Source organism: Leopardus geoffroyi, chromosome E2, assembly GCF_018350155.1.
Source record: "Leopardus geoffroyi isolate Oge1 chromosome E2, O.geoffroyi_Oge1_pat1.0, whole genome shotgun sequence".
Lineage (NCBI taxonomy): Eukaryota > Metazoa > Chordata > Mammalia > Carnivora > Felidae > Leopardus > Leopardus geoffroyi.
The window spans coordinates 7,761-79,849 of NC_059335.1; the positions used below are offsets into that span (position 1 = coordinate 7,761).

General features: G+C 43.5%; 3 long non-coding RNA genes across 6 annotated transcripts in view; 1 reads left to right on the forward strand and 2 right to left on the reverse strand.

Moving 5' to 3' along the window:
• Window positions 1-23,979: 23,979 nt before the first annotated feature.
• LOC123578527 lies at window positions 23,980-29,434 on the reverse strand. 3 transcript variants are annotated; one of them, XR_006702398.1, is made up of 5 exons: window positions 29,289-29,434; window positions 27,779-28,024; window positions 26,393-26,550; window positions 24,729-24,891; window positions 23,980-24,044 (listed from the first exon to the last, which is right to left on the reverse strand). It is a non-coding gene; the product is annotated as an uncharacterized LOC123578527 (long non-coding RNA). The 3 variants fall into 3 exon arrangements; XR_006702397.1 differs by lacking the exon at window positions 23,980-24,044 and having other exon boundaries at window positions 24,750-24,863; XR_006702396.1 differs by lacking the exons at window positions 23,980-24,044; window positions 27,779-28,024 and having other exon boundaries at window positions 24,780-24,891.
• Window positions 24,330-31,877, forward strand: LOC123578526. 2 transcript variants are annotated; one of them, XR_006702395.1, is made up of 7 exons: window positions 24,330-24,438; window positions 24,553-24,581; window positions 24,672-24,944; window positions 27,583-27,736; window positions 29,428-29,534; window positions 30,159-30,314; window positions 31,713-31,877. It is a non-coding gene; the product is annotated as an uncharacterized LOC123578526 (long non-coding RNA). The 2 variants fall into 2 exon arrangements; XR_006702394.1 differs by having other exon boundaries at window positions 24,359-24,438; window positions 24,546-24,581.
• Window positions 31,878-71,143: 39,266 nt separating this feature from the next.
• Window positions 71,144-72,089, reverse strand: part of LOC123578366 — a 2,034-nt gene continuing 1,088 nt past the window's right edge. The window contains exon 2 of the long non-coding RNA XR_006702337.1: window positions 71,144-72,089. This exon is cut by the window's right edge and continues 362 nt beyond it. This is a non-coding gene — a long non-coding RNA (uncharacterized LOC123578366).

Below are 72,089 nucleotides of genomic sequence, written 5' to 3' on the forward strand. Positions count from 1 at the left end.
TAAATTACATTGATGTATGTTACTAAGGTCTTTGTGAGTCTAGGTTACTGCTGGCCTCCTGAAATCTTTGACCCAGGGACACCCAGCCAGGTTTCTGAGCCATCACTTAGGCACAGAAGCACCCTTTCCAAGTCACCTCTTCCTAAAGCGTGTCTTTCCCTCTGGTACTTCTGGGTCTTACCCTTTTGCAGATCACATGCTGTGATGGACATCCCCTCATGAAAACCTGTCAAAGTGGATGAGAGAAACCTGCTTGTCTGTGACTGCCACTTCATGGTCACATCTTTTCCTTCTGAAACCCCTTGAACACCCTATCATTCTTCCAGCCTTTGAACATCTCTTCGATTTGAAAATATTTCATTCTCTTGTATTCCTGCTAAAAATATGCGTGAAAATATTAAAGCAAGGACTCTTTACAATAAGTGAGCCAGTCACAATGATCCATCTGGCCGTGTGTACGTATATTTTCTTTTTTGGACACTGTTCAGGCATGATGTGAAGTACATCCTGTAAAATCTGAGTATCATTCATTATCTAGGATAACCGCCTTTTTGGAAAGCCATTTAATGACATGTTCATTCCAGATCCGAAAAACACTTAATTTACATACCACATAATACAGTGGTGTCTACATACGTTATTATCTTAAAATATGTAAAGTGGATGTTTCTATGAAGTGTATATCATGCATTGAGTTTTCTGTACCATGAATGCTATTATTTAAATTACACAATAGTAAGAACAACAAGAATAGGTACATGGCCATCACTAGTAACTAATACTAGAACTAGTCATATAATATTAGGTGTTGAAAACATAAAACCATGCTTACTAATAATCTTTTCAATCGTGGTGGGTTTCTAGTTACCAGAAAAATTAGGAAGATACTATTGAGTCTCCACATACATCAGAGTGTTTTCTGACTATTGATGTCCTCTAAGTTGATACATGATCACAATCAATATCCCAAAGAGATGTGGTAGTATTAACTAACTTTATATTTGTATTCAGATTGCTTCGGTTTTAACCTCTTCTGTCCCACACTCATCCCAGCTGGCACATTACAGTCATCCTGTCTCCTTTGGCTTCACTTGGCCATGACGATTTTTAGATTTTTCCATATTTTTCATAATCTGCAAAGTTTTGAGGGTACGTTTGTAGAATGTATTTTGTAGAATGATCCTTGGTTGGGATATGTCTAACGTTTGTTCAAATGCTTAGGCTGACTACTGTGTTTTGGAGCAGAAGATCCAGAGGCATAGTTCCATCCACAATTATCACTTCACATAAAGGTTGTTTACTCTGAAGATTTGGGTCTTTTGTGGTTCTGTACAAATTTTAGGACCGTTCTAGTTCTATGAAAAATGTTGTTGCTATTTTGATGGCAATTGCATTAGTTGTGTCAGTTGCTGTGGGAAGTATAGACATTTCCATGAAATTTGTACTTCCGATCCATGAGTATGGAATATCCTTCCATTTTTTTGTGTCATCTTGTATTTCTTTCATCACTGTTTTATAATTTTCAGAGTATAGGTCGCTCACCAGCTTGGATAGATCATAGATACCTTATTATTTGGTGTACAACTGTAAATGGGACTGTTTTCTTAATTTCTCTCTCTACTGCTTCGTTATTGTCTAGAAATGCAACAGATTTCTGTACAATGATTTTGAATCCGGTGACATTGCTGTATTCATTTATCACTTCTAGCAGTTATTGGGTGGACTCTTTAGGGTTTTCTATATATAGTGTCATGTAATCTGCAAAGTGTGAAAGATTCACTTCTTCCAGATTTGGATTAGTTTTTTCTTTTCTTTTCTTTTCTTTTTTTTCTTTTCTTTTCTTTTCTTTTCTTTTCTTTTCTTTTCTTTTCTTTTCTTTTCTTTTCTCTTTTTTTTTTCTTTCTTTTCTTTTACTTTAATTTACTTTATGTTGTTTTGTTTCGTTTTGTTTGATTTATCTGCTGGCTGTAGCTTGGACTTCCAGTGCTATGTTTATTAAAAGTGGTAAGAGTAAACATCCTTGTGTTTTCCCTGACCTTATAGGAAAAGCTCTCAGATTTTCTCCATTAAGGTTGATTATAGCTGCAGGGTTTTCATAGAAAACATTTATTGCATTGATGTATGTTCCCTGTAAACCTACTTTAGGGGGTTATAATCATGAATGGATGTTGTAGTATGTCAAATGCTTTTTCTTCATGTATTGAAATGATCGTATGGTTCTTTTCTTTTAACGTTTATTAATTTTGAGAGAGACAGAGAGTGAGCAGGGAAGGGGCAGAGAGTGGGAGACACAGAGTTCGATGGAGGCTCTTGGCCCTGAGCTTTCAGCACAGAGTCCGATGTGGGACTTGAACTCACGAAGCATGGGGTCATGACCTGAGCTGATGTCGGACTGCTAAAGGATTGAGCCACCCAGGTGCCCCGATCATATGGTTCTTGTCCTTTCTCCTGTTGATATATTGTATCACATTGATTGATTTGCAAATACTGAACCACCCTTGCAGCTTGGGAATAAATCCCACTTAATTGTGGGATATATTTATAGTTGTTATATCTCCTTTTGGACTGTACCCTTTACTGTTATATAACGTCCTCCTCTGTCTCTTGTTATGTACTTTGTTTTAAGTGTATTTTTTCTGATACAAGTATTGCTACTCTAGTTTTTTTTTTTCATCTGTTCTTACACCCTATGTCTCTAGATTGGAGCATTCATTCCATTTACCTTCAAAGAAATGATTGCCAGGTATGTATGTATGTATTGCCATTATATTACCTGTTTTCTTGTAGTTTCTAATGATTTTCTCCGATCCTTTCTTGTCTGTCTTTCATGTTTTGCTTATTTTCTTTAGTGAAGTATTTTAATTTATTTATCTTTATTCTTAGCATATTTGTGACTGGTTTCTGATATATGGTTACTGCTGGGTTATTTATATAACCTCTTCTGCATTTAGCAGTTTGTATTAAGCTGATGGTCATTTACCTTGGAACCCATTATTTTCTCCTCTCTAGGTTTTTGGTAGATGTTATTATATTTCAAATCCATATCTCTGAGTTCCTTAACTATTTTTTACAAAAATATTCATGTTTTACTTGATTTGTGTCTTTTACCTCTATAGTGTCACTTTTGGTCTCTCCTTTCCACTCAAAGAGTCCCTCTTCATATTTCTTGCAGGACTGGTTTAGTGGTACAAACACCTTTAGTTTTTGTTTGGGAAAGTCTGTGTCTCCTTCCATTCTGAATAATAGACTTGCTGGATAGAGTATTCTTGGCTGCTAGTTTTTCCATTCAGCACTTTGAATATGTGATGTCACTTGCTTCTCGCTTGCCAAGTATCTGTTCAGAAATCTGGTAGCTAGCCTTATGGGTCTTCCCTTCTAAGTGAAGGTCTCTTTGTGTTGCTGCATTTAAGAGTTTTTCCTTTATTGTCACTGTAATTTGCAAGTTTGCTTACAATATGTCTGGATGTTGGCCTGATTTTGTTCATTTTGATGTGAATTCTCTAGCCTCCCGGATGCAGATGTTTGTTTCCTCCCCCAATTAGGGCACCTTTCAGCTATTGTTTCCACAAATAAATTTTCTGCCCCCTTTTCTCTTTCTTCTGAGACTCCTACAATATCAATATTGTTATATTTGCTGTAGTCACTGAGTTCCCTTAGTCTCATCTCACGTTGCAGAATTCTGTTCTCTCTCTTTGGTTCAATGTGATTCATTTCCATTACTCAGTCTTCGAGGTCACTGGTTTGCTTCTCTGCTTCTTCCGTCCCTTTGTTAGTTCCAGCAAGCGTGTCTCTCCTTTATTGTGTCCTCAATGTCTACTGTACTATTTCTTATCTCTAGTCAGGGGTCTCACTCTTCTACTCATTTCACAACTCTAATGAGTATCCTTATGATCATTGCTTTCAAATCTGTATCAGGTATGTTACCTACATCTCTTTGGCTTAGATCTCTGGCTGTGACTTTGACTAGGTCTTTCATTGTGGAAAAACATCTCTGTGTGTCCATTTTGTCTTTCTCTCTGTCTCTATTTCTCTGTGTTAAGAAAGTCAGCTGTACCTTCTGCTCTTGAAACTAATAACGTTATGAAGAAGAGGTCCTGGAGAACTCAGCAGTGCACGTCTCCGTTTATAGGACCTGGACCTTCAGGAGGCTATCGTATGGGTACTGTTCACAGCCTGCTGTTGTGTCTGGGTTACTTTTCCTTTTAGTGCAGGTGTCTGCTCTGATTGCATGCTGTTGTGGGCTGTGCTTCATCTCAGTGGTTTTAGTGGGACCCAGGCAGGCCAGCTGTGGGGTGGTATGCCCGCTGGATAACTTGGGCACAGGGCAGGAGTGTTAGCAAAATTTCACAGGGCTACAAGTCCTATGCCAGATTTCCCTATGTCCTTTGTTGGCTGGGGGCTGTGGACCAGCGGTGGAAGCTAGGGGCTTGAGGATATGCACAGAGCATGTCTGTGCCTGGGGACATGTGGCTTAGTGAGACAGATGAGGGTGCCTGGATATGTACAGCTGGGTGAGGTGCAGATGTGCACAGCATGTTGTGGCAGCTATGCATGCAGCTTGCCAGACAAGCTTGCCCTTGTGGTTTGAAAAATGTTTGGCCTGAGACCAGCAGGCTTGGTTTGGTGAGTCCCCTAGTGAACCCTTGGGACTGGCACACTGCTAATTGGTTAGTTAGCAAGTGTCTGTGCAGCCTCACCCTCTTGTGGGTGCTTCTATGCTTATTCTGGGAGGCTGGGGGAGAAGAATGGTGCCTGTGAGCTCCCTCATTGTTGGAGAAGTCCTCCAACACACTCCGGAATCAGCATGAATACATCTGTCTCCTGTTCCCTCGGCATTGTGCAACATGCCATGTATACATTGCCTCTCTACACACGCAGGGATCTGGCTATCACTAATCCTCCTGGATCTCCTAGTGCTGGGTCATCTGACCTCCAAAGCTCCTGTATATGAACACAAAGTCATTCAGCCCCCTCTAAGTTCTAATGCCCAATGTTATGGAGATTAGTCTTCCCTGTATGACCTCCCTGGTGTGGGGCTCACTTGGCTCACTTTTTCTGCCCCTTCTGCAGGCAGACAGCCTCCACCTTTCTGACATTCCTAACCTTTCTGATGCAGCTTCTCTCTACTTCGGTGTGGAGTTTGTTCTGCCAGTCTTTGGATCGCTCTCTGGTTCATGGACTTGGATGTGGATGTTATGCAGTTGAAAACATGGGACAGGGTGAGCTCAGGGTCCTCTTACTTTGCTATTATTAATTTTTTAAATGTCTTATTATTTTGGATTTTTGAGACATGGGAAGACAGACTCATTTCACACATGCACTTCAGGATTGGAAAGGAACTTTCCCACATTTGCTTCTATTATTTTATGTTTTGAAACTCTCTTTAATGAGGTATAATTACATATAACAAACCTCAAGTTAAAGGGTATACTTTGATGAGATTGAGGGTACAGGACCATGGGTACAGCACCATGAAATCATATGGTTTCTCCCTAAACCTTCCATCATGATCCCTTTGTGTCTAATGCTAATGTTGCTTTTGAAGTAAGGACTACTTTTTTTTCCCCACGTTTTCACATATTGCGCAAGTGTCTGAAAGCTGGCATTGGGGTATCTCCTTTTCCGATAGTCTATATTCCCATAAGTTTTGCAGTCGGTTTACCTTTGGACTTTTGCTTCTATTGTATCTCTCTGTATGTTCACATACTCTCGTTGCAATACTTTAATGATGAGGTCTTCATCATCGCTTTAATTTTCACTAAATGGTATGAGCTGCAGTTCCACTTATGACAGAATGCACAGGCTTCCTATGATATGTATTCAAGAGCAAGGCAGATATCCTGAGCACTTGAGCTGAGAATGTCACCCTGTCTTTTTGCCGGCCCTCTTCCCTTCCCTGCGACACAAGAATCTCCTTTTGTTCACACAGAAATGTGGGTGAAGTCAGTAGAAAACATTGCCTTCTCTCCTCTTCCCTTTATCTCTCAAAATCCTTGCCACTATCTTCTGCCTTTCCCTTTCTCTGACTCAATCTCCCAGGCCCACAGTTCCACTCCAGCCATGATCAGGGTGTCCTCCAGCTGCTGGCCTCTGCCCTGTCCATCCCTCAGTGAGAAATCTGGAGTAGGATTATGCATTTCACAGGACTGATCAAGAAATATGTGCTCCTCAGAGACCTCCTGCACAAGGTTGCTGTCCGTGGAGACATGGCATCCTGAGGGAGGATCTGACTCCATGTGTGGCCTCCTCACTCATCTCCCACAGTCATTGCTGGTCCCTGATCCTTACCCACCATTACAAATCAGCCATATGCTAGGGTCAGGTACCTGTCTATCTGACCCCAAGCACCAGGAGTCAGTGAATATTTCTAAAATAAATGAGCACAAGCACCCCATGCATCTAGATATAGGAAGTTACCATCACCCCAGAAAACTCTCTCGGGCTCCTCTGCAAAAAGGGCGATCTTGCTACTATCCTCCATCACTGCAATTTCTGCTAGTTTGTTACCTGTGTGTATAGGAACCGCACTGTGTACATTCGATGGGGGGTGAGAGTAGGTCCTCCTAGAAGCAAACACTGAAACAGAGACAAACAGTGAAAGTACTATTAAGGGATACTAAGAAAAACAAAGTGGATAGCGCAGGGTGAGCAGAGAAAGCATGCAGGCAGATCTGACACATTTTTAAGATATATAATCACCATACTCTGTCACCTCACACAGTCCTCTTCAAATTTCCAAATAGTTGTCGTATAAGGCAGTGAGATTTACGAGATTTGGGGTTATTTCCCTATGGTCTTATGTTTTCCTACATGCATTCCCTCTTCGGTACTTAATCTGTGGCCTCAGATGAACACTTTAGTGTGGATGCATCTGCGAGTCTATATGTAATGGAATATGATTGTCTTCAGATCTCAGATGTAGAACTCTGATATACACATTCTCGTAATTATCTTTTTCTTTCTTTGTCTGGCAGGGCCTGAATCTTAATACAATAAGTGTGCCATTGTCTTCTTTAAAGTGGCGATCCCCAATCCCTGGGCTGAGGCATTAACCGTCTTAGTTTAATGAACTTCTGTGACCATCTTTTTTTGATGATCATTTGTGTGGAGATATCTTAATTGAAACTGTGAGAAGGGTGAGTGGATATTTCCCAGACATTTTGCAGATGCATTCTGTATTCAATGTCTTCTTTTCATTATGTCCTTAGAAACAAATATTACCCCTCTTTCACAGATAACCCATCTCGGGCTCTGTGTAGGTCCCACTGAGAATTGGTATTCTGGCTGAGATAGCAGGAACACAGGGAAACCCTCGGGATATTGTGAGAGAAGTTTAAGGAGATAGATGCAAAGCCGTAGTCAGGTTATGTCAGGGGTCCAGCAGGGGTGGCATCTGGGCATCCCTGAATTGTAGGTTTACCCAGGCTAAAGGCCAATGCAGGCACTCAGCTGATCTAGATCCTGTCTTCACTTTTAGTCTCACTGAAGGATATGAACTTATGCAGACAAGCATTTCCTTAAGACCAAGTTAAATTTTCTATATATCCAGGGCATTTTTTCACCCATAAATATCCAGAACCTTCAGACAACGCAGGGAGACAACAACCTTTTTAGATGATCACCTGGGTGCACTTTGACAAATATGACATTTTGGAGAGGAACCTTGCATTGTGCACTGAGAGTGATCCCACATAGTAGCTCCGTGTGGAACTCATGCTCCCTGCTCAGGCTGTGGTCAGGAATGGGCTGCAACTGCATCTCACTGAACCCAGTACCCTCCCCTCTGCACTTCCTCAAACTCTGCTTACTGTCCTCTAATTTCTCAAATTTCTATTCCTGTGTGATTCAAGTTTCCCCCACTCCTTCACTGGTGCTTTCCAACATGGTGACCACAAGGTCTGTGTCTCATATAATGCATGTGCCCCATTTCACACAGGACACCTAAGGCACCTACACTTAGGGGTGCATCTCATCCTTCACAGAACTCAAAACATTGTGTCTGTAAAATATGCACCAGTACGCCCGATACATCTGTCTTTGTGTAAAAATCCTCTTTCTTGTTGACAGGAGAAACCTAAAGCTGACCTCCTTACGGGGAAATGATACAGTCCGTTGAACATATGTCCTGAGAAACTTGAGATATGTTACAAAGTCCTCAGGCAGTTTTGCAGTTGAATTGCCAAGCCCTAACAACCATCTCTACATTTTTCCCACAAAGTGTTTCACGAAGTAGATGAATATGCTTTAGAAATCCCTAACCACTTCAGTTTATCTACCCAAATAGAGGAGGTGGAGGATGGGGGGGGGTGGTTCATAGCCCATGACTGGTGATGAAGGACTGTCCATGGGGTTAGGGTTAGGGGTTAGGGTTAGCGGTTCGGGGTTAGGGTTAGGGTTAGATTAGATGGTTAGATTTAAAGGGTTAGGATTACGGTGAAGGTTAGGTTTAGGGTTTAGGGGCTAGGGTTGGGGTGTAGCTTAGGGTTAGGGTAGGGCTTAGGTGTTAGTGTTAGTATCAGCATTAACTTCAGGGTTAGGGTCACGGTGAAGGTAGTGTCAGGGTCAGGGGATAGGGATTAGGATTTAGGTTTTATTGTTTAGAGTTTAGGTTTTAGGTTTTGGGGTAGGGGTTAGGTTTTCGTGGTTAGGTGTTAGTGGTTAGGTTTTAGGGTTATGGTCAGGGTCAGTGTTTGGTTAGGGTTAGTGTTTAGTATTTATGGTTTGGGGATTAGGGTTAGAGGTTAGTGTTCAGGTCTAGGGTTTAAGTTTATGGTTACAGTTAGGATTTGGATTCGGATTTGGGGTTTAGGGTTCAGCGTTTCGGTTTAGGGTTTGTATTATTGTTGCGGATGGTGTTAATGTATATTAGTGCCATGGTTTGGGTTAGGGATAGGATTTAGGGCTAGGATTAAGGTTTGGGTTTGGGTTAGGGTTAGGGTTAGTAGTTAGGATTAGGCCCTAGGACATTGCAGGGGTGAACCCACAGCATTGCAATTGTCTCCCCAAAGGGCTGAGGTGAGATTCCAAGGTCGGTTGCCTGTCACGATTAGTCTTTTGGTTCCAATCCAGACAACTCTATGGGAGAGTGGTCTGGTAGGCCTCAGGAATATTCTCGGGCAGCTGCAGCCACGTTTGGAAATGACATGGTGATGTTCCAGGTTCTAAGCCGAGTGATCCTGCACCACTTCTGGACCCCAGGGCGTGGTGTTGTCAGACTTTGTTATTGGGTCCGCATGGGTAGAGAGCCTTAACTAGGGTTATGGTTTGTTACAGGGACGTCGCCAGGGCGTAAGCGACTCTAGTTTCGTGATCTCCCTCTAGGACTGAATTGAGGACCCATGCGACGGTGCTTTTCAACTGTAGGTTTAGGGTTGAGATAGTGTTAGGATTCGGTTGAGGGTTCTGTTTATGTTTAGGCATAGGTTTAGGGTTATGTTCCAGGAGACACTAGGCGCTGAAACCAGAGCAGTGCAGTTGTTTCCCCGAAAGTCTAATTTGAAGGAACAATGGATGGTGCCGATTAGGATTAGTCTTTGAGTTCCAAGGCTAGACAACTGTATGGGCCACTAGTCGGGTAGGCCTCTGGAAATCTCTCTGGATCTTCAACCGGTCCTTCAAAAGAACATAGTATATTACATGTCCTATGCGGAGTTATGCTGCACCGCTTTTGTTCCCCAGGCATGTGGTGTTGTCATACGTTGTTATTGGGTCTAATATCGAGAGAGCCTTATCTAAGGTTAGGGTTCTGTCCAGTGACATTTCCAGCTCCAAGCGAAACCAGTCTCGTCATCTCCCTCGAGGTCTGAAGTGAGGGCCAATATGACGATACGGAGCAATTGTAGGGTTTGGGTTCGAGTTAGGTTCGGTTTCAGTTGAGGTTTCTGATGAGGGTTAGAAGTAGGGTTCGGATTTTGTTCCCAGGAGGTTCAAGGCGCTAAACACATAGCAGTGCACTTGTCTCCCCGAAGGGCTGAGTTGAGGGCACAAGGGAGGGTGCCGGTCAGGGTTTGTCTTTGGGTTCCAAGGCCAGACAACTCTATGGGCCACTGGTCGGTTAGGCCTCAGGAATACTTTTGAGTACCTGAAGCCCAACCTTGGAAACGACATGGTGATGTTCCAGGTTCTATGTGGAGTGATCCTGCACCGCTTCTGGACCCCAGGCACATGGTGTTGTCAGATTTTGGTATTCGGTCCCCATGGGAAGAGAGCCTTAGCTAGGGTTAGGGTTTGGTCCAGGGACGTCACCAGAGCTGAAGCAACTCCCGTCTCGTGATCTTCCTCGAGGGCTGAAGTGAGGGCCTGGGTGATGGTACGGGTCAAGTGTACGGTTAGGTTTCGAGACTGGGTTAGGTTTTGTTTGGCGGTTCTGGTTGGGGTTAGGGTTACGGTTAGGTCCCAAGAGGCTCCAGGCACTGAACCTACAGCAGTGTGGTTGTCTACCCAACGGGCTGAGTTGAGGGCTCAAGTGAGGGTGCTGGTCAGGATTAGTCTTTGGGTTCCTATGCCAGATATCTCTATGGGCCACTGGTTGGGTAGGCGTCAGGATTCCTCTCAGATAGCTGCAGTCGGGTTTTGGAAACGACATGGTGATGATCCAGATTATTTGTTGAGTGATCCTGCACCATTTCTGCACCCCAGGCCCTTGGTGTTGCCAGACTTTGGTATGGGGTCCCCATTGGGAAAGAATCTTAGCTTGTGATAGGTTTCGGTCTAGGGACATCGCCAGGGCCAAAGCAACTCCAGTCTTGTGATCTCCCTCGAGGGCTGAAGTGAGGGCCCATGCGACGGTGCGGCTCAACTGTAGGGTTAGTTTTTGAGATAGGGTTAGGTTTTGGTTGAGAGTTCTGGTTAGCGTTAGGTCCCAACAGGCTCCAGGAGCTGAAGCCACAGCAGTGCAGTTGACTCCCCGAAGGGCTGAATTGAGGGCACAAGGGAGGGTGCCCTCAGGATGAGTCTTTGGATTCCAAGGCCAGACAACGCTGTGGGACAGTGTTCGGGTAGACCTCAGGAATACTCTTGAACAGCTGCCACCGGGCCTTGGAAATGACATGGTGATGTTCCAGATTCTATGCTGAGTGATCCTGCACCGCTTCTGGACCATAGGCGCGTGGTGTTGTCACTTTGGTATTGGGTCCTTATGGGGAGAGAGCCTTATCTAGGGATAAGGTTCGGTCCAGAGACAACACCAGGGCCGAAGCGACTCCAGTCTCGTGATCTCCCTCGAAGGCTGAATTGAGGGTCCTTGCAATGGTGTGAGTCATGGGTTTGGGTTCGAGATACCGTTAGGTTTCTCTTGAGGGTTCTGGTTAGGGTTAGGGTTAGGTCCCAGGATTCTCCCTGCGCTGAACCCACAGCAGTGCAGATGTCTCCCTGCAAGGCTGAGTTGAGGGCACAAGGGAGGGTGCCACTCAGGATTAGTCTTTGGGTCCCAGGCCATACAATTCTATGGATCACTCATCAGTTAGGACTCAGGAATTCTCTTGTGCACCTGTACTCAGGCCTTGGAAATGACTTGGTGATGTTCCAGTTTCTATGCTGAATGATCCTACATCGCTTCTGGACCCCAAGCACGTGGTGTTGCGAGACTTTGGTGGGTCCCAATGGGGAGAGAGCCCTAGCTAGGGTTAGGGTTTGGTCCAGGGATGTCCCCAGATGCAAAGTGACTCAAGTCTCGTGATCTCCCTCGAGGGCGGAAGTGAGGGCCCATGTGACGGTGCGGGTCAAGTGTAGCATTAGGTTTCGACATAGGGTTAGGTTTCGGTTGAGGGTTCTGGTTAGGGGTAGGGTTAGGTCCCAGGAAGCTCCTGGCACTGAGTCCACAGCAGTGCAGTTGTCCACAGCAGTGCAGCTGTCTGCACAGCAGTGCAGGATTCCCCGAAGGGCTGAGTTGAGGGCACATGGGAGGATGCCGGTCATTTTTAGTATTTCCGTTCCATTTCCAGACAACTGTATGGGCCATTGGTTGTGTAGGCCTCAGCAATCATTTCAGAAAGCTGCAGCCGGGCCTGAGAAATGACATGCTGAGGTTCCAGGTTCTATCTGGAATGATCCTGCACTGCTTCTGGACCCCAGGTGTGGGGTGTTGTCAGACTTTGGTTTTGGGTGCCCATGGGTAAGAGCCTTAGCTAGAGTATGGTTCCATCCAGGGTTGTCACCAGGCTGAAACAACACCACTGTTGTGAATTCAATGGAGGGCTGATGTGTGGCTGTGAGTCTGCTATAGAGTTAGTGTGCTAGATACGGTTAGGCTTAGGGTGAGGGTTATGTTTCGGTTCACCGTTAGTGTTAGGTCCCAGGTGAGTGAAGGCAGTGACTCTACAGCAAAGCAGTTGTCTTCCTGAAGGCCTGAGTGCAGTACAGAAGGGAGGGTTTTCGTTCGCATTAATCTTTGGGTACCAAAGCCAGACAAACATATGGCCCACCCTTTGGGTAGGCCTCAGGATTCTTCTCGTGCAGCTGCTGTCGTGCTTTGCATATGACATGGTGATGTTCCACGTTTCATGCCTAGTATTTATGCACCGATTCTTGATCCCATGTATGTGCTGATGTCAGACTTTGTAAATGAGTCCCCCTGGGGATAGACACTTAGCTAGGGTCAGGGTTCAGTATAGGGAAGTCGCCAAGTCCGAAGCGACACCAGTGTTTTGAATTCCATGGAGCGCTGAATTGAGGGCACATGCGCGGCTGTGAATCTGGTTTAGAGTTAGTGTACTAGATAGGGTTAGGTGTAGGGTGAAGGTTATGGTTAGGGTTATGATTAGGGTTAGGGTCAGGTCTCAGGAGGCTCTAGGCACTGAACCCACAACAGTGGTGTTATCTCAACAAAGGGGTGAGTGGTGTCCCCAAGGGAGGGTGTCAATCAGGACTAGTCTTTGGGTTCCAAGGCCAGACAAATGTAAGGGTCACCCTTCGGGTAGGCCTCAGGATTCGTCTCGTGCAGCTGCAGTCGCGCTTTTGAAATGAGATAGTGATGTTCCACATTCCATGTCGAGTATTTCTGTACAGATTCTCGAAACCGTGTGCATGCTGTTGTCAGACTTGGAATTGGGTCCCGACGGGGAGAGAGCCTTACCTAGGGTTTGTGTTAGGTCCAGGGAAGTCAGCAGGAGCGAATCGACTCCAGTTTGTTATCTCCCTCGAGGACTGAATTGAGGGCCCATGCGACAGTTCGGGTCAAGTGTAGGATATGGGTTAATGTTAGGGTTAGGTGTAGGGTGAGGGTTATGTTTAGGGTTACGTTAGGGCTAGGGTTAGGTCCCAGGAGTCTCTAGGCACTGACCCCACCACAGAGCAGTTGTCTCCCCGATGGGCTTAGTGTAGTACACAAAGGAAGGTGCCAGTCAGGATTAGTGTTTGGTTTTCCATTGCCAAACAAATATTGGGCAAGCTTCATATAGGCCTCAGGAATCCTCTCGTTCCGCTGCAGTTCCTCTTTGAAAATGACATAGTGATTTTCCATGTTCCACGTCGAGTATTTCTGCACCGATACTCGAACCCATGTGCGTGCTCTTGTCAGACTTTGCAATTGGGTCCCCATGGGGACAGAGCCTCAGTTAGGGTTAGGTTTCGGTCCAGGGGAGTCACCATGGCAGAAGCCATAGCAGTGTTGTGAATTCCATGGGGGGCTGAAGTGGGGGTATGTGCATGGCTATGGGTCTGGTGTAGCTTATCGAGGTTGATAGGGTTAGGTGTAGGGTAAGAATTATGTTTAGGATTAGGGTTAGGTTTAGGTCCCAGAAGACTCCAGATACTGATCCCACAGCAGAGCTGGTGTTAACCCGAGGGGCTGAGTTGAGTACCCAAGAGAGGGTGTCGGTCAGGATTAGCCTTTGACTTCCAAGGCCAGAGAAATGTATGTGTCACCCTTCGTGTAGGACTCAGGAAGCCTCTCGTGCAGCTGCAGTCGTGCTTTGGAAATGACATGGTGATGTTCCACGTTCCATGCCAAGTATTTCTTCACTGATTCTCGAGCCCGCGTGCGTACTGTTGTCAGACATTGGAATTGGGTCCCCGAGCCTTAGCTAGTGTTAGGGTTTGGTCCAGGGAAGTCGCCAGGCCTGAAGCAACTCCGGTTTTGTGATCTCCCTCGAGGGCTGAATTGAGGGCACATGCGAGGGTGTGGTTCAATGTAGGGTAGGGTTAGATAAGGGGTAGGTGTAGGATGAGGGTAATTGTTAGGGGTACAGTTAGGGTTATGGTTTGGAAATAACATGGTGATGATATATATTCCATGCCAAGTATTTCTACACCTGTTTTCGAACCCTTGTGTGTGCTATTGTCAGATTTTGGACTTGTTTCCCCATGGGAGAGACACTTAGATAGGTTTAGGGTTTGGTCCAGGAATGTCACCAGGGCCAAAGCAACTCCAGTGTTGTGAATTCCATGGAGCTCTGAAGTCAGGGCACATGCGCAGCTGTGGGTCTGGTGTAGACTTAATGAGATAGATAGGGTTCAGTGTAGGGTGATATTTATGGTTAGGGTTACTGTTAGGTTTAGGTTTAGGTCCCATGAGACTCCAGACACTGACCCCAAACAGAGCAGGTGTCAACCTGAAGAGCTGAGTGTAGTACACAAGGGAGGGTGCCCGTCAGTCTTCGTATTTGGGTTCCAAGACCAAACAAATGTATGGGCCACCCTTTGGGTAGGCCTCAGGATTCCTCCCCTGCAGCTGCAGTCGCGCTTTGGAAGTGACATGGTGATGTTCCAAGTTCCATGCCAACTATTTCTGGACCAATTCTTAAACCAGTGTGAGAGCTGTTGTCAGACATTGGAATTGGGTCCCAATGCATACAGAGCCATAGCTAGGGTTAGAGTTCTTTCCAGCGGTGTGGCTATGGCCGAAGAGACTCCAGTCTCGTGATCTCACTGCAGGGCTGAATTGAGTGCCCATGCGAGTGTGCGGGTCAAGTGTAGTGTTTGGGTTAGAGATAGGGTTAGGTGTAGGTTGAAGTTTACGATTAGGGTTATGATTAGGGTTAGGGTTAGGTCCTAACCCAGCAAGCTCCAGGCACTGAACGCACAACAGAACAATTGTCTCCCCGAAGGGCTGAGTGTAGGATACAAGGGAGGGTGCCTGTTAGGATTAGTCTTTGGGTTCCAAGGCCAGGAAAATGTATGGGCCACCCTTTGGTTAGGCCTCAGGAATTCTCTTGTGCAACTGCAGGCGTGCTTTTGAAATGACATGGTTATGTTCCACGTTCCATGCTGAGTATTTTTGCACCGATTCTCGAACCCTTGTGGGTGCTGTTGTCAGATTTTAGAATTGGGTCCCCATGGGGAGAAAGCTTTAGGTAGGGTTAGGGTTCAGTCCAAGGAAGTCGACAGGGCTGAAGCGACTCCAGTCTCATGATCTCCATCGAGGGCTGTGTTGAGGGCCCTAGAAAAGGTGGGGGTCAAGTATAGGGTTCAATTAGAGATAGGGTTAGGTGTACGTTGAAGGTTATGTTTAGGGTTACGGTTAGGGTTAGTTTTAGGTCCCAGGAGGCTTCCAGGCACTGAACCCACAACAGTGCAGTTGTCTCTCCAAAGGGATGAGTGGAGTACATAAAGGAGCATGCCGGTCAGTATTACTTCATAGGATCCAAGGCCAGAGAGATGTTTGGGCCACCCTTGGAATAGGCCTCAGGAATCCTGTCGTGCAGCTGCAATCACACTTTGCAAAAGACATGGTGATGTTCCATGTTCCATGCCGAGTATGTTGCACCAATTCTCGAACCCGTTTGCGTGCTGTTGTCAGACTTTTGAATTGGGTCCCCATGGGGATAGACACTTAGCTAGGGTAAGAGTTCTGTACAGGGAATTGCTAAGGCCGAAGCGACACCAATGTTGTTAATTCCATGGAGGGCTGAAGTGAGGGCACATGTGCGGCTGTGCATCTGGTTTACTTTTCATGTGCTAGATCGGGTAGGTTGAGGGTTATGTTTAGGGTTATGTTTACGGTTAGTGTTAGGTCCCAGGAGGCTCTCCATCCATGTAGTTTCAAATGGCAAGATTTTATTCTTTTTGATGGCTAAGTAATATACCATGGTGTGTGTGTATGTATGTATGTGTATACACACACACACACATATACATACTATGTATGTATGTATGTATATATACCACGTCTTTATCCATTCATCCATCGATGGACATTTGGGCTTTTTCCATACTTTAGCTATTGTTGATAGTACTGCTATAAACTTTGGGGTTCACGTGTCCCTTCGAAGTAGCATATCTGTATCCCTTGCATAAATACCTACTAGTGCACCTGCTGGGTTGTTGAACAGTCTTCTTTTTCATTTTTTGAGGAACCTACATACTGTTTTCCAGAGTGGCTTCACCAGCAGTGCAAGCCAGTGCACCAGCAGTGCAAGAGTTCCTCTTTCTCCATTTCCTCGCCAACATCTGTTGTTGCCTGCGTTGTTAATGTTAGCCATTCTCACAGGGGTGAGGGGGTGTTTCATTGTGGTTTTAATTTGTATTTTCCTGATGATGAGTGATTTTGAGCATTTTTTCATGTGTCGGTTGGCCATCTGGATGTCTTCCTTGGAGGAGTGTTTGCTCGTGTCTTTGCCCATTTCTTCACTGGATTACTTGTTTTTTGGGTGTTGAGTTTGGTATGTTCTTTATAGATTTTGAATACTAATCCTTTATCTCATATGTCGTTTGCAAATATCTTCTCCCATTCTGTTGGTTGCCTTTTGGTTTTGCTGATTGTTTCCTTCTCTGTGCAGAAGCTTTTTATTTTGATGAGGTCCTAATACTTCAGTTTTGCTTTTGTTTTCCTTGCCTCTGGAGATGTGTTGGGTAAGAAGATGTGGACGCCAACATTAAGAGGTTTTTGCCTGCTTTCCCCTTGAGGATTTTGATGGCTGCCTATCTTACATTTAGGTCTTACATCCGTTTTGAGTGTCTTTTTGTGTGAGAAAGTGGTCCAGGCTCATTCTTCTGCATATCACTGTCCAGTTTTCCCAGCACACTTGCTGAGGAGACTGTCTTTATTCCATTGGATCTTCTTTCTTTTGGTCAAAGATTAGTTTGCCATACATCTGTGGGTCCAATTCTGTGTTCCTGTTCTGTTCCATTGATCTGAGTGTCTGTTCTTGTGCCAGGACCGTACTGTCTTGATGATTACAGCTTTGTAATACAGCTGGAAGTCCAGGATTGTGATACCTCCTACTTAGGTTTTCTTTTTCAAGATTGCTTTGGCTATTCGGGGTCTTTTCTGGTTCCATACAAATTGAAGGATTGTTTGTTGTAACTCTGTGGAGAATGCTGGTGTTATTTCGATAGGCATTGCGTTGAATATGTAGATTGCTTTGGGTACTATTGACATTTTAACAATAGTTGTTCTTCCTATCCAGGTGCATGGAATGTTTTTCGTTTTTGTGTGTTTGTCATCTTCAATTTCTTTCATAATCTTTCTATAGATTTCAGTGTATAGATTTTTCACCTCTTTGGTTAGATTTATTCCTAGGTATTTTATGGGTTTTGGTGCAATTGTAAACAGGATGGGTTCTGTGATTTCTCTTTCTGTTGCTTCTTTGTTTGTGTATAAGAATGAAACTAATTTCTGTGCATTAATTTTATACCCTGCCACTTTGCTGAATTCATGGATCATTTAACAGTTTTTTGGTGGAACCCTTTTATCAAGAAAGGATGCTGTATTTTGTCAAATGCTTTCTCTGCATCTATTGAGTGCATCATGTGGTTCTTGTCCCTTCTTTTATTGATGTGATGAATTACATTGATTATTTTGTGGATATCGATCCAGCCTTGCATTCCAGGTTAAATCCCACTTGGTCGTGGTGAATAAAGTTTAAATGTATCATTGGATCTGGTTGGCTAATATCTTGTGGAAGATTTTTGCATCCACGTTCATCATGAAAATTGGTCTATACTTCTACTTTTATTTTTTATTTTATTTTATTTTTTCAACGTTTATTTATTTTTTTTGACACAGAATCGGAAACAGGCTCCAGGCTCTGAGCCATCAGACGGCGAGATCGTGATGGCTGAAGTCGGATGCTTAACCGACTGCTATACTTCTACTTTTTAGTGGGATCTTTGTCTAGTTTTGGAATCCAGGTAATGCCGACTCATAGGAAGAGTTTGGATGTTTCCTTCCATTTCTATTTTTGGGACATCTTCAAGAGAATAGGTGTTAAGTCTTCCTTAAATGTTTGGTAGAATTCCCCTGGAGAGCCATCTGGCCCTGGGCTCTTGTTTTTTTGGGAGATTTTTGATTACTAATTCAATTCTTTACTGATTATGGGTCTGTTCAAATTTTCTATTTTTTCCTCTTTCAGTTTTCATAGTTTGTATATTTCTAGGAATTTGTCCATTTCTTCCAGATTGTCCATTTTATTGGTATATAATTGCTGATAATATTCTCTTATTCTTTTTTTGTATTTCTGCTGTGTTGGTTGTGATCTCTCCTCTTTCATTCTTGATTTTATTTATTTGGGTCCTTTCCTTATTCTTTTTGATCCAACTGGCTGGTGGTTTATCAATTTTATTAATTATTTCAAAGAACTAGCTTCTGGTTACATTGATCTCTTCTACTGTTTGTGTGTGTGTGTGTGGGGGGGTGTTGTTTGTTTTTGTTTTTGTTTTCAGTTTTGAAAGCATTGATTTTTGCTGTAATCTTTATCATTTCTTGTCTTCTGCTGGATTTGGTTTTTATTTGATGATCTTTTTTTCCATTACTTTAAGGTATAAGCTTACGTTGTGTATCTGAGACTTTTCTTCCCTCTTTAGGAAGGCCTGGATTGCTAAACTTCCTCTTATGACTACCTTTGCTGCATCCCAGAGGTTTTGGACTGTGGTGTTATCCGTTTTATTGGCTTCCATGTACTTTTTAATTTTCCCTTTAACTTCTTGGTTCACCCATTCTTTTTTTTTTAGTTTAGTTTTTATTATTTACAATTTACATCCAAATTAGTTACCGTATAGTGCAACAGTTATTTCATGAGTAGATTCCTTAGTTCCCCTTACCCATTTAGTCCATCCCCCCCCACAACCCCTCCAGTAACCTCCTGTTTGTTCTCCATATTTATGTGTGTGCTTCTTTTGTACACCTCCCTGTTTTTATTTTTGTTTCCCTTCCATTATATGTTCATCTGTTTTGTGTCTCAAAGACCTCCTATGAGTGAAGTCATATGATATTTGTCTTTCTCTGACTACTAATTTCACTTAGCATAATACCCTCTAGTTCCACCCATGTAGTTGCAAATGGCAAGATTTCATTCTTTTTGATTGCTGAGTAATACTCCATCACACACACACACACACACACACACACACACACACACACACACCACATCCTCTTTATCCATTCATCCATCAATGGACATTTGGGCTTTTTCCATACTTTGGCTATTGTTGATCATGGTGCTATAATCATGGGGGTGCATGTGTCCCTTCAAAACAGCACACCTGTATCCCTTAGATAAATGCCTATTCTTGCAATTGCTGTGTCGTAGGATCGTTCTCTTTTTAGCTTTTTGAGGAGCCTCCGTACTGTTTTCCAGAGTGGCTGCAGCAGCTTGCATTCCACTATTCATTGTTCCGTAGGATGTTCTTTAGTCTACAAGTATTTGTTATCTTTCCAAATTTTTTCTTGTGGTTGATTTCGAGTTTCATAGCATTGGGGTCTGAAACTGTGCACGGTATGATCTCTATCTTTTTGTACTTGTTGAGTACAAGTAAGCATAAAATTATTTATGTTTATTTATTTTAGAGAGAGAGAGACAGGGGCAGAGAGAGAGGGAGACACAGAATCCGAAGCAGGCCTCAGGCTCTGAGCTGTCAGCACAGAGTCCGACACAGGGCTCAAACTCACAAACCATGAGATGACGACCTGAGCTGAAGTCAGATGCTTAACTGAATGAGCCTCGCAGGCACCCACTTTAGTGAAATTTTAAATGACACCGTTCAAAGTGCACTTGCTACCTTGCAAACTCAGAGAGAGAGAAAGAAATGTGAAGAATCAGGAAGTGGTTAAGAGTTGGCTGCTGAGTTTTACCGTAATTTGGCTTTGGAGGGTTTTTGTTCATTGGGTGAAGTGAGCACAGCATATTTGCCTGCCATTTACCACAGTAGACAGTGGGCCTCTGGGAGCCAAAACTCTTTCTGACCAGTGAGCTGGAATTTTACTAGGACCGCCAAGATGAGATTTGCTATTTCAAGGACTAGGAGTTATCTTTTATTTTCACAACACGGTAATTATCACATCATTCAACTCTGCCCTCCAAGATATGTAGAAAATACCCAAATATAGTTGAGAGAGAAAGGGTGATAGCCAAAGTGTATAATCCTTTCCCTTCAAAAATTATGTTTAAATTATGCTTTATGATTTTTTTTTTTTTTTAATTTTAGTGAGGGGGCATGCAAGTGGGGGAGAGGGGCAGAGGGAAAGAGAGAGAATCTTAAGCAGGATTCACACTCAGTGTGGAGCCCAACACAGGTCTGGATTACATGATCCTACAATCATGACCTGACCCAAAATCAAGAATCTGATGCTCAACTAACTGAGCCACCTAGGTGCTCAATAGTCTCTTTCTCTCTGAATGCTGAATAGTAAATTTTCAATGTGAATGGGGGATAAACAGGCATACATACATACATACATACATACATACACCACTAAGAAAGCCATGAGTTGTTAGACATGAACTATTTTCCATCATCTTTGTCTTCTAGTTATATTCATGCCTCAAGGTGTTTGTTGATTGCAATGCATGATCTTGCTGTGTGAGGTACAAATTGTTGTGTGATCAGTTTTCCGTGAAAGTCTTTCCTCATATCTGTCTTAACCACAAGACGCAAATGTTGAATTCGAGGATGTAGAGCTAACAGCCTTGAGGTCCAATAACTGTCAACTAGAAGTTATATTTTCTGTTGGGGAGAAATCCCCATATGATGGCAGTGACTTTGCCTTGGTAAGGGAAAGAATACTTTCATGCCTTCATGGTTCTTGTGCTTTTTCTGCCTCACCAAAATCAAGACTCAGGTCATGTGCACGTTTATCAAGAAAACACCTTTTTTTTTTTTTCCAGAAAATAAAAACGCCCTGGAAGACAAGTGTAATGCATTGAGGTCTGTAAAAGCCACGAAGGAAGCAAAAGTCAAACAGCTGAAGGAGAAAGCACATAACCTGAGAATTCTATGAACAAAGAAAAGTGCCTACAAAAAAGTAAGATGGGGGCCCTTGGGTGGCTCAGTCGGTTGAACGTCCAAATTCAGCTCAGGTCATGATCTCACGGTCCATGAGTTCAAGCCCCATGTTGGGCTCTGTGTTGACAGTTCAGAGCCTGGAGCTTGCTTTGGATTCTATATCTTCCTCTGGCACTACCCAATTCGCACTGTGTCTCTATCAAAAAATGAATAAATGTTAAAAAAAAATTAGAAAAGTAAGATGTTCATGTGAGAACTGTCACAAGGACCAAGTTGTATGGGAGAACATGGCAGCCAGTAGAGATAATTGTATTTCTTTTGGAACTGGGTCCAGAGTATTTTTGCCCAATGCATTCAGTAGAATTGGACCTTCCCTTCCTACCTTGCTTTCTGTAACGTAGCCTGCATTTTTCTTTCTCCTAAGTGCTTGCCACACATTATGTCATGTTTTGGGGGCGGAAGAGGGAAGGTACCATCATTAATAACTTTAATACCTGGATCCACCTACAATGTCCTATAGGTTTCAATCGCATCACACTGTTTTGTCACCCAGCAATTAGGTCATTTTTGTTCAGGACCAGACATGGGTCAAAAATGTGTGGGGAAAAAATGAATTATCTTGCTGCAGAAACAATGGAAGGTGCTTTCTGGAAAGTGGGTAGGGGTGCCAGCAGTACTGGATCCCTGAATCCATTCTGCCAGTGAGATTTCTCACTGCAGGCCCAATCCCTAAGAAAGTCAAGTTGTTTCCTGTCCCCTGATTTTTTAAGTGTAACTCTTCTGAGTCTTGGCCAAAGCCCACAGCTTCACTAAGGCTCATCTTTGCTGGCCGCCCTGAACTACACTTGTTTACTTCTAAGTCTGTGCCCATAAAGTTGTTCAGCTTCTTTGCTGTTCAAACGTATGCCCCCCACATCAATGATGAGTCCTAGGGAGTTTGGGTCCAACTGCCAGGCTGGCTTTGTCCTGGGCTTCCTTCTCCGTCTTGGTCTTGTGTCTCTTTGTGGGGTTGTCAGATACTTGGTGCATTCAGTCACATGTTTCCTCCTTTGTACAGTATTTCCTTTTGTTCTCAGGAGTAGATGGGGGACTTTATGGTCCCTCACTCGTGTTGGAAAGTGAAGGCTTCTCTTCCCTGGAGACTCACCTTTATGTTCGTCCTTCCCACAGCTGGGGTTAGGGCTTGCTCTGTCTCACTGGCATCTTGTTTTTGTTAACTCGTAAGCTCTTTCTGTGAGTGGGTACAGCACCCTGACCACCTCTCTATCTTCAACCCCTTACAACAGAGCCACTACATTACAACCACTCCAGCAAGCATTTGCCCAAGGACTGCCTGAGAGGCCAGAAGGAAATGCATGTGCCTTTCTCTGTCTAGTGCTTTTGTGTCATTTGCTAAGAGATTTTCAATTTTGCGTATGATTCTTGAGCACATCAAGTGTCAAGTTGAAACCATCTCAGTCAACACCACAAAGAAAATAGTCTGAGGGCAACACAGCAACCCAGCCTTGCCAAGCATTGCCTTCTGCTGCCTTCACTATCAATGGAATGAGTCTTGTTAAAGTAGATTTGGCTCCATGAAGTTGAGAGTTTTCCACCTGAAATCTCTTTCCTGGAAGTAAACCCAGACTGTGTGACAGTTCATATCAGGTTGTACGTCAGGAGATGATGTTGTTCTAAGAATGGCCTTTTGAAGATGGAGGCAGGGGTTGCAGTCCTGAACGCTAGCAATATCTGGGAGTGAGCTGCAATGTTAGTGAAATCATATTCTGGAAGGTCGTCTTTCAGGTGATTGCCTGCGTCATGGTACAACTTTTGGACTGAGAATCAGGGCTCCCCATGGAGGTGTAAGACTAGTGATGATCCCCTGATTCATCCTAATGGGTACAGTTGGTCAGATACGGTTTTTCACTCACTGATGAAATGAGTCTTCACCATATCAAACAAAAGACCAACTCTGGGAAGGCACAAAGTACAATGTTATTTGATGACTTTATGATAAAGGAGAGGAAACAAGAGAACTAGAAAGACAGTTCCAATAGTAGAGACGTGGCAGGAGACAGAAGTTGAATTTTCTTGCACTTAAATGGGGTGTTCACTTCATTTCTCTGATTGGGTTGTCAGTCTGTGCATTTATGGGAGAAGTGGGGGAAGGGATATTTGCATAGGCCTTCAAGAGTGCTGGGAGGTAAAAAGGGAGAACTTCTGGACCTTGTTCCCGACTGTGACACTGAAAATGACACTGTGAACTGGCGGCAAAGAAGAATCAGCTGGCAGCTGCAGGTACAATTTGAAAATAGCTACATAAGGGGCAACTGGGTGGCTCAGTCTTTTAAGCGTCCGACTTCAGCTCAGGTCATAATTTCACAGTCCGGGAGTTCGAGCCCCGTGTCAGGCTCTGTGCTGACAGGTCAGAGCCTGGAGCCTGTTTCAGATTCTGTTACATCTCTCTCTGTCCCTCCCCCGCTCATGCATGTGCTCTCTCTCTCTCTCTGTCTCAAAAATAAATAAACATTAGGGAAAAAAAAGAAAATAGCTACAGAAGAAATAAACAAGTACAAGTGAGTTCAGCTAGTAATTACCAGCAGCTCATGAAACCGCTGTTCATTTTTTGGTTTTTAATCTTTTTGAAATGTTTAAAGTCAACATATGCATAGAGTATTAGATAAGAAAGGTAAGTTTAGAAAGAATAAAACAATTAAGTTTCTAAACATTTGCAGATCTCAAGTAGTGGCCAGACTGTGTGGAAACTTTGTCCATGCTAACATTCCTCAGGGGTGGTGTCAATTGTCATAATCTGTAGGAAAGCATTGTGTCATACAATGTCATACAATGAATCATACCCATCAATGTGGTAGTGCCATTTCATGGCCCTCGTCTTTGCAACCCTGGGAAACATGGTGAGGATATAAGTTATAGAAGAATAGATCTTTATGATAAAAGACACCTGTCACATGATGAGTTCGAGAAAGATTGAAAATGGGAAGGAATTCTATGAACTCTGAACCCTACAGGCATGGAATAATGAGTAAGGAAAGGATGTAACAATAGCTTTGATCCTACTGTACAGCACCATGATTGATAATCATGGGCAAAGTGTTTCATGTGTAAGAATAAATTGTATCAGGGGACAGATATGAGGTTGTTGGGAATGTGGGCAGCTTATTTAAAATCATACCCAATATTGGGCCTTATCTGACAAGAGCAATTGTAACTCACAGGCAACAAATTGAACAAACACGGGAACAGCTGCAGCAGGCAGAGCTCACCTTTAGATACCAGGTAACCTGAGTTCTGCCTGACATACTGAACCCTTAGCACCTCACGCGGGTGAGTGTAGTGGCCCTTGGAATCCCTAACCACAGGATTTTCATTGTTGGCTTTTTCAGCTTGCAGTTCATGAGAAGAATGCTCAGGACAACTAGGTAAGTGTTTTCTTGTTTCCTCCTCCTTGTTTGGTGCACAGTCTGGCACCACCTTCTGACTGAAAGTGGATGTGTTTTTTTCTCCCCCAGATCAAGACTCAGATCTGGGACAGGGAGATGGCGGAGCAGGGCAGGGAGGTCGCTTACTTGAAATACAGGTGTGGTCATTTGACTTGCGTTTTTATGGGTGTTTCCAGGGATGACACCTGCACTGTTTGTTGTCTAGTAGACGACGTGGTGTTGCAACTCTTATAGAAGTCCATTATTTTTCTGTATCCAAGACTGGAAGGGATGGAAGCACAGAGGCTGCCTGAGGGATACACGAGGCAGAAACCAATCACTGCAAGAACCCTGCAAGGAGAGGTAAGGAGCACGTTGTGATGTGCCGCAGTCTAATTTCTGCTGTGCAGCCTGTTCCTGTGTGTGATCATCATGTGGTCTGGAAAGAATCACAAGCACTAAGGACGGCAGGTGGTCCAAAGGGGTGACAGAAGGGTGTTCTCCTCTGGTGCCGCAGACAGTGAGGCACTTGTCCCTGTGACTGGTGGAGCTCATGCCCCTCCTCTGACGGTGACCCTCCCACCTCCTCTAGCATCCCCCTGTCTGAAGAGCCTGGAAACCTTCTTCCCACCCGGACACAATGTGAAGACTTTAGTTTATTTGAGGAGAAGGTCATTTATTCACTAGTTTTAACAGTCTTTCTTTTTGTTTGTTTTGGGAACTGTAGCCATGCATCCCTCAATTCAAGTTCCATAAAGCTTAGCTTAGTCCTCTGTTGGTATCAGTGCAACTCTGCAGGTTCACTGATAACTTCTGACAGTTTTTCTTTTCTCAATAGTGTCAAATTACTCTTTTCTTATATACTAACTGCTCTCATGTGGAAGGCAGCTTGTAGATAAGCTGGGAGATTGAACAATTTGCCTGAAGCCTGAAGAAATGCACCCTTCTTGAGGACTCATTGAGGATATACACCAAACCAGTATTCTCAATGTTATTCTTTTTTGTTAAGTTTATTTATTTTGAGAGACGCATAGACAGAATGCCAAGCAGGTGCCACACTGTCAGTGAGGAGCCCAACGCTGGGCTTGAATTCACAAGCTGTGAGATCGTGACCTGAGCCAAAATTAAGAGTCGGATGCTGAATCCAAGCATCCTCAGATTAATTCTTGATATGTAATGGAATCCGTGATTTCCCATGATGTATACTGAGAAAACTGTTTTACTGGTGAATTCTAAATTGCTAGTTGTGCCTGACCTGTCCACAGTTATGTGATTAATTATGAAACAACATGAACTAGGGCACCATGAGGTCTTTATCAAGGTGAGGGGACGGTTCTCCCCCTTATCCTTGGGGGTCACCTGAGGCATTTGGGATACACTCTGCCTCTGGTCAGGGACCTGACTGTAGAGAAAAGTTTAAGATATTTGAGGAATGAGTTGAGGGATTGTTTTCATTCTGCACAGTCCTCTAAAAGCAGAATAAACCTCTGTCCCTTCTAGGGTCTTTAGTAGATCGAGAAACTGCTGAAACCTCTGTGGGTTACAGCGGCTCTGACTGTACCAAGAATGCAGACAAGGACAAGGTAAATGCCGGGGCCATTCTCAGTTGTAACTCTTTTGGGAAACCCTCATCTTTATGTACAGCACACTCACCCAGCCTTGTCTCGTTTTGCGTGTTGTGTGATATGTCTGTTTGTTCTTTCTTTTCCAAATGCACACTCATAACCCAGGAGCCCACAGGCTTCTCAATTTTTAGTCTGTCAGCTTTCTGTGGTAAGTTTAGAAGCCAAAAGCGCTTAGAGACTGAGTACCTTAAGGTTTTTCTGTGAGTTTCAGGAAATAATGAGAGGAGGATGACTGCACACTCCAAACAGGTCTCCCGGCCTGGGTGATCCCTTCCAGACCTCACCTCTGTGGGAACAGTGAGGCTGCTGTGTCTTCCTCTCTTGATTCTGGCTAGGAGATGAACCTGTTAGAAACGACATCATGACTCCAACTTTCTATTATGTGCCCTGTGCCATTTAGAGTGGTCCTAGAGAAAGCCAATATCATCACTCATCACCTTTCCGTCTTTGTTGGTAAATGACTTGTCTGGAATCCTCCAGCTATACCTTAGGTGAAAACAATTTGAACACTGTGTCCTTCAATTGTGTTTCTATGAGCAGTTTCTGGTTGTGTCCCCAGTCACTGTTAGAGCTGATATAGTCTCATGACACATACCAGTTTTATATCAAAACACTTGCATGAAATCTGTTATGTGAATTTCTCCCTCTTTTTTTCCATTGCACATAATGACTCTGTGTCCTGTAGTATGCTTAAAGTCAGAATTCCCTATGAAGTAAGATGAACACATCTGAGCTTTGTAGACATTCACCACAAGTAACTCGTTCTTCACAGAAGACTCTCCTTCCCCTGCAAGATTCCAGGCATCCTCCACTCCCCAGAGGTCTCCGAGGCCTTTGACAACACTTCAAGAGGGAAGACTCCTTTCTCAGGGAGAGGAGCAGAGGAGGCACAGTGAGGGTCCGGCTGCAGAATATTTTGCCAGGAGTGTCTGTGATTCCACGAGCAGAATATGAGCCATTTATTCCCACTCATTTTTTTGTGTTCTTGATATAGCAAAAGCAGAGCATCTGGAGTCACCGTAGAGGAGGGATGCAGGGTGAACCTGGACATCGATGGCTGCCTGTCTGGAGAATGCTACTTCATTAATCTGTAATTACTTCTGTTAACCCTTTAGGACAGGACCCTTGCCATTTTCTTCCACAGACATGGGCAGTGATGTGTGGTGGCAGTAGGTTAACCTCTTGCATCTGCTACCCCAAGCTGTAGGTGGTATCCAGTGGCAGGGACAGAGTTTTCAGGTACTGATGCTACTCTCTTGGATCCTGGTGGCAGAGAAGGTGGCAGGTGCTGACAACTTCTTCTCTGGGTTACAGCTGCTTTTGGTATTGGTTCCCTTGTCTGGCATATGGATGTAGCTGTCACTTCTGTTCTGCAGGGCAGTCTGGATCCTGGGGACCTCCTCTGTTAACTGGACGATTCTGCATGCCCTACCCTGGAGATGCCCCGCCCCCATGGACTATTAGGCACGTCCACCTCCTGAACCTTAGTGGCCCTGAGGCCACCCGGAACCCCTCCACCTGCAACACTTGGTAAGATGATCCGAGCACTAGGAGTTGACTTGTAAAACACACCTTATTTTGTGGCTGTTAGGTCTTGGGCCAAGGTGCAGAGGCGGTACCACAGACCATTGTGATGCAAGGGGAATGTGTCTGCTGCTATTACCATATTCCTCAAGTTGCTCAGGATCTCATCTTTGTCCTTTCCCCCACCATGGGTTGGTACAGGCATCTCTTGTGGAAAAGGAATGGGGCCGTATGCAGAAAATCAGACATAGCGCTTCAGCAGAAATGCCCTGTACACAGTCCACTTGCTGGGATCTGTGAGGCATGAGGCACAATGTAACGTACGTCCATCTATTTGTGCCCCCAGCCATCCATAGTTGTTCGATGAGTGATGAATACATCTGAATCAGGGCTTTTAGGAGTCTTCATCAAGTTATAAGGGATGGTTCTTCAAGTTCTTCTTGGGTATCACCAGAGGCATGTGGGACACCCTGTGCATGTAATTTGGGATCTCATTGGGGCAAAGAGTTTAAGTTGTCGGAAGTATGAGGGGAGGGTTTTTTGTTTTGTTTTTGACCTCCAAACAGTCTACTCAAGTCAGAATAAACCTCCATCCCTTCTAGGGCTTTTTGCAGGTCCAGAAGTAGGTGTCACAACCAAGAGTGACATCGACACTGGCTCTGCCAAAACTGCCAAGAAGCACAAAGTAAATGCTGTGGCCGTTTTCAGTTCTAAGTCTTTATGGACAGCCACATCTTTCTGTACAGTTGTCTCTGGTTTGTGTGTCGTATGGTATGTCTGCTGTTTTTTTTTTTCCCCAGATGCAAAACCTTTACTGCCGAGTCTGCAGGCTTCCCTGTTTCCCAGATGGCATCTGTTTGTGGTAACTTGAGCAGCTAAGCGTGCCTAAAGGTGGGGACCATAGGGCTTTTCTAATGTGTTCCTGGAATAAATCAAGGAGGATGACACCACACTCCACTTGGAAGTCTCCTACCTTGCCTCATTCTTTGTGGATCTCCTCAATGTGGAATCATTGCTCTTGCTGTTTCTTCCTCTCCTGTTTCCTTCTATTGAGGGTTTTAATGTGCTCATAAAAATCTCTGGGTATCCTTACAATTTGAAAATGCAAACTGGGGGCGCCTGGGTGGCGCAGTCGGTTGAGCGTCCGACTTCAGCCAGGTCACGATCTCGCGGTCCGGGAGTTCGAGCCCCGCATCAGGCTCTGGGCTGATGGCTCAGAGCCTGGAGCCTGTTTCCGATTCTGTGTCTCCCTCTCTCTCTGCCCCTCCCCCGTTCATGCTCTGTCTCTCTCTGTCCCCAAAGTGGATAAACGTTGAAAAAAAATTAAAGAAAATGCGAACTGCCTTCACTCCAACTTATATTTTTGTATGTGTCCTTTAGAATGGTCTTAGACAAAGTAAATAAATTTCATACCCATCAGCATTTTGGTAAACATGCTGTCCAGAATCCCTTCAGGTGTGCCCTGGGCAAAAACACTCTGAACTATAAGAGGTGGCATGTTTGTGATAGAAAACATGCACTGAAACTTAAGTTGTGAAGAGAAAACATCCAAAATTACCTGTGTGGCAAGTGCCCATGGTGTCCTTCACTTGTGTTCACATGAGCACGTTCTCTCGTGTCCTGTGTCACAGGTACAGCTAAAACATGGAAACTTACACCAGAAATCAAAGTGCATTTGTGTTAATTTTGTCTTTTAGAATTTCAGCTCATTTTTCCATAGGACACAATTACCCTGCAAAGTGTACTGCACTTAAGCTGAGAAGTACCTCCGAAGTAAAATAAATTAGCTGAACCCAACTAACATGTATAGGCTACCTGTTTCTCTAAGAGCATGCTTTCCCAGGTCCTCTACAGGCCCTCAGGATCCCCATCTCCCCATATGTCTCTGTGCCCATGGATAGCACTTCCAGAGAGGAGGAGACCCCATTGTCGGGACAGTAGTTTGGACACAGGCAGGGGCTTAGAGGCAGAACTTTGAGCCACGAGGGCTATGATTACATGTGTGGACACTGGCTTTGTCATTCCTTCTCATTCTGTAGTTCTTCACATACACAATAAACAGCCTCTGTGGTGGAGGGGATGAAGGGTGGAGTGTGATCCTGGACATAGTTGCCTTCCTATCTGGAATATGCTACTTTGTTAATTTAGTATTCAGCCTATAAATCTTCTAGGAAAGGGGCCCTTGCTGTTTCTACATTTCCAGACATGTGGGGACACTAGTTTATCCCAATCACATCCATTCCTCACCTCAAAGCTGTAAGTGGAACCCAAAGTATGGGTAGAGATTTTGGCGCTGATGCTGCCCTCTTGAAACCTGGTGGTGGGGAAGCTAGTAGGATATGAGAACAGCTTCTTTGGGTTTCTGCTTTTTGCTGGTGTTGGTGCTCTGTTCTGTCCTATGAACATACCTCTCATTTCTTTTCCCCAGGCTATTTTGTATGCAAGAGTCCTGGTCCTTTCCCAGGATTGCCTTGCAGGCTGTACCCCATGGACCACCCTTCACCACCAGTCATGGGCTATAGGCCACATCCCCCTCCTCCACCTACTCTATTTGTTAAGATGACCTGAACTGGATGAGTGGCTGGTAAAGTATATTCATCTTATTCATGATTGACTTTGTGGCAATGATGTAGAGACGGTTGTGAGTCTTGGCAATCCAACTACAAACTGCCTGAGGACACTGTAGCATATCTCAAGTTTCTCAGGACATACATACAATGGGCAGTGTCATGTCCCTGTAATACAGTGAGCTATATGTTTCTCTTGTCAAATGAAAGAGGATTTTTTACACAAAAGCAGATGTATCAGCGGTACTGGTGCATATGTTGGAGACACAATGTTTTGGGTTCTGTGATGAATGAGGTGCACCCCTTTTAGAGCATCAGGTGTCCTGTGTGACAGAGGGACATTCATTAAACGATGCAGACCTTGTGATCACCAACATGGAAACACCAGTGAGGATCCAGGGCAAAACCGGGGGAGCCTTGAATCATACAGGAATAGAAGGGAAGTTGAGCACAGTAAGCAGAGTTTGAGGAGGTGCAGAGGGGAGGGTGTTGGGGTCAGTGAGATGCAGTTGGAGGTCATTCCTGGTCACAGCCTGAGCAGGGAGTGTGAGGTCCATACGGAGCTGCTATGTGGGATCGCTCTCAGTGCACAATGCAGTGTTCATCTCCAAAATGTCAGTGTGTTGCCAAAGTGCACGCAGGTAATCACCTAAAAAGATTCTTGTCTCCCTGGATTTTCCTGAAGGTTCTGGATATTTGTGGGGGGAAAAGAGCCCTGGAGATATGGGACATTTAACTTGGTCTTATGAAAATGCTGTATGCCCAAGTTCATATCCCTCAGTGAGACTAAAAGTGGAGACAGGGTCTAGATCAGCTGAGTCATCCTACAATTCAGGGCTGGCCAGATGCCACCACTGCTGGACCCCTGTCATCACCCTGACTACAGCTTTGCATCTCCTCAAACTTCTCTCACAATATTATGACAGCTGTGTTATCTGTGAAAACAGGGGTAATATTTGTTTCTAAGAACAAGAGAAAAAGAAGACATTCAGTGCATAAAGCGTCTGCAAAATCTCTGAGAAGTGTCCCCTCACGCTTCTCATAGTTTCAATTAAGATATCTCCACACAATGATCCTCCAAAAAAGATGGTCACGGGAGTTCATTAAACTAAGACTGTTAACAACTCAGCCCAGGGTGGGAATCACTGTTTTAAAAAGTAAGACAATGTCCCTCATTTTTCTATTAGAATTCGGGCCCTGCCACACAATGAAAGAAAAGATAATTATGAGAATGTGTACATTCAGAGACCTAGATCTGAAGACAATCATTTTCTATTACACCTAATCTCACAGATGCAGCCACACACTAAAATGTTCATCTGAGGCCACAGCCACAGATAAACTACAGAAGACAGAATGCATGTAGGAAAACATAAGATCACAGGGGAATAAACCAAAATCTCTTTGCCTTATAGGACAACTCTTTTGAAATCTGAACAGGACTGTGCACGGTGACAGACTATGGTGATTATATATACATTTTAAGAAGGTGTCAGATCTACCTGAATGCTTTCCCTGCCCATCATGTCCCCTCCACTTTGTCCTTCCTACTGTCCCCTAATCTACCTTTCATCGTTTTGTCTCTGTGTCAGCGTCTGCTTCTAGGGCCATCTACTCTGACTCCCCATTGAGTGCACACAGTGGGGTTCCTGTACACACAGGTAACAAAGTGCCAGAAATGGTGGTGATGGAGGATAGAAGCAAGATCACCCTTTCTGCAGGGGAGCCTGAGGGAGTTTTCCGGGGTGATGGGAACTTCCTATATCTACATTGATGGGGTGCTTACGCTCAATTATTTTGGAAATATTCCCTGACTCCATGGTGCCTTGGGGTCAGACAGACAGGTATCTGTTCTTAGGAAATGGCTGAGTTCTAATGGTGGAGAAGGATGAGGGACCAGGAGTGACTGTAGAGAGGAGTGAGGGTCAGACCCATGCCCAGGATGCCAGGTCTCCACAGACAGCACCACGTGTAGGAGGACTCTGAGGAGCAGAGATTTCTTTTTTTTTTTTTTTTCAACGTTTATTTATTTTTGGGACAGAGAGAGACAGAGCATGAACGGGGGAGGGGCAGAGAGAGAGGGAGACACAGAATCGGAAACAGGCTCCAGGCTCTGAGCCATCAGCCCAGAGCCTGATGCGGGGCTCGAACTCACGGACCGCGAGATCGTGACCTGGCTGAAGTCGGACGCTTAACCGACTGCGCCACCCAGGCGCCCCAGAGATTTCTTGATCAGACCCATGAACTACATAATCCTCCTGTAGTTTCCTCACTGAGCGATGGCCAGAGAAGAGGCCAGCAGCTGGAGGACACCCTGATCATGGCTGGAGTGGAGCAGTGGGCCTGGGGGATTGAGTCAGGGAAAGGGACAAGCAGAAGGTAGTGTGACAGGGTGTTTGAGAGACAAACGGAAGAGAAGGGACCCTTCTCTGCTGACTTCACCTACATTTCTGTGTGACCAAAATGAGACGCTTGTCTCCCAGGGAAGGGAAGAGGGCTGGCAAAAAGAGTGATATACTCAGCTCAAGTGCCCAGGGTATCTGCCTTGCTCCTGAGTACCTAACACAGGAAGCACGTGCTTTCTGTCATGATTGGAACTGCAGCTCATACCATTTAGTGAAAATCAATCCAATTATGCATCCCTCAGCATTAAAGTACTCCAACTGGGGCGCCTGGGTGGCGCAGTCGGTTAAGCGTCCGACTTCAGCCAGGTCACGATCTCGCAGCCCGTGAGTTCGAGCCCCGCGTCAGGCTCTGGGCTGATGGCTCAGAGCCTGGAGCCTGTTTCCAATTCTGTGTCTCCCTCTCTCTCTGCCCCTCCCCCGTTCATGCTCTGTCTCTCTCTGTCCCAAAAATAAATAAACGTTGAAAAAAAAAAATTTAAAGTACTCCAACAAAATTAAGTGAACAGACTGAAAGATACAACACAGGATAAAGTCCAAAGGTAGAATGACTGCAATCTTTCGGGAATAAAGTCTATCAGAAAAGGAGGTAGGTACCCTAGTGCAGGCCTTCAGACACCTGGGCAATATCTGAAAACATAAAAAAAAAGTCCTTACTTCAAAAGCAACATTAGCGCTAGACACAAAGGGATCATGATTTAAGGTTTAGAGAGCAACCATATGACTTCATGGTGCTGTATCCATGAGAACAAGTCTCATCAAATTATACCCTTTAATTTGAGGCTCTTTGTTATATGTAAATTATACCTCATTAAAGAGAGTTTCAAAGCACAAAATACTAGAAGCAAATGTGGGAACATTCCTTTCAAATCCTGAAGTGCATGGGTGAGATGAGTCTGTCTGCCCATGTCTCAAAAATCCAAAATAATAAGACATTTAAAAATTAATAATAGCAGACTAAGCAGACCCTGAACCCACCCTGTCCCATGTTTTCAACTACATAACTTCCACATCCAAGTCCATGAACCAGAGAGGGATCCAAGAATGGCACAACAAACTCCACACCTAAATAGAAGCTGCATCAGGAAGGTTAGGAAGGTCAGAAAGTTGGAGGCTGGCTGCCCGCAGAAGGAGCAGAGAAAGTGAGCCCTCGCACCAAGGAGCTGACACAGGGAAGACTAATCTCCACAACATTGGGCATTAAAACCCAGAGGGGCTGAATTCCCTTGAGTTTAGATCCTGGCCCTTTGGAGGTCAGCTGACCCAGCACTGGGTGATCCAGGAGGATGAGTGATAGCCAGGTCCCTGCCTGTGTAGAGAGGCAATGTAAACATGGCATTTTACACAATTCCCAGGCCACAGGAGACACATGTATTCATGCTGATTCTTGATTCTTGACTCAGCTGGCCTGCCTGGGTCCCACTGACACCACTGAGAGCAAGCAGAGCCCACAACAGGCACGCAATCAGTGCGGACCCCTGCACTGAAAGGAAAAGTAACCCAGACACAGCAGCAGGCCGTGAACAACACCTATACGATAGCCTCCTGAAGTTCCAGGTCCTATAAATGGAGACATGCACTGCTGAGGACTCCAGGACCTCTTCTTCATAACGGCATTAATTTCAAGATCAGAAGGCACAGCTGACTTTCTTAACACAGAGAAATAGAGCCAGAGAGACAAACAAAATGGACACACAGAGATGTTTATCTACAATGAAAGACCTACTCAAAGCCACAGCCAGAGATCTAAGCCAAAGAGATATAAGTAACATACCTGATACAGAATTTCAAGCAATGATCATAAGGATACTCATTGGAGTTGAGAAATGAGTAGAAGAGTGAGACCCCTGACATAGATAAGATATAACACAGACACTGAGGACACAATAAAGGAGAAACATGCTTGCTGGAATGAACAGAGTGATGGAAGAAGCAGCGGAACAAACTAGTGACCTCGAAGACTGAGTGATAGAAATTAATCACACTAAACCAAAGAGAGAGAACAGAATTCTGCAACGTGAGATGAGACGAAGGGAACTCAGTGACTACAGGAAAGATAATAGTATTCATGTTGTAGGAGTCCCAGAAGGAAGAGAGAATGGGGAAGAAAATTTATTTGAGGAAATAATAGTTGAAAACATCCCTAATTGGGGGAGGGAAACAAACATCCACATCCGGGAGACTAGAGAATTCCCATCAAAATCAACAAATAAGGCCAACACACAAACCTACTGTAAACAAACTTACAAATTAGGGTGAGAATAAAGAAAAACTCGTAAAAGCAGCAAAACAGTCCTTAACTTACAAGGGAAGACCCATGAGGCTAGCTCCATATTTCTGAACAGAAACTTGGCAAGCCAGAAGTGAGTGACATCACATATTCAAAGTGCTGAATGGAAAAATCAGCAGCCAAGAATATTCTATTCAGCAAGGCTATCTTTCAGGATGAAGGAGACACAGACTTTCCCAAACAAAAACTAAAGGAGTTTGTACCACTAAACCAGTCCTGCAAGAAATATTAAGAGGGATTCTTTGAATGGAAAGGAGAGACCAACAGTGACAGTATAGAGGTAGAAGACACGATTCAAGTAAAAAATGAACATTTCTGGAAAAAAATCTATTAAATCAGAGAAATGGATTTGAACTATAATAACATCTACCAAAAACCTAGGGAGGAGAAAGTAATGGGTTCAAAGGTAAATGACCATCAACTTAATACAAACTGCTAAATGCAGAAGAGGTTATATAAACACCTAACAGTAGCCATATACTAAAATCAGTCATAAATATGCTAAGAATAGAGATAAAGAAATCAAAATATATCACTAAAGAAAATAAGCAATACATGAAAGAAAGGCAAGAAAGGATCAGAGAAAATCATTAGAAACTACAACAAAACAGGCAATAAAATGGCAATACATATCAATCAATTTTGAGGGAAATGGAGTGAATGCTCCAATCTAGAGATGTAGGGAGTAAGAATGGATGAAAAAACAAAGCAGATTCAGCATCCTACAAGTGACCCACTTTACACCTCAAGAATAATAGGATAGAGAAACATCACACAAATGAATGTCAAAAGAAAGCTGGAGTAACAATACTTGTATCAGAAAAAATACACTTAAAAAAAGTACATAACAAGAGACAGAGGAGGACAGTATATAATAGCAAATGGTACAATCCAAAAAGAAGATATAACAACTGTAAATATATTCCACAATTAAGTGGGATTTATTCCCAAGCTACAAAGGTGGTTCAATATTCACAAATCAATCAATGTGATACAATACATCAACAGGAGAAAGGACAAGAACCAGATGATCGGGGCATCCGGGTGGCTCATCCTTTAACAGTCTGACATCAGCTCAGGTCATGACTTCATGATTCCTGAGTTCAAGTCCCGCGTCAGACTCTGTGCTGAAAGCTCAGATCCAAGAGCCTCCTTCGAATTCTATGTCTCCCTCTCTCTCTGCCCCTCCCCTGCTCACGCTCTGTCTCTCTCAAAATTAATAAACATTAAAAGAAAAGAAGCATACAGTCATTTCAATGCATGCAGAAAGGAACATTTGACAAAGTACAACATCCGTTCATGCATGTAACCCCCTAAAGTAGGTTTACTGGAAACATACATTAACGTAATAAAGGGTAACTATAAAAACCCTGCAGTTAAAATCAACCTTAATGGGGAAAATCTGAGAGCTTTTCCTGTAAGGTCATGAAGAAGACAAGGATGTTTACTCTTACCACTTTTAGTAAACAAATTACTGGAAGTCCTAGCCACAGCCAGCAGACACACGAAACGAAACGATTTGCAGATTACATGACACTATATATAGAAAACCCTAAAGAATCCACCCAATAACTGCTAGAACTGATAAATGAATTCAGCAATGTCACAGGATACAACATCATTGTACAGAAATCTGTTGCATTTGTAGACAATACAGAAGCAGTAGAAAGATAAATTAAGAAAACAGTCCCATTTACAGTCATACACCAAAAATAAGATATCTATGAATAAATTTAACCAAAGTGGTGAGCGACCTATGCTCTGAAAAGTATAAAACAGTGATGAAAGAAATTCAAGATGACACAAAGAAATGGAAGGACATTCCGTACTCACAGATCAGAAGTACAAATATAGTGAAAATGTTTATACTTCCCAAAGCAATTGACAGAATTAATGCAATTTCCATCAAAATACCAACAGCAGTTTTCACAGAACGAGAACAGTCCTAAAATTTGTATGGAACCAAAAAAGACCCCAATCTTTATGTGAAATAATAATTATGGAGGGCACTATGCCTCTGGATCTTCTGCTCCAAAACACATTAACTCTGGCTTAAGCATTTGAACAAAGGTTAGACGTATCCCAACCAAGGTTCATTCTACAAAATACATTCCACAAACGTACCCTCAAAACTTTGCAGACTATGAAAAATATGGAAAAATCTAAAAATTGTCATGGTCAAGTGGAGCCTAAGGAGACAGGATGACTGTAATTTTCCAGGTGGGATGAGTCTGGGCTAGGAGAGGTTAAAACCGAAGCAATCTGAATACAAATATAAACGTTACTTCATACTACCATATCTCTTTGATACAATGATTATGATCATGTACCAACCATTATGACATCAATAGTGACAAAACAGTCTGATGTATGTGGATACTCAGTATTATGTTCCCAATTTTTTTTGGTAACTAGAAACCCATCATGAAAGAAAAGATTATTAGTAATCATGGTTTTTCAATGCATAAGATTATATAACTAGTTCCATTATTAGTTACTAGTGATGGACATGTACCTATTCTTGTTGTTCTTACTATTGTTTAATTTAAATAATAGCATTCATGGTACAGAAAACTGAATGCATTTTAAACACTTCATAGAAACATCTACTTTACATATTTTAAGACAATGTATGTATATACCACTCTATTATGTGGTATGTAAATTAAGTGTTTTTCTGATCTTGAATGAGCATGTCATTGAATGGCTTTCCATAAAGGTGGTTATGCTAGATAATGAATGATACTCAGATTTTACAGTATGTACATCACATCATGCCTGAACCTTGTCAAAAATAAAAACATACACGCACCCAGATGAAGCATTGTGACTGGCTCCCTTAGTATAAAGAACCCTTGCTTTAATATTTTCGTGCATATTTTTAGCAGGAATACAAGAGAATCAAATATTTCCAAATCAAAGAGATATTCAAAGACTGGAAGAACAATAGGGAGTTCAAAGGGTTTCAGAAGGATAAGATGTGACCATGAAGGGGGAGTCACAGGCAAGCAGCCTTCTCTGGGCCCATTTGACATGTTTGCATGAGGATATGTGACTTGCCAAAGGGTAAGTCCCAGAAGTACCAGAGGGAACGACAATACTTTAGGGCGGGGTGACTTGGAAAGGGTGCTTCTGTGCCTAAGTGATGGCTCAGCAGCCTGGCTGGGGGTCCCTGCGTCAAAGGCTTCAAAAGGCCAGCAGTAACCTAGACTCACAAAGATCTTAGTAACATAGGTCAAAGTAACTTAGAGCCACGAAGATCTTAGAGCCACAGAGTCGATCTTCACCTATGATTAGGAGATGGCCACAGTTTCACAGGATATGATCTTTGGGCCAGAAGTAGATGGCTAAAATATTATTTAGGGCTATACATTGAATGAAAAAATGTATGTGTAAAAATTTGGGTTTGCAATGTTAAGAAAAGTCACAGGCCCATCATGGAGTTACTTACATTAAGGCCACATGTCACTAAACCTAATTTCATTCCTGCAGGAATGTAACCTTTAACCAGTCAGCAAAGAATTTCCTAGTCAGTCCCGGAAATTTAACTGATAGATCCCTGCCATTCCCCTCAGAGGCAGTCTTGCCTAAATAAGGTATTCCATGCCACTATTTTTTTAAATTTATTCAAGTTAGAGACAAAGAGAGCACATGCAAGGGACGGGCAAGACAACAGGGAAAGAGAGAATCCCACAACCAAGAGGTCATGATCTGAGCCAGGATCAAGAGTCTGACACTTATCCAAGCCATCCAGGCACCCCGAGAATGTGGCGTTTCAAAGGTTAGCAGTCTTGGCTGGGATACAGCCATGATGGCACTGGCCTACTCCTGAAGAGAAGGCAGCCAACAAATTGCAGGCAGATAGCATTGAAACAGTGATCTGTACAATGCCTGGTGCACACACTGGGGAGATTATACACTCATCGTGGAGAACATCCCTGAGAAGCAGTGTTCACAATGAGGGGACAAAGAGCTAGGACAGAGGAGCTGTGTGGTGCCATTTCCCTGCTCTGCACACCCCCCTCCCCCCAGCAAAAAAACACAGAGCCATTTGCTGGAAACAAGGCAATCCCCACACTGGGTGCCTAAGCTGCTTACACCAACCCCAACTTCCTGTGTTCTGGCGAGACTGGCCTAGGTCATTGAAGCTTGCCTCAGTCCCAATGGAGCTGGCCCATTCCCCAGAACACCAGTGGAATCCCATGCCCACACCACCTCTCTTGACCAGACAGTTCTGCTTCACTTCTAGTGGCAATCGTTTCAAGTCTCATTTAACAAGCAGATCAGAGCAGACCTAGATGAGTCTCACCATATTCTGGCCAAGGACAATACATTGCTCATACAACTGGCTTGAAGGATAGTGCAGCCAGAACACAAAACAGTGTATGCAACACACACCAAAGACAATCCCTGATGTGCCAGGCCTTGGACACTAGATGATCTCCTCTTCATAAAGCCATTCATCTCAGAGGAGGGAACATAATGAGCTTTGGTAACAGAGAAGGCAAATACTCAACCAAAATGCCAAGACAAGAGGAATGCATCCCAAATGAAAGAACAAGATAAGGTCATGGTCAGAGAATGGAAGGAACACTTCCAAACTCATTCTATGAGGCCAGCATGGCCTTGAGTCCAAATTGGACAAAGACACCACCAGAAAGGAAAACTATAGGCCAATTTCCCTGATGACCCTGGATGCAAAAATTCTCAACAAAAAGTAGCAAACCGGATCCAACAATACATAAAAAGGATTGTTCAGCACAACGAGGTGGATTTTATTCCTGGGATGCACAATAGATTCAATATCTGCAAATCAACTTATGTGATACATCACATTGATAAAAGAAAGGATAACAACCACATGATCCCCTCAATAGATGCAGAATAAACATTTGACAAAATGCAGCAGCATCCTTTCTTGCTGAAGAAAAAAAAACCTCATGAAAGGAGGGATAGAAGTATCGTGCCTCAACACGAGAATATCCAGATACGAAAGTCCCACAGCTAATATCATCTTCAATGGCGAAAAACTGACAACTTTCCCCCTAGTGTCAGGAACACGACAGGGATGCCCACTCTCAGCACTGTTATTCACCATACTGTTGGAAGTCCTAGCCTTAGCAATCAGACCTCAAAAAGAATACAAGGTGTCCAAGTTGGCAAGGAGGAGTCAATCTTTCCCTGCTCACAGACATGATACCCTCCGTGGAAAATCCAAACAACTCCACCAAAAAACTTCTAGGATTTATACAGGAATTCAGGAAAGTCTCAGAATATAAAATCAATATACAGAAGTTGATTGCATTTCTATACACCAGTAATGAATCAACAGAAAGAGAAATCAAGGAATTAATGTCATTTATAACTGCGCTGAAAACCATAAAATACCCAGGGATAACCCAACCAAAGAGGGAAAAGATCAGTACAGTTAAAACAATAGAGGGTCTCCTGGGTGGCTCAGTCGGTTAAGTGCCGACTTTGGTTCTGGACATGATCCTGCATTTGTGGGATTGAGTCCCTCAACGGGCTCTGTGCTGACTGCTCAGAGTCTGGAGCCTGCCTCAGAGTCTGTGTCTCCCTCTCTCTCTCTGCCCCTCCCCTGGTCGTGCACTCTCATTTGTTCCCTCACTCTCTCTCTCTCAAAAATAAATAAACATTAAAAAAAATTTAAAAGAACCATACAACGTCTATAAAAGAAGTTGAAGAAGACACAAAGAAATGAAAAAAACATCCCATGCACATGGATTAGAAGAACAAATATTGTTAAAATGTCAATTCTACCCAAAGCAATCGACAAATTCAATGCAATTCCTATCAAAATAACACCAGCATTTTTCACAGAGCTAGAAACAACAATCCTAAAATTGTATGGAACCAGAAAAGACCCCAAAGAGCTAAAGTAATGTTGAAAAAGAAAAACAAATATGGAGACATTACAACTCTGGACTTTATGGTGCATTAGAAAGCCACAATCATCAAGACAGTATGGTACGGGCACAAAAACGGACACAGAGATCAAAGGACCAGGATAGGGAACCCAGAAATGGAGCCTCAAACGTATGGCTGAATAATCTGTCACAAAGCAGGAAAGAATATTCAAAGGAAAAAGAAGAGTCTCTTCAGCAAATGGTACTGGGAAAACTGGACAGTGAGAAGTATGAACCTGACTATGTTCTTAAACTTCTCTCTCTCTCTCTCTCTCTCTCTCTCTCTCTCTCTCTCTCTCTCTCACACACACACACACACACACACACACACACACCTCAAAATGGATGAAAGATCTAAATGTAAGACAGGAAACCATCAAAATCCTAGAGGAGAAAACAGGAAACCTACCTCTTTGATCCTGACCGCAACAACTTCTTGCTTGTCATGTCTCCAGAAGCAAGGGCAATAAAAACCAAAATAAACTATTGGGACCTCAAGATAAAAAGCTTCTGCACAGCACAGGACACAATCAGCAAAACTAAAAGGCAACTGAATGGAATGGGAGAAGATATTTGTAGGTGACGTATCAGATAAAGGGTTAGTATCCAAAATCAATCAAGAACTTATCACACTCAACACCCAGAAACCAAATAATCCAGTGAAGAAATGGGCAAAAGACATGAAGAGACACTTTAACAAACATGACATCCAGATTGGTCACACGTGAAAAAATGCTCAACCTCATTCCTCATAAGTGAAATACAAATCAAAACCACAATGAGATATCCCCTCACGCCTATCAGAATTGCTAAAATTAACATCTCAGGGAACGACAGATGTTGACAAGGATGCAAAGGCAAAGCTTTGCAATGCTGGTGGAATGCAAAATGGTGTAGTCACTCTGGAAAATAGTATGGAGATTCGTTACAAAAACCAAAAATAGAACTGAACTAGGACCCAGAAATTGCACTACTAGGTATTTACACAAAGGATACACTAATGCTGACTCGAAGTGGCACATGCACTCCAATGTTTGTAGCAGCATTATCAACAATAGCTACATTATGCAAAGAGGCCAAATGACCATTGACAGATGAATGGGTAAAGAAGATGTGGTATATTCATACAACAGAATATTACTCGGCGATCAAAAGGAGTGAAATCTTGCTATTTGCAACAACATGGAGTGAACTGGACTTCATTATGATAAGCAAAATATGTCAGAGAAAGACACACATCATATTAAATTCCACAGATGAGAGAATTCATAACACTGAAGAACATAGTGAAAGGAAAGCAAAAATAAGATACAAACAGAGATGGAGTCAAACGATAAGACACCGTCAAATAGAGGGAAGAAGCTCAGGGTTCCTGGAGGGTTACTGAATAGGCATATGGGCTAAATGGGTGATGGGCAATAGGGACAGCACTTGAGATGAGTACTGGATATATTTTGTAATTGATGGATCACTAAATTCTAATCCTTAAACTGTATTCCACTATAAGGTAACTAACTTGGGCTTAAATTTTAAAAAAGAAGAAATATTAAAAATAAGTAAACAAATGTACTGCCAGTCAAAAGAAAAGAATATTTAAATCAGACTCTTTGAGTGGAAATGAAAGACCAAAATTGTTACGGACAAGAAAGGATCAGAGAAAACATCAAGATACAATGGCAAAACAACTAGTAGGGCACTAAATATATACCTATCAATAAATACTCTGAATGTAAATCGACTAAATGCTACAATCAAAAGACATTGGATAGGGGGTCAGAATGGACAAAAAAAAAAGAAAGAAAAGAAAAGAAAAGAGAAAAGAAAAGAAACAAACAAACAAAACAAGGCCTATCTAGGTGCTGCCTACAAAGCCTTATTTGGACTTAAGTCACCTGCAGATTTAAATTGAGGGAATGAAAAAAACATTTATCATGCCAATAATATCAAAAGAAACCCAGTAGCAATACTTATATCGGGCAAAAAAACTTTAAAACCGAGACTGCAGTTTGGTACCCTTTAGGCCAATACCTAGTAGTAAAATTACATGCACGCAATATTTATAGCAGCTTGATCAACAGTAGCCAAATTATGGAGAAAGCCAAAGTATCCATCAACTGATGAAGGTATAAAGAAGTTGTGGGGCCTGTGTATGTGTGTGTCTGTGTGTTCATGTATATGCATGTGTGTATATATATGTATGTGTATATATATATATATGTTCATACATACGTACATACATATGTATATACAATCAAATATGCCTCAGCTTCAAAAAGAATGAAATCCTGCCATTTGCAACAATGTGGATGGACCTAGAATGTGTTATGCTAAGTGAAATGTGTCAATCAGAGAAAGACAAATATATGATTTCACTCATGTGGAATTTAAGAAACAAAACAGATGAAAACATGGGAAGGGGGAAGGCAAAGAGAAGAGTGGTAACAAACCACATGTGTCTCTTAATGATAGAGAAAAAAAAGTGAAGGTTCATGGAGGGAGATGGGTTGGGTCTGGGCTAGATGGGGGACCTGTATTAAGAAGAGCACTTGTTGCGATGAGCACTGGGTGTTGTATGTAAGGGATGAATCACTGAATTCTACTCACGAATCTGAGAATGCACTGTATGTCAACTAAGACTTAAATTTAAAAAATAAATAAAGCTGTAACAAGAGATGAAAATGAACACTATCTCATATTAAGGGGACAACCAAACAAGAAGATCCAATGATTGTAAATTTTGATGCCCCCAACATGCAACCACCAAGTATATAAAACATTTAACAACAACCATAAAAGAACTCATTTATAATAATATAACGATAGTAGAGGACCTTAACACATCACTCACATCAATGGACAGAACCTGTAAACAGAAAATCAACAAGTAAACAATGGCTTTGAATGACACACTGGACCAGATGGGTTTAACAGATATATTCAGAACACTCCATACTAAAATGACAGAGTACATATTCTTTTTAAGTGCACATGGGGCATTCTCCAGAATTGATCACATTCTAGGTCACAAATCAGGCCTCAATAGGTACCCAAAGACAGAGATCAGACCAAGCATTTTTTCTGACCACAAAGCTAGGAAACTTGAAGTTAACCCCACACACACACACACACACACACACACACACACACACACACACAAAGGGGAAAGGCCACAAATAAAGGGAGGTTAAATAACATGCTACCAAATGAGTGGATCAAACAGGAAATCAATGAGAAAATACACTGAAACAAATGAAAATGAAAATACACTGGTAAAAATATTTGGAACGCGGCAAAAGCAGTCTATGATGGAAGTATACAGCAGTACAAGCCTACCATAAAGAGCAAGAAAAATCCCAAACAATCCTAATTTATAACTAAAGGAATGAGAAGAAGCGCCGAAGGAAGGAAATAATAGAGATTAAGGCAGAAATAAGGAATATAGAAACCAAAAAGACACTAGACCAAATCAATGAAACCAGGGGCTGGTTCTTTGAGAACAGTAATCAACGTGAAAACCTCCTAGCATACTTTTCACAAAGAAGGAGGAAAGGACTCAAGTAAATAAAATCACAAATAAGACAGGAGAAATAACAGTCCACACCATAAAAATACAGTTAGAAGATAATATTATGAACTGTATGCAACAAATTGGACACTCTGAGAAAAATGGACAAATTCCTATAAACACACAAACTACCAAAACTGAAATGGGAAGATACATGAAATCTGAAAACAGAAAGAAATCAAATCAGTAATAAAAAAATTTCCCCCCAACACAAGAGTTCAGGGCCAGATGGCTTCACTAATGAATTCTACCATCCATTTAAGGAAGAGATAATATGTATTCTTCTTGAATTATTATAAAAAATAAAAAAAGAAAGAAAACTTACAAATTCATCTTGAGGCCATAATTACCCTGATACCAAAACCAGATAAAGCCTCCACTAAAAAGGAAAACTGCCGGGGTGCCTGTGTGGCTCAGTCGGTTTAGTGTCCAACTCTTAATTTCGGATTAGGACATTATCTTACAGCACATGGGTTCGAGTCCCACGTTGGACCCTGTGCTGACAGTGTGGAGCATGGCCAGGATTCTCCCTCTCCTGTCTCTCTTCCCCTCCATCACTTTTATGGACTCTATGTCTCTAAGTAAATAAATATTTTAAATATGTTAAAAAATTTTTAAATAAAACTACAGACCAATACCCCGATGAGTATGTATGCATAAATTCACATCAAAATACCTTCAAATTAAAGTCAACAATACGTTAATTGAATCATTTACCATAATCAAGTGGGATATATTCCTGGGCTGCAAGGGTGGTTCCACAATCACAGATCAATCAACATGATGCACCACAGTAATAGAAGAAAGGATAAGAACAATATGATGCTTTCAAGACATGCAGGGAAATGATTTGACAAAATGTCACATCCATTCACGACAAAACCCCCTAGCAAGTAGATTGGGACTACCTGCACATAATAAAGTTCATCTATGAAAACCCCACAGCTCATCTCATCCTCAATGGGGAAAACTTGAAAGTTTTTCCTCCAAGGTCAGGGACAAGACAGGGAAGATCCCTCTCACCACTGTTATTCCACATAGTACTGTAAGTTTTAGCCACAGCAATCAGACAACAAAAAGAAATAAGAGGTATCCAAATTGGCAAGGAAGAAATAGAACTTTCACTATTTGGAACTGACAAGATGTTTTCTATAAAAAACATGAAAGACTCCCCCAAAAATTGTTAGAATTGATATATGAATTCGACAAATCAAAATATACAGAAATCAATGTACATAAATCTATTGCATTTCTGTAGACGAATAATAAATTAACAGAAAGAGAAAGTAAGGGATCAATCCCATTGACAGGTGCACCGAATACCCCAAGATACCTGGAATAAACCTAACCAAAGAGATAAAAGATCTGTACTCTAAAGGCTATGAAACACTGATGAAAGAAATGGAAGAGGACACAAAGAAAGGGAAATACATTTCATGTTCATGGATAGGAAGAACAAAATACTGTTAAAAGGTCTACACTCCACAAAACAATCTACACATGTAATGAAATCCCTATCACACAAACAAAACATTTGTCACAGAACTAGAACAAATAATCCCAAAATTTGTATGGAATGACAAAGACCCCAAACAGCCAAAAGAAATTGAAGACCAAAACTAAAGCTGGAGACATCACACTTCTAGACTTTAGGTTATATTACAAAGCTGTACTGAACAGAACAGTATGTTACTGGCAACCGACAACAACAACAACAAAAACACAGATGCAGAGACCAATAGAATGGAAACCCAGACATGAACTCATACATATATGGTCAATTAATTCTCAACAAAGCAGGAAAGGATATCCAATGGGGGAAAAAAAGATACTCTTGGGACACATGTGTGGGTCCACAGCGTGTGACTGTGGATTCAGCTCCAATCACGATCTCAGGGCAGTGCAGAGCATGTGTGGGATTCTCTCTCTCCATTTCTCTCTGCCCCTCTTCTGCATGTTCTCTCTCTCTCCTCTCTCCTCTCTCTCTCTCAAAAATAAATACATAAACTTAAAAAAAGTCTCCTCAACATGTGGTTTTGGAAAAACTAGACAGCAACCTGCAAAACAAAACAAAAACACAAACGGACCACTTTCTTACAACATACACAAAAATAAATCCAACATGAATAAAGAACTATGTGTGAAACCTGAAACCATAAAAATCCCAGAGGATACCTAACACAGGCAGTATCTTATTTGACTTTGGCTGTACAAACATCTTTGTAGATATATCTCCTGAGGTAAGGGAAACACAAGCAAAAATAATGGGACTTCATAAAAATAAAGAGCTTCTGTCACAAAGGAAATAATCAACAAAACTAAAACACCTACAGAATAATGTTTGTAAATGACATCTGATAAAGGGTTACTGTCCAAAATATATAAAGTTATACAGCACCCAAAAAATGAGAAATCCAATTAAAAATGGGCAGATGACACAAATGGACATTTTCCCAAGGAAGACATAAACATAGCCAAGAGACACATGAAAAGATGCTCAGCATTGCTCTTCAGGGAAATACAATTCATAGTATAATGAGATAACACATCACATCTGTGAGAATGACTAAAATCAATGAATGATGAAACAGCAGGTGTTGACAAGGATGTGGGGAAAGAGAAACCCTCTTGCATTGTGGGAAGGAATGCAAACTGGTGCAGCCACTCTGGAAAACATCATGGAGATTAGTCAAAAAAAAAAAAAATGGAAATAGAACTATGTTACGATCCAGCAATTTCACTACGAGGTATTTACACAAAGAATACAAAAATAATTCTTCAAAGGGATACATGCACCGTGATTTTACAGCAGCATTTTCTACAATAGCCAAATTACGGAAACTGACCAAGCATCCATCAACTGATGAATAAACTGAGATGTAGTATATGGAATGTAATATTATTTAGCCGTAAAAACATGAAATATTGTCATTTTCCACGAGGTGGATGGAGTGAAAGAATGTTATGCTGGGTGAAATAAGCCTGTCAGAGAAACGCAAATACCAGATGATTTCACTAACACATGGAAATGAAACAAAGCAAAGGGTGGGGGGGGGGGGGGGAGGAGACAGTGACAAACAAACAGACTCTTAACCAGAAAACAAGCTGAGGGGTTCCACAGTGAGTTGGGGGAATGGGTGAAACAGCAGCTGGGGATTAAGAAGTGCACCTGGGATGAGCACCAGGTGACGCGTGGAAGTGTTGCTCTGTATTGTACACCTGAAACTAATATTACACTGTGTTTACTAAGTGCAATTTAAAGTAAAAGATAACATAAGGTTAAGACACCTACCTACCAGGTTTTCTGTAGTTTTCAATCACTTCATTAGGTTGGAAAAATAACCATAATTAAAAAAAAAAAAAAAAAAAAAAAGCATGTATGATGTGGGGGAAAGTTTGTGCCTTTACCTCGGTCTCTGGTTCCAGCAGGACTCGGAAAGTGAGTCCCAGCTCATTCTTCTAAAAGGTCCTGAGACGAACATTTCGTGTACTCACGTCCTAATGGAATGCAGCTCCCGTTCTTCTGAATTTCTGTCAGGGTTTCTTCCCGGAAACAAGTCTGAATCTGGAACAAACCATCGACTGCATCGATGAGGTGATGTCGTGGAACCCCGCAATCCACGAGACCTTTAGTAAAATACGTCTTGTTCAAATACTGTCGGGGAAGGGGAGGAATGAAACACGGGAACAGCCCAGAAAATGCAAGGGCCTGTGCTGCTTAGCAACCAGCTTGCCCAGGGAAGCCACCCAGCGCCCCCTCCTCAGCACTCAGTACAACAAAGCAGATACTCTCTGGCGACTCAGGAGATGCCAAGTTGATTCAAAGCGCCCAAGGTCTCCCCTGGGGCGAGCGGAGGAACCCGCTGGAAACGCAGCTCTGCTCTCTGTCCTGAGACAGCGGTAGAGGCCCTGAGTCCTCTGGGAGTAATCAAAGCCCTTCCTGCTCTGAAGTGCCCTGGGTCAGAAAAGCCAATGGTGCGCCCTCTGCTGGCCATCACTGCCTAGGCAGAGGAACCCGCCCCTCCGGGTCTGTGGTGCTTGAGCTCTCTCTGCTGGCTACCATGGGAATTCCTGCAATGTGGAAGGCCCTGGTCGCTCAACTGAGGGACTGAAGGTGCTCTGGGCAACTCAGCCTGTTCTCCACATTGGGAAGGGTCTTAGTGACAGGGCCTAGGGCACAAAGAAATCTTTTCCTTCTCCTTTCTTTTGAGCGAAGAATGAAACCGAATTTATTAACATAATGACATCATTTGTAATGTTTTAAGCAATGTCCACAGAAAAATAGACCGCCAATTTACACATGCTGAACAAGAGGTAATTGTGTTTACCACCAGAGTATTTAGGTTAGATAAAGAATTGACACCTTTGAGAGAGAGATAACTGCTTCCAGCTATGGAATGAATGAGTCCTAGGGATACAAGAGACAGCCAATGGAATAGAGTCAATCCTGTAATAATATTGTTGCATGCTTTCACAGGATAGCTACACTTGTGCTGAAGTACAACATAATTTATAGACATATGGAATGACTACAATGTATGCCTAAAACTAATACCACAAATGTGTGAAGAATATTTCAATGAAAAGTTGACATCCTTTACGCTATCTTTAATTTATCTTTTTTTTGCCAATAAACTATCATTCCTGGGGCGTTTGGGTGGCTTAGTCAGTTAAGCGTCCGACTTCCCCTCAGGTCACGATTTTGAAGTCCATGAGATTGAGCCCTGCATCAGGTTCTGTCCTGACAGCTCAGAGCCTGGAGCTTGCCCCAGATTCTGTGTCTCCTGCTCTCTCCCCCCTCCCTCCCTCAGGCTTTCTCCAAAAAAGAAAAACAGAATCATTATAAATTTTAAAAAATCATTCCTAATTTAGAATCTGTGAAATTCCATTTATACTAGATTCTCTAACATCACCATCTTGATGTAGAGAGCTTATCTGAATAGTCACTAATAATATCTTTGATGACACATATGTGGCAGGGTCAGAATACAACTTACAGGGAGCTACACATCTGTTATGAATTTACAGTATATATCCTTCGCTAATATTTCCAATGAGATGTGCTTTAGGGATACAGATATATGAAGTAATGTCCATCAGTCATATAGGTCAAATTCCTATAGGACCATTATGCCTTCAATTACTAATTGCCATCTCTTCAAATTTAAAAGAAAGCTCGGACAAGTAAATGTCTTTGAATTTGATGTAAGAGAAGACTATGGTGTTTTAAAGGGTTCACCTACCATCTGGCATCCTCAGTTTGGCAGTGGACAGGAGGATAGAAACCCATGATCTTGATGCACACTGCTAGTTCCACAGGGAGAATATGGACCTTATTGTCAAATACTTTTTATCAATATCAGCAGTTCAACTCTGCCAGGTCCAGACTGCCGGACCTGGGGACAACACAATGCCTGATGCCTGGGTTCAGAACATGAGGAATACCAGCTGGTAGGGAGCAGCGGGGAAATCCAATAGGGCCTGGGGCAGTGAGGGAGATGGGTCCGGGTCCCCTCCCCACAGGGCAGGCTCTGGTGTTTACCTGCCAAAGCACAGCACACTCTCCCTCAAGACATCTCTCTCCATGACAGAACATGAGGCTGTGCCCCCACAATTCCAGGAGAAATGAGGGATACTCATCTTTTCAAATGCAATAGCCTCTGCAAAGCTTGGCCCCAGGGATGTTGGAGTCTTGGAGTCACACAACAATGATGCCCATGATACCTGCCATTTCTGCCCCAGCACTCAGAGACACTTCATACATCCCCTCTCCCCTGGCCCATCTCACCCCATCCACATTCCTGGACCAGCTCTCTACTTTCTCCTTGTACTTCCTCTTTGTCTCTGTTTCTCTCTAACCACATCTCTATTTCTTCCTTTCACTCTCTAGGACTTGCCCAATTCCCCTATCACAAATTCAATGTCTCTCTCCCTGCCTGTCTCTTTCTCCACCTCTCCCCAGGCTTCAGGATATCTGCTCTGTGTATGCAGTCCTGTACAGTAGCACAGAGCACTCCTGTCTCTCCCTCTCTCATGTCTTGTTTTGTCCCAGGCCCTGATCACAATGGAGGAGAATCCCCTGTACAGCAGCTGCTCATGTTGACATTTGCTAGAGCAATGCTGGCAGCATGTGGACACCCAGACATTTACCCTTGGTGGCCCAGCCATGACCCAAAAGCTTCTGGAGGGCTGGCTGCTTCCCTAAGCTGGGAGGGAAAAGGGGCTCACAGGGTTCAGGGTCCCTGGGGCAAAGTGGATTGGTTTGGCCGATGTAGAAGGAGCCATATGCTTACACACAACTCTCCTGGGTGGTGTCCAAGGAACCTATCTCAGACCATGGAGCTCTGCCCTCCCCATCCCTCAATAAGGCAATAGGGGAAGCTTTGTGGGACATCATGTGACTCACCACAAAAGCTGCGCCATTTGCCCCCTTGGAAGCGACTTGGATTGGTGCTATTGGGGGCAGCTGGTAAGGTGCACAAGGGCACAAGAGCTGAGTTAATGCAGGGCCTCCCTACTGGTCTCCTGAATCCATTCCTCACCATCAGAAGAGACCCTTTCCTGGAGACAGATACTTGCCCTCCTCATCAGCACAAACCCCATCAACTAGCACGCACGCCATGTGCTCATGAGTATCTATCTACAGATATAACAACCACCACCAGATCTCCCTAAAGGATATATCCAACTCCTCAGATGGAACTATAGGTCCCTTCCAGGCATTACAACTCCAAAGAATGATCTGTCTTCTTCCACCAATCCTGTACATACTATGCGTTGGCTAACTGGTATACAGGAACCCCAAAGTGTACACTTGATGGGGAATGAGTGTTGATTTTCCTGGAAGCAGATGCTGACGCAGAAACACAACTGTGACAACTGTATTAAGGGACATTAGGAAGGACAAAGTGGAGTGGACAGGGTGGGCAGGGAAAGCATTCAGACCAAGAGGCAGATTAGACACCATCTCTAAATATATAATACCCATAGCTGGTTTGTAATGGTTCATTGTCCTCTTCAAATTTCAAACGGATTGCCCTCTACGTCAAAGTGATTTTGAATTATTGCAAAGGGATCTTCTGTTCTCCTCTATGCATTTTGTCTTCTACAATATATCTGTGGCCTTGGATGAGCACATATTTGTGTGGCTGCATTTGTGTGTCTACCTCAGATCTTAGATGTAGATGCCTGAATATACACATTATCATATTTATCTTTTCCTTCTTTGTAAAGTAGGACCTGAATTTTAATAGAAAAAACACAGGGGTCTTTGTTGTATCTTTTGAAACAGGAATTGCCAATCTCCCAACCTCAGGCATTCCACCCTTAGTTTCATGAAACTGAATGAACATCTGTTGATGATCTTCTGTGTGCAGATACATTCATTTCCACCCTGAGAAGGGTGAATGCCCACTCATCCCATACATTTTACAAATTCCTTATGTGCTTAACCACCTCTTCATCGCACTGACCTCAGAGACCAACATTGTTCCTGCTTCTCAGATTACAATGCTGAGGCTCTGAGATGGCCTCACTGAGAGCTGGCATTAGGGCTGAGACAGCCAGATCACAGGCAGTGCCTCTGGAAATTGTGAGGGAAGTTTCAGAGATGCAAACCTTCATGCAGGGTCATGACAGTAGGTTCAGGGGTGCGGTGACAAGATTCCAAGAGGGGCGTTTCCTGGTCAACCCTGAATTCCCTGCTGACAGTCTGATTCAGGCTGAAGGCCAAGGAAGCCACACAGCTAATCTACAACCTTTCATCACATTTAGTCTCACAGAGGCACACAAACTTAGGCAGACAAGCATCTCATAAGAACCAAGGTAAACTACAAATCTCCAGGGCATTCTTTCACAAGGATCCAGAACCTTCAGGAGAACCTCCAAGGGAAACAACAGTCTTTATTTAGATAATGAACTAGGTGCACTTTGGCCACAATGACATTTCAGAGATGATACCTGCATGGACTATCCTTGAACCCATACAGCAGCTCTGTGTGGATGCCACTCTGCACTCACTATCCCTGCCCAGGTTGTGGGCCCTGCAACAAGTGGCCTCCAACTCCATCTCACTGAGTCCAACACCCTCCCCTCTGCACCATCTCAGATCTCCCTTCTCATGCACAGTCTCCAATTCATTCCCATGAGATTCATGTCTCCGTCTCTTGTACTTGAGGACCCATTACTGGAGCTGCCATTATTGTAGACCAGAAGCTCCATGTAATTTAACGCATGTGACTCTCTCCCCATTAGGACAGTTGAAGCCCCTGATGGTAAGGGTTTGCCTCATCTCTCACAGAGCCAGGGACATGGACTGTGTGCTGGGCACATCTGCAGAACTGTTATGCCTGATTTTCTATTAAAAGACTCTTTCCTTCTCCACAAAGGATATATGCAGCCCAGCTCAGTAATGGAAATGACACAGCCCAACATATGTATGTCCTGAGAAATGAGGAATCTTAACAGTGTCCTCATCCAGCAGCACCCTTGCATTACAAAGCATGTGAGGCAATCTCTACATCTTCTCAAAGACTCAACAACATAGAAGATGAGCATGTTGAACATGTCAACTCATACAGTTCAGTTCATCTCACAAATAGTCGAGGTGGAGGTGGTGGGTCCTGTCCCACCATCAAGGAGCTGGAGATATCCCACAGAGCCCATGAACAGTGATAAAGGGTATCTGTGGGGGGTGGACCTGGGAAAGAAGGAGGTCCTCTTGCATCCGTAAGGACCTACAGAAGTGACAGGTGTGTTGGTATGACAGACAGAAGCAGAACACCCACAGGAGCGGAAACACAATGAAGCAGGTGTCAGCACCTGGCCCTTGTTCATTCATGGGTTCTAGTAGAACAGAGCATCAGTGTCAGAAAACTCTACCCTTCCATGAGGTCCCACCTATAGCCTGAAAGTACCAGATGCCACAAAAAAAACTACTGTCGCCACATGTCACTGCCCATGTTTACAAATGCAGAAAGCCAAGGAGTCCTTTCTAGAAGATTGATGGCAGTAATGCCAGCCTAATAAAGAAGCGTATTCCAGACAGGCAGGCATCTGTGACCAGGACCCCTCTGGTTTCCTCTTCCACCAGATCTGCAGACTTTTTATTTGCACATTGAGAACAGACAGAACATGAAGGAATGAAAGAAATGACCAGAACCACACAGAGATCCAGGGCCACCCCAAGGTCAAAGCTCTACCTGCCATCCCATGCCTGTCCTCATTCTGCTTCCCTCCCTGACAAAGACATCTTCTGTGCAAGGCCACAGAGACCTCTGAGGAGATGGGGATTCCTGGAGTCCTGCAGGGGGCCTGGAAATGTGTTTTCTGAGGGAAACACATTATCTGTGCATATTCATTGGTCTCAAGCATGTTTATCTTAATTCACAGGTAATTCAGCTTTTAAATACAATATGAGTTGCAGAGCTATTTTGTCCCATTGTAAAAGAGAGGTAGAAATTCTACATAAAAAAATGAACAGAAACATGTCTCAATTTCAGGTGCAAAACTCCCATAAGGTATCATGAGACAAAGTACCAATTACAACTGTCCCAGGACACAAGAGAACCTGCTCATATAAACACAACTGAAGAACTCTGTGAGGTATTGGCCCTGCAGGTAATGACTGATTCTCTCCCTTCACGACTGCAGCTCCACATAAATTTTTTATTACACGTGCCACTTCTGAAAATCCAGAGTATTTCCACCTAGGGGACAACTGGAGAAATTCTCTCTCGTACATTTACCAACACAGAAGGACCAGTTATGAATTCTGAAATTTTTCTAAGAACCCTCAGCACTGCCCAAAGCACACAATATAATGTTGGAAAGAGTTTTTATCTATTCCAGTCACGAGGCTCATAGAAGACATTCTGAACACATTCATGGCCTACAGTGAAATAGGAAAAAATGAAAATAATCAGGATAATCCCGTGTAAAGAAGGTGTGGAAGGAGTCAGACGCTCCAGAAGACTTGAGGGTGCAGTGAAGTGTCATCCTCCTCAAGTTATTTCCACGAACACTAAGTGAGAGCCACGTGGTCCTCAGCCTCCATGCACCTGTGGCGTCCAGAGGCACTAGCTAACATGATGATGTTACATCGGAGAAGCCTGGAGGCTTGTGAGGACGTAAATCAAACAGTAAAGACACCAGAGGACAAAGAAAACTAGACAATGCCAGATAAAAGTTTCCAGAAAGCATTGCAACTGAAAAGGGCAACAGAATTTACCTTGTCTTTCTCTGCATCCTTGGTAGAGACACACCTGATATTTCCCATGGGAGCTGCATCACGTCTTAGGTCTCATAAAGGATGGACGTGGATGGAGGTTGATTCTGACTTGCATAGGCTGTGTGGAAGAAAAACAAACCATCCGCTACATGTTTCATTATATTCAACTCATTCACACTCGGGTCCCTTACCAGGGACAGAGCGTTTTTCATGTACCTCGGGTGACCCTTGAGGACAAGAGGGAGATCTGATCCTGTCTCTTGAGGAAGGTTTACAGGGCCCTGGTTCAGGTGTTTTTGTAACTAATCAAGCAGCTGTGAACAGCTCAGGTCTCAACTCGCTAGAAAGTATGTTAGGGGTGTGTTTCATCCCTCAGAGAGCCCAGCACATGGTCTCTGTACAAGCTACATCCTAGGGAGTGCTATGTCTGTCAGCATGTATAAGGCCTCTTTCCTTCTCAGAGACACGTGTTGCCCAGCTCACTAGGTGGAAATGACTACCCATTTCATGCATGTCCTGAGAAACGTGAAGAACATTACAACGTCCTCACTCAGGCAGACCTGAAAGCACTGTGGTGCCATCACTGCATCTTCTCCAAACACATAACAAGTAAAGGACAAAACGTGCTTTATAAGTCAACTCATACTGGTCATATCATCTTTCCACATGGTGGAGGAGAAAGGTGAGGTCCCAGAGGACCCCAGTTTAGAGAAGGTGGGGGTGTCCCAAAGCCCATGGGTGGTGATAAAGGTCACCCCATGGGGTATGACATAGAGGGCACTTCTGGGAAAGGAGGAAATATCCTGGAAACCACGTGGACCTGCAGGACAGAAATTAAACTTTTGAGATTTGGTAGGGTAAAAGGTGAAAAATCCAACACCAACACCAACACTAACATACCTGAACCCCAATGAAGCCGGAATGGTACCTGTCTCCTTCCTCTCCACCTGGTTTCAACAGGGCAGCATCAGTGCCACTAAACTCCACCCTTCCCACTGGGTCCCACCTAGAATTTCTAGGAGTTGGAGGAGACAAAGCAGTGCATTGCTGGCAGCATGGTACTAGCTGTGTCTGCAAATGTAGGGAAGGAAGTAGCTAGTCTTAAAGGATCAGAGGGATAATTCCAGACTACTAAAGAAAGTCTGTTCCACACACACAGTCTTCTATGTCCAGGACTACTCTCCACTCAGCCCTTCACCACCTCAACAGCTCCGTCTTGGCATAGTAAGAGCTGAAACGATGAGGAAGAATTTTGTCTCCGTACCATTCATTTACATCTTTAATCCACTTCAAGTTAATTCTTGGAGTGGTATAACATAAGGTGTTAAGCTTTATTCTTATTCACGTGAATATCCAATTTTTCCAGCCCCAATTATTCAAGAGACTACCCTTCTCCACTGTGTATTCTTGACTCCCTTGTCAAATACTAGTTGACTGTGCATGCAAGGGTTTAGTTTGGGCTCTCAATTTCTGTTCCATTGTCTTGTGTGTGTGTGCTTATGCCAGTGACATAACTGATTTCTTTGTGTTAGAATGCAGCTTGCAATCAAGAAGTGTGATGCCTCCTGTTTTGTTCTTTCTTGCGTTGGCTACTTGGGGTCTTTTTGTGGTTCCAAATACATTTTAAGATATGTTTTTCTACTTGCATAAAAATTGCATTGGAGTCTTGATAAAGATTGCACTGAATCTCTAGATGGCTTTGGGTAATATGGACATCGTATCTATATTAATTCCTCCGAAAGATGGACGTGGGATGGCTTTTCACTGACTTGTGTGTTCTCCTGTTTCTTTCATCCAAATTGAATTTCTTCTATTTCAGTACACGGGTGTTATAGTTTTCTGTAGAGAGATCTATCACTTCCTTGGCTAAATTTATTCCTATACAGTTTATTGTTTTTGATGCTATTGTAAATGGATTGTTTTCTTTTCTTCTTAGATAATTTGGTTAGTGTATAGGAAAGCTACAGAATTTGATATGGTGAATTTCTAGTTTGGAACTTTAATGCATTTCTTGATTAGATATTAACAAATTCTTTTACACTGAACTTTATTTGATTCTTTTACCTTATTAAAAAAAATCGTGTTATTTGGGAATAGCTAATACAGTATGTTTCATTAGTTTCAAATGAACAACATAGTGTTGGACAAGTGTATACATTCTGATACGCTAACACAGGTGTAGCTACAATCTGTCACCATGCATCACTATTCCAGTACCATTCTCAATGTTCTCTATGCTATATCTTCTATCTGTAATTTATTATTCCATAACCAGAAGCCTGCATCACCCAATCCCCTTCACATATCTAGGGCATCCTTGTCTTGTTCCTGATCTTAGAGGAAAATCTTTCACAATTTCACTATTGAGTATGATGTTAGATATGTGCTTCACACACATGGCCTTTCTTATGTTGAGATATGTTCCCTCTACGGGGAATTTTTAAAGAGTTTTTTTAGCACAAATGGATACCAAATTTTCTGAGAACTTTTTTTTCTGTGTCTATTGACATCGTCACAGGAGTTTTCTTTTTAATTTTCAAAATGTATGGGGCGCCTGGGTGGCTCAGTTGGTTGAGCGTCCAACTTTGATTCACGTCATGATCTCACGGTCTATGGGTTCGAGCCCCGCATCAGGCTCTACACTGACAGCTCAGAGCCTGGAGCCTGCTTCAGATTCTGTGTCTCACTCTCTCTCTGCCCCTCCCCTGATCATGCCCTGTCTCTCTCTCTCTCCCTCTCTCTCTCTCTCTGTCAAAAATAAATAAACATGGGGCGCCTGGGTGGCGCAGTCGGTTAAGCGCCCGACTTCAGCCAGGTCACGATCTCGCGGTCCGTGGGTTTGAGCCCCGCATCGGGCTCTGGGCTGATGGCTCGGAGCCTGGAGCCTGTTTCCGATTCTGTGTCTCCCTCTCTCTCTGCCCCTCCCCCGTTCATGCTCTGTCTCTCTCTGTCCCAAAAATAAATAAACGTTGAAAAAAAAATTAAAAATAAATAAATAAATAAATAAACATTAAGAATATTTTTTTAAATGTATTTAGTTTAGCTTAAATTTATTTATGTATTTCTTTAGTATTTATTTTTTCAAGTTTTTATTTACATTCCAGTTGGTTAACATGCAGTGTAATGTTAGTTTCAGGTATACAATGTAGTCACCCATCACTTACATACAACACCTAGTGTTCCTCACTACTAGCGCCCTCCTTAGCCCATCACCCATTAACCCATCCCCCTGCCCACCTCCCTTCTAGTAATCCTCCGTTTGCTATTTATAGTTAAGAGTCTGGTTTCTGGTTGGTTTTTCTTTCATTCAATTATGTGAGGGGTCATATTTATTGATTTGCATTTCTGAAACATCCTTTACAGGGAAAAAAAACCTACATCATGATCAATGATCCTCTTAATGCGATGCTGAATTTGGTTTGCCTGTATATCACTGGGAATTATTCATCTATATTCATCACGGGAATACTGGCCTATAGTTTTCTGTTCAGGTAGTATCCTTTTCTGGCTTCCTACCAGGGTAATTCCAGTCTCATGAAATGAGTTTATGGTGTTCATTCCTTTTGAATCAGTGAGAGGACTGCTGTTATTTCTTCTACAAACGTTTGGTCACATTCACCAGTGAATCTACCTGGTCCTGGGCTTTTCTTCCCTGAGAGAATTTCGATTACTGATTCAATTTACTTCCTTTGGTTATCTTCTTGTATTGATGCAGTCTTCCTTTAATAGGTCTGTGCAAACCTTCTATTTCTTCCTGATACAGTCTTGGTAGGTTGTGTGTTTCCAAGAACCTATCCATTTCCTCTAGGTAGGCGGTTTGCTGGCATCTAATTTAGCCATGGTCGCCTCTTTGTCTCCTTTATATTTCTTTGGTATCAGGTGTAATGTCTACGCTTTTACTTATAATTATTTTGAGTTGGGTACTCTCTCTGTCTTAGCATAGTCTATGTATAATCTTCAAAATTTTGTTTCACTCTGCAGAAAACCCACTGTTGGCCTCCTTCATATTTCTATTCATTTCATGGTCTCAGTTTCATTGGTTTCCACTCTCATATGCATTACTTCCTCCCTTTTGAGAACATTGGACATTGGTAGATTGTTGTCTTTTTCTAGTTCTTTTAAGTTAAAGGTAGGTTGTTCATTTGAGTCCCAAATCTATTCTCCATGCATGCAAAACCAGTGACTCATAAGAGAACCTTCAATAGGTCTCTCCTGCCCTATTTCTCATTCTCAGAATTCTGAGAAATGGAATCAGAAAATTTATTTGAAGACACAATGGATGAAAACTTCCTTAATGCGGGGAATGAAACAGTAGCAGAAGCAGGAGGCACAAAGAACCCCCAAAATATTCAACAGAAGCAGATCCACATCAAGTCATCTAGTAATTAAAACACATAATGTCGTGATAAAGAAAAAATTTAACAGCAGGAAAACAAAAGATGACAATTACCTATAAGAGAAACCCCATAAGGTTATCACTGGATGTTTTTCAGAAGAAACTTAGAAAACATAAGTGAGCAGCACAGTATGGTAAAGGTGCTGAATGGATAACATCTGCAGCCAAAGAGAGTCTATCCACACTATCATTCAGATGGAAGGAGAGATCAAGAGGTTCCCGAATAAACACTCAGCGAGTTCACAACCAACAAACCACCCCTGCAAGAAATGTTAAACCGGACTCTTTAAGTGAAAAAGAAACACCTAAAGTGACAGTATTAAAGTGCGAAATGCAAAAGCAATAAAAATGAGTATATCTGTAAAACATCAGCCAAAGTATTCGCGATATGAAAGGCTTTGAAATATGACACTACATATCTACAACACAGGGAGGAGAGGAATAAAGAACTGGTTCAAACTTAAACAACTATCAACTTAATATGTGGTTAGGTACAAACCTAATAATAACCACAAATCAAACACCATCAATACACATGCAGACTTTAAAGACAAGTAATTTCAACCGTGGTACTAAAGAAACCCAGCAAACCATAAAAAAGAGAAAGAGAAGAAAGGATCAGAAAGATTCAGAAACAACAATCATCATGTAATAAAAGGACAAGTACATGTCTATCAATTACTTTGAAAGGAAACAGAATAAATGCTCAAATCAAAGGCACAGGGCGACAGGTAAGGGCACCTGGATGGCTCAATCACTTGAGATTTCGACTCTTGATTTTGTTTATTTATTTATTTTTTCAACGTTTATTTATTTTTGGGACAGAGAGAGACAGAGCATGAACGGGGAGGGGCAGAGAGAGAGGGAGACACAGAATCGGAAACAGGTTCCAGGCTCTGAGCCATCAGCCCAGAGCCCGACGCGGGGCTCGAACTCACGGACCGCGAGATCGTGACCTGGCTGAAGTCGGACGCTTAACCGACTGCGCCACCCAGGCGCCCCTTTTTTTTTTTTTTTTTTTTCAACGTTTATTTATTTTTGGGACAGAGAGAGACAGAGCATGAACGGGGGAGGGGCAGAGATCGACTCTTGATTTTGGATCAGGCTATGATGCCAGGATCATCGGATTGAACCCCAACTGGGCTCTGCATTGAGCATGGAACTTGCTTAAGATACATCCTCACTCTCATTCCCTCTCTTTCTCTCTATCTCCCACCATTCCCCACACCCCGCCCACCCATCCCCTTGCTCTCTCTCCTCATAATAAAAGGCAATGGGTGATAGAATGAATGAAATATAGGACCTATCTGTCCTCTAACTACAAAAGAGTAATTATAGAAGTAAAGTATCAAAAGAAAACAGCAGTAGCCATACCTATATCAGACAAATAGATTTAAAAATAAAACTCTAACAAGAGAGAAAGAAGGACACTATAATCATAAAAGGTATAATCCAACGAAAGATACAACAATTGTAAACATATATGTGCTCAACCTGAGAGCATCCAAAACACAAAACAGTCAAAACCTAAAGTAAAGAATTGATACTCATACAATCATAGTAGGGCACATTAACACCACAAAGACATCAAGGGAGATATCATTCCATCAGAAAATATATATTTGTATATTTTCTAACAACAGCAGGCACATGGGTTCCAAAATCAGTGAAGAAATACTCGACATGGAATGTTGAATATCACCATGTCATTTCCAAAGCATGACTGCAGCTGTACAAAAGGGTTCCTGAACCCTACCCTAAGGGTGACACATACATTTGTCTAGACTTGGAACCACACAATAATCCTGACCGGCACACACCCTTGTGTACTCCACACAGCCCTTTGGGGAGACACCTGCTCTGCGCTGGGGTAATAACCTGGAGCCTTCAGGGACCTAACCGAATATTTAATAGTAACCCTAACCAGAATTCTAACCCTACACCTAACCCTAAATGTCACACTAACTCTACACCAGATCCACATCGGAGCATATGCCCTCATTTCAGCCTTCCATGGAATTGAAAACACTGATGTCTCTTCGACCCTGGCGCCTTCCCTGAAACGAACCATAAACCTCTGACAACACAATGTGCCGGGGGCCAAAAGCAGTACAGGGTCACTCGGCATGGAACCTGAAAGCTCACCATGTCGTTTCCCAGGCCCGGCTGCAGCTGCCCGAGAGGATTCCGGAGGCCTCCCTGACCAAGGGCCCATCGACTTGTGTGGCCTTGGCAGCCAAAGATTGATCCTGACCGGCAACCTCCCTTGTGCCCTCAACTTAGCCCTTAGGGGAGACCACTGCCCTGCTGTGGGTTCAGCGCCTGGAGTCTCCTGGAAACTAACCCTAACCATAACTCTACCTCTAAACGAAACCAGCAACCGAAGTCTAAGTCGACCTCGAACCCTAACCTTATACTTGAGCCCCACAGTTGCATAGGCCCTCACTTCAGACACCGAGGAAGATTCCAGTAAGGGGTCACATTGGCCTAGGCTACATCCATGGATCGAACCCTAACCCTAGCGAAGGCTCTTTCAACAAGGGGAACCAATACCACAGTAGGAACACACCACGGGCAAGGGGTCCAGAAAAAGTGTAGGCTAACTCGGCATGGAACGTGGAACATCACCATGTCGTTTCCCAGACGTAGCTACAGCTGCCTGAGAGGATTCCCGAGGATTCCCCAAACAGGGGCCCATCGACTTGTGTGGCCTTGGAAGCCAGAGACTGATGCTGAACAGAACCCTCCATTGTGCCCTCAACTCACCCTTGTGGGGAGACCACTGCACTGCTGTGGGTTCAGCGCCTGGAGCCTCCTGGGCCGTAACCCTAACCATAACCGTAACCCTAACACTGACCCTAACCCTAACCCTAACCCTGGACCAAACCCTAACCCAGGCTAAGGGTCTCTCCCAACGGGGCCCAATTTCAAAGTCTGACAACACCACGGGCCGGGGGTCGAGAAGCAGTGAAAGGTCACTCGGCATGGAACCAGGAAGCTCACCATGTCATTACCCAGGCACGGCTGCAGCTGCCCGAGAGGATTCCTGAGGCCTCCCCGATCAGGGACCCATAGAGTTGTGTGGCCTTGGAAACCAAAGACAGATCCTGACCGGTACCCTCCCTTTTGCTGTCAAGTCAGCCCTTCGGGGAGACACCTGCACTGATGTGCTTTAGGCGGCTGGAGCCTCCTGGGACCTAACCCTAACCATAACCCTATCCCAAACCAGACCCTCCACCGAAACATAAGCCGGCCTCGACCCTAACCCTGCACTTGAGCTGCCCCGTCGCATGGGCCCTCACTTCAGCCCTCGAGGGAGATCACGAGCTTCGGCTCTGGCGACGTTCCTGGACCGAAACGGAACCAGACCTAAGGCTCTCTCCCCATGGGGACACAATATCAAAGTCTGAACACACCACGCGCCTGAGGTCAAAAAGCGGTACATGCTCACCTGTCATGGAACCTGAAAACTCACCATGTGGTTTCCCAGGCCCGGCGGCCACTGCCTAGAGGATTTCTGAGGCCTCCCAGAACAGGGGCCCATCGACTGGTGTGGCATTGGCAGCCAAAGACTGATCCTGACCGGCACCCTCCCTTGTGCCCTCAACTCAGCCCATGGGTAGACCACTGCCCTACCGGGGGTTTGGCTCCTAGAGCCTCCTGGGACTTTACCCTAACCCTAATCCTACTCGGAACCAGAACCCTCCACCGAAACCTAAGCTGGCCTCGAACCCTTACCCTATACTTGAGCTGCCCCATCGCATGGGCCCTCACCTCAGCCCTCGAAGGAGATCATGAGACCAGAGTCGCTTCGGCCCTGTCGACGTCCCTGGACTGAACCCAAACCAGAGCTAAGGCTCTCTCCCCATGGGGACCCAATATCAAAGTCAGAGAACACCACGCGCCTGGGGTCCAGAAGCTGTGCAGCCTCACTCGGAATGGAACCTGGAAGCTCACCATGTCGTTTCCCAGGCCCGGCTGCAGTTGCCCGAGAGGATTCCTGATGCCTCCCCGACCAGGGGCCCATCGACTTGTGTGGCTTTGGCAGCCAAAGACTGAACCTGACTGGCACCCTCCCTTGTGCCCTCAACTCAGCCCTTCGGGGAGACCACTGTCCTGCTGTGGGTTCAGCGCCTGGAGCCTCCTGGGACCTAACCCTAACCCTAACCTACCCCGAACCAGAGCCCTCCACCAAAACCTAAGCCGGCCTCGAACCCTAACCCTACACTTGAGCCGCCCCGTCGCATAGGCCCTCACTTCAGCCCTCGAGGGAGATCACGATACAGGTGAGGCTTCAGCTCTAGGGACGTCCCTGGACCGAACACTAACCCTAGCTAATGCTCTCTCCCCATGGGGACTCAATACCAAAGTCTGATAACACCCCGCACCAGGGGTCGAGAAGCAGTGCAGGCTCACTCGGCATGGAACCTGGAAGGGCACCATGTCGTTTGTCAGGCCCAGCTGCAGCTGCCCAAGAGGATTCCTGAGGCCTCCCCGACCAGCGGCCCATTGACTTGTCTGCCCCTGTGGTCTCAGCTCAAAAACTCCCAGGATAGGTCCGAGGGATGCGAGACACAGAATCCCAAGCAGCCCCTGCGAGCCCCGGGCCTCCAGGTCCTGAGTCACTTACCATGGCTGACGGCACTTCACGTCAGGGAGTTGAAGCTGCTCCCTGTACCTGAGAGAAAGGAGTCACAGAATCCCAAACAGCCTCCAGACCCTGTGGTCTCAGCTCCACGGACTGGCGGGAGGGAGTCAGGGCAGAGGGGCAGCCCACCAGCCAAGCAGAGCCCCCGAGTCTGGCTGGCAAAAGCGGAGGGGCAGGACGGAGTGTGTTCCGACAGCAAGCGGGACTTAGCATCTGGGAGGTCATAAGTTAACAGCTCTGCTCAGAAAGCGGGAAGGCTGGAGGACAAAGGGAGGGAGAGTTGCTGAGCCCCGGGATGACAGAGCTCAGTTTGGCGGGGAACAAAGGCTCTCACCAGCGCCATCTCCCTCGCCCATCCCCCAGCCAAAATCCCAAAGGGAACCAGTTCCTGCCAGGGATCTTGCTGGCTCCCCGCAAACACCCAAAACTGTGCTTCTGCGGAGCCACCCCTCCAGCAATGGGTCTGACTCCCTCCCGCTGCCACAGGGCCCCTCCTGAAGTGGATCACCTAAGGAGAAGCGAGCTAAGCCTGCCCCTCCTGCCCCCGTGCACCTTGCCTACCCACCCCAGCTAATACGCCAGATCCCCAGAACCACAAGCCTGGCAGTGTGCAAGTAGCCCAGACTGGCCACGCCACCCCACAGTGAATCCCGCCCCTAGGAGAGGGGAAGAGAAGGCACACACCAGTCTGACTGTGGCCCCAGCGGTGGGCTGGGGGCAGACATCAGGTCTGACTGCGGCCCCACCCACCAACTCCAGTTATACACCACAGCACAGGGGAAGTGCCCTGCAGGTCTGCACCACTCCAGGGACTATCCAAAATGACCAAACGGAAGAATTCCCCTCAAAAGAATCTCCAGGAAATAACAACAGCTAATGAACTGATCAAAAAGGATTTAAATGATATAACAGAAAGTAAATTTAGAATAATAGTCATAAAATTAATCGCTGGGCTTGAAAACAGTATAGAGGACAGCAGAGAATCTCTTGCTACAGAGATCAAGGGACTAAGGAACAGTCAGGAGGAGCTGAAAACCGCTTTAAATGAGATGCAAAATAAAATGGAAACATCCATGGCTCGGATTGAAGAGGCAGAGGAGAGAATAGGTGAACTAGAAGATAAATTTATAGAAAAAGAGGAAGCTGAAAAACAAAGAGATAAAAAAATCTAGGAGTATGAGGGGAAAATTAGAGAACTAAGTGATACACTAAAAAGAAATAATATACGCATAATTGGTATCCCAGAGGAGGAAGAGAGAGGAAAAGGTGCTGAAAGGGTACTTGAAGAAATAATAGCTGAGAACTTCCCTGAACTGGGGAAGGAAAAAGGCATTGAAATCCAAGAGGCACAGAGAACTCCCTTCAGACATAACTTGAATCTATCTTCTGCACGACATATCATAGTGAAACTGGCAAAATACAAGGATAAAGAGAAAATTCTGAAAGCAGCGAGGGATAAACGTGCCCTAACATATAAAGGGAGACCTATAAGACTCGTGACTGATCTCTTTTGAAACTTGGCAGGCCAGAAAAAATTGGCACGAGATTTTCAGTGTGCTAGACAGAAAAAATATGCAGCCAAGAATCCTTTATCCAGCAAGTCTGTCATTTAGAATAGAAGGAGAGATAAAGGTCTTCCCAAACAAACAAAAACTGAAGGAATTCGTCACCACTATACCAGCCCTACAAGAGATCCTAAGGGGGATCCTGTGAGACAAAGTACCAGAGACATCGCTACAAGCATGAAATATACAGACATCACAATGACTCTAAACCCGTATCTTTCTATAATAACACTGAATGTAAATGGACTAAATGCGCCAACCAAAAGACATAGGGTATCAGAATGGATAAAAACACAAGACCCATCTATTTGCTGTCTACAAGAGACTCATTTTAGACCTGAGGACACCTTTAGATTGAGAGTGAGGGGATGGAGAACTATTTATCACGCTACTGGAAGCCAAAAGAAAGCTGGAGTAGCCATACTTATATCAGACAAACTAGACTTTAAATTAAAGGCTGTAACAAGAGATGAAGAAGGGCATTATATAATAATTACAGGGTCTATCCATCAGGAAGAGCTACCAGTTATAAATGTCTATGCGCCGAATACAGGAGCCCCCAAATATATAAAACAATTACTCATAAATATAAGCAACCTTATTGATAAGAATGTGGTAATTGCAGGGGACTTTAACACTCCACTTACAGAAATGGATAGATCATCTAGACACACGGTCAATAAAGAAACAAGGGCCCTGAATGATACATTGGATCAGATGGACTTGACAGATATATTTAGAACTCTGCATCCCAAAGCAACAGAATATACTTTCTTCTCGAGTGCACATGGAACATTCTCCAAGATAGATCATATACTGGGTCACAAAACAGCCCTTCATAAGTTCACAAGAATTGAAATTATACCATGCATACTTTCAGACCACAATGCTATGAAGCTTGAAATCAACCACAGGAAAAAGTCTGGAAAACCTCCAAAAGCATGGAGGTAAAAGAACATCCCACTAAAGAATGAGTGGGTCGGGGCGCCTGGGTGGCACAGTCGGTTAAGCGTCTGACTTCAGCCAGGTCACGATCTCGCGGTCTGTGAGTTCGAGCCCCGCGTCAGGCTCTGGGCTGATGGCTCAGAGCCTGGAGCCTGTTTCCGATTCTGTGTCTCCCTCTCTCTCTGCCCCTCCCCCGTTCATGCTCTGTCTCTCTCTGTCCCCAAAAAAATAAATAAACGTTGAAAAAAAATTAAAAAAAAAAAAAGAATGAGTGGGTCAACCAGGCAATTAGAGAAGAAATAAAATATATGGAAACAAACGAAAATGAAAATACAACAATCCAAACGCTTTGGGACGCAGTGAAGGCAGTCCTGAGAGGAAAATACATTGCAATCCAGGCCTATCTCAAGAAACAAGAAAAATCCCAAATACAAAATCTAACAGCACACCTAAAGGAAATAGAAGCAGAACAGCAAAGACACCCCAAACCCAGCAGAAGAAGAGAAATAATAAAGATCAGAGCAGAAATAAACAATATAGAGTCTAAAAAAACTGTAGAGCAGATCAACGAAACCAAGAGTTGGTTTTTTGAAAAAATAAACAAAATTGACAAACCTCTAGCCAGGCTTCTCAAAAAGAAAAGGGAGATGACCCAAATAGATAAAATCATGAATGAAAATGGAATTATTACAACCAATCCCTCAGAGATACAAACAATTATCAGGGAATAATTAATGATAATTAATAATGAAAAATTATATGCCAACAAATTGGACAACCTGGAAGAAATGGACAAATTCCTAAACACCCACACTCTTCCAAAACTCAATCAGGAGGAAATAGAAACCTTGAACAGACCCATAACCAGCGAAGAAATTGAATCGGTTATCAAAAATCTCCCAACAAATAAGAGTCCAGGACCAGATGGCTTCCCAGGGGAGTTCTACCAGACGTTTAAAGCAGAGATAATACCTATCCTTCTCAAGCTATTCCAAGAAATAGAAAGGGAAGGAAAACTTCCAGACTCATTCTATGAAGCCAGTATTACTTTGATTCCCAAACCAGACAGAGACCCAATAAAAAAAGAGAACTACAGGCCAATATCCCTGATGAATATGGATGCAAAAATTCTCAATAAGATACTAGCAAATCGAATTCAACGGCATATAAAAAGAATTATTCACCATGATCAAGTGGGATTCATTCCTGGGCTGCAGGGATGGTTCAACATTCGCAAATCAATCAACGTGATACATCACATTAATAAAAGAAAAGATAAGAACCATATGATCCTGTCCATCGATGCAGAAAAGGCCTTTGACAAAATCCAGCACCCTTTCTTAATAAAAGCCCTCGAGAAAGTCGGGATAGAAGGAACATACTTAAACATCATCAAAGCCATTTATGAAAAGCCCACAGCTAACATCATCCTCAATGGGGAAAAACTGAGAGCTTTTTCCCTGAGATCAGGAACACGACAGAGATGCCCACTCTCACCGCTGTTGTTTAACATAGTGTTGGAAGTTCTACCATCAGCAATCAGACAACAAAAGGAAATCAAAGGCATCAAAATTGGCAAAGATGAAGTCAAGCTTTCACTTTTTGCAGATGACATGATATTATACATGGAAAATCCGATAGACTCCACCAAAAGTCTGCTAGAATTGATACATGAATTCAGCAAAGTCGCAGGATACAAAATCAATGTACAGAAATCAGTTGCATTCTTATACACTAACAATGAAGCAACAGAAAGACAAATAAAGAAACTGATCCCATTCACAATTGCACCAAGAAGCATAAAATACCTAGGAATAAATCTAACCAAAGATGTAAAGGATCTGTATGCTGAAAACTATAGAAAGCTTATGAAGGAAATTGAAGAAGATATAAAGAAATGTAAAGACATTCCCTGCTCATGGATTGGAAGAATAAATATTGTCAAAATATCAATACTACCCAAAGCTATCTACACATTCAATGCAATCCCAATCAAAATTGCACCAGCATTCTTCTCAAAACTAAAACAAGCCATCCTAAAATTCATATGGAACCACAAAAGGCCCCGAATAGCCAAAGTAATTTTGAAGAAGAAGACCAAAGCAGGAGGCATCACAATCCCAGACTTTAGCCTCTACTCCAAAGCTGTAATCGTCAAGACAGCATGGTATTGGCACAAAAACAGACACATAGACCAATGGAATAGAATAGAAACCCCAGAACTAGACCCACAAACGTATGGCCAAGTCATCTTTGACAAAGCAGGAAAGAACATCCAATGGAAAAAAGACAATCTCTTTAACAAATGGTGCGGGGAGAACTGGACAGCAACATGCAGAAGGTTGAAACTAGACCACTTTCTCACACCATTCACAAAAATAAACTCAAAATGGATAAAGGACCTGAATGTGAGACAGGAAACCATCAAAACCCTAGAGGAGAAAGCAGGAAAAGACCTCTGTGACCTCAGCCGTAGCAATCTCTTACTTGACACATCCCCAAAGGCAAGGGAATTAAAAGCAAAAATGAACTACTGGGACCTTATGAAGATAAAAAGCTTCTGCACAGCAAAGGAAACAACCAACAAAACTAAAAGGCAACCAAAGGAATGGGAAAAGATATTTGCAAATGACATATCGGACAAAGGGCTAGTATCCAAAATCTATAAAGAGCTCACCAAACTCCACACCCGAAAAACAAATAACCCAGTGAAGAAATGGGCAGAAACCATGAATAGACACTTCTCTAAAGAAGACATCCGGATGGCCAACAGGCACATGAAAAGATGCTCAACGTCGCTCCTTATCAGGGAAATACAAATCAAAACCACACTCAGATGTCACCTCACGCCAGTCAGAGTGGCCAAAATGAACAAATCAGGAGACTATAGATGCTGGCGAGGATGTGGAGAAACGGGAACCCTCTTGCACTGTTGGTGGGAATGCAAATTGGTGCAGCCACTCTGGAAAACAGTGTGGAGGTTCCTCAGAAAATTAAAAATAGACCTACCCTATGACCCAGCAATAGCACTGCTAGGAATTTACCCAAGGGATACAGGAGTACTGATGCATAGGGTCACTTGTACCCCAATGTTTATAGCAGCACTCTCAACAATAGCCAAATTATGGAAAGAGCCTAAATGTCCATCAACTGATGAATGGATAAAGAAACTGTGGTTTATATACACAATGGAGTACTACAGGGCAATGAGAAAGAACGAAATATGGCCCTTTGTGGCAACGTGGATGGAACTGGAGAGTGTATGCTAAGCGAAATAAGCCATACAAGAAAGACAGATACCAGATGTTTTCACTCTTATGTGGATCCTGAGAAACTTAACAGAAACCCATGGGGGAGGGGAAGGAAAAAAAAAAAGAGGTTAGAGTGGGAGAGAGCCAAAGCATAAGAGACTCTTAAAAACTGAGAACAAACTGAGGGTTGATGGGGGGTGGGAGGGAGGAGAGGGTGGGTGATGGGTATTGAGGAGGGCACCTTTTGGGATGAGCACTGGGTGTAGTATGGAAGCCATTTTGACAATAACTTTCATATATTGAAAAAAAAAAAAGATATACATACAGATCAGTGGGATTTAATTGACAACCCAGAAATACACCCTTTCATCTATGGCCAACTGAATTTTGACAAGGGTGGACAACATGCCATTGTGGAAACAATGGTCTTTTCAACAAATGGTACTGGACAACTGGCTATCACGTGTGCAGAGGAATGAAACTGGACCCTTACCGTCACACCAGATACAAACATTAACTCAAAGTGGATCAAAAGCGGGGCGCCTGGGTGGCGCAGTCGGTTAAGCGTCCGACTTCAGCCAGGTCACGATCTCGCGGTCCGTGAGTTCGAGCCCCGCGTCAGGCTCTGGGCTGATGGCTCAGAGCCTGGAGCCTGTTTCCGATTCTGTGTCTCCCTCTCTCTCTGCCCCTCCCCCGTTCATGCTCTGTCTCTCTCTGTCCCCAAAATAAATAAACGTTGAAAAAAAAATTAAAAAAAAACAAAAACAAAAACAAAGTGGATCAAAAGCTTAAATGTAAGAGGTAAACTTATAAACTCTAGAAGAAATAAATGGAGATAAATCTTCATGAGCATTGAGTTTAACAATGCTCTTAGAGCTGATACCAAAGCACAAGCAAGGAAAAAAAATAGATAAATTTAGCTTCCTCAACATTAAAAACCTTTGTAGATCAAAAGGTGGTATCCCAGAAGTGAAAAGGCAATGCCTAGAATAGAAGAAAATATCTGCACATTATTTCTCTTGTAAGAGTCTGTTACACAGAATATATAAAGAGCTTATACAACTCATCACCGTCATCAACAACAACAAACAAGTTTTAAAATGGAGAAAGGACTCAGATATACCTTTCCTCAGGGAGATCATACCAATGGTGAATAGACATGTAAAGATGTTAAACATCATTAGTCATTATGGAAATGAAGATGTAAACCACAGTTAGATACCCTTTTACACACACTAAAATTGCTATCATCAAGAAAACTACAGGGGCGCCTGGGTGGCTCAGTCGGTTGGGCGTCCGACTTCAGCCAGGTCACGATCTCGCGGTCCGTGGGTTCGAGCCCCGCGTCGGGCTCTGGGCTGATGGCTCAGAGCCTGGAGCCTGTTTCCGATTCTGTGTCTCCCTCTCTCTCTGCCCCTCCCCCCGTTCATGCTCTGTCTCTCTCTGTCCCAAAAATAAATAAACGTTGAAAAAAAAATTAAAAAAAAAAAGAAAACTACAAAATAACAAATGTTGGCAAAGATGTTGACAAATTGGAACCCTTAAACGTGCTTGTGGAAATGTAAAGTGGTGCAGCCTGTGTGTAAAACGGTTTGGCATTTCCTCAAAAAGATAAAAACACAGAATTACCATATGGCCCAACAACTCTACTCCGAGATGGGTATCCGGATGAATTGAAAACAGTAGTTGAAAAAAAGAGCACGTGCACAAACATACACAGCAGCACTCTTCATGATAGCAGAAAGGTAGAAACTATGCAAATGCTCCCGGGGTGGGGGGATGAATGGAGAAACAAACTGGGGCAGACCCGTGAACTGCAATAGTATTCCGTCCCGTAAAGGAACGAAGTAACACGGCGCGGCCGCAGGGAACAGTACGTGGTTCCTCAGGAAGCTAACACAGACTCCACCTCTGCACACACGCCCGGAAATGGAAAGCGAAGCCTTGAGCCGACGTTCCTGTTCCCGTGTTCATAGCAGCCTCTTCCCAGGAGCCCAAACACGGAAGCAACCCGAGTGACCGCGGACAGATGAATAAATAAACAAGATGCGGTCTCTACATGACGGAATAGGCTCAGCCTCACAAAGGGCGGGAATTCTGACCCCTGCTACGACGTGGACTGAACCTTGCAGTCGTCGTGCGGAGGGAAAGACGCCAGTCACAGGAGGACGAATACTCTCTTCTTCCCAAATAAACCCATTTTTGCTGGTAAAAATTGGCGGCGTTATTTTTAAGGTAAACAGAACTAATAAGTAAGCACACCCGCAGGATACGAGATCATGTGCACATCTACACACTCCTGACCCTAACCCATCAGAAAGAGAAATGAACAAACGGTCCCATTTACAACCGCATCAGAAGGAAAGAAGGACCCAGGGAGGGGAGGGGGGGGGGGGATCTAAGCAAGGAGGTGACAGGCCTGCTCTCTGAGGACAGGACACTGGGGGCAGAAACGGAGGAAGACGCACAGGGACAGAAAGCTGCTCCTTGGAGGAATCGATCCTGTGACCACAGCCGTCCTGCCCGGAGCGATCAGCAGATGCGGGGCCGTCGCAACGAACTCCCCACGACGCCG